Here is a 72,089-nt window from a genome sequence, read left to right as displayed (position 1 = left end):
CCCTTCCTCCCCACACGACACAAGCCATCACAATCCTCAATTTTGCTTCTATCAACTAATACCGGCATTAGCGATCTTTTTATCGCAAACGAGACCAAAGTAACCGCTATATCGTGGAGGGTCTGGTTGAGGTATCTTTGTTTGTAGCCTGTCCAATGGTACTAGGGCTCTGTGGCGCATATAATAGAACATACCGAGTATGGCTTGCTAATGTCCAGATGTCTCATATTCCTACATATCCAACCATGCATCTCTCTCTGGTTCTCTTCGCATGGTCTCCTATTTATTTAGTTTCCACAAATCTAATGTCCAAATATATTTGTTTTATAAGAGAATCATGGAATAGAGGTGCCAATGGATGAATTATATGGTTTGGTGAGATGGGTGATATATAAGAAGGAAGAGACAGACCGAAAAATTATTCTTGCAAGTCTCGAATTGGCGGAGAATTCATTTCCTCTCCATAAGGTGAATACCATCGATGACCTATTGTAGCCTAGAAGTGTGGTCCTTTACTTGTTGGCAAACTTTTATTTTATGCAAGAACATTTTGAATATTAATATTACCAGTGAGAAAATATCATCACTCACGAGGATGTGGCTATTCTGCACGGGTGTAGATGAGCCTGGGCACCGAATTGAAATTTTAACTTATGACCGCTATTATTGATATTCTGGATGACGAAGAAGTTCCCTGTTAACTAAGATAGGTGGATCTATCTCTGGTTTTCATCAACTCAAAACATATGCTTAATTAATAGGCGTGGACGCATGCCTATGTTGGCACATGTGTACCATTTTTTTGAATGGTCATTTATAATAATTAAATTAAAATGATTGTTCCTTTACGAAGATCGAAAGGAAAATATCACGGTGGTCATCAGGGCAGACTTGCTCTGATCATTGCACACTCATGATCTAGGAATGGCATATATAAAAAAGAAAAGGAAAAAAACCACAAGACTATGCTTTTTGAGAGAATTCTACATGAAATTTGCACGAATCCTCCAAAGAGAAGCAATCGGTGAAGGAAACAATGCCCAACCCCTCCGTAGCCCATGCGAGTGACTGAGGGAACCTAGCGCGCCACCAGCCAGGACTCCCGATCTATGAATAGGCTCCTGGAGGCATGTATCAATATCATCGAACCTGTCGACAACTAAACAATTTGAACAGCCTGATATGAAACACAGACGATTTGCTAATATCATGATGTCTCAAATTCCTGCATGTCCATTCATCTCGCTGGTTCCTTTAGTTTGGTCGCCTCTATCTATGTGTTTCCCACCTATCGTATATCCTACTTTATATGCCCAACAATAAGAAAGTCACTGGTTATAAGTGTGGATGGATGAATAATAGGTCAAGATGGAGTGGTGTATTTAAAGGGAGAGAGAGACATAGAACAATACTCACATAAGTGTGAGATTTGGTGGAGTATTCATTTCTCTCCACGAGCTGAAATGCTGAATGCACATGGCTTGATTTAAAGTGGAAAGATATAAATAAGAAGAATTTCCCGGAAATGTGTATTCAGATCACGTCACTTATTCTGGGACGGAAGGAGTATGATTAGTTTGACTACTTTGAGTGTAAATTCAAAGGTTGATAGCACATGGAAGTATCTTCTACAGACTACTTAAGTACTTACTTTTCACAATCCTCTGTTTAAATTTTGCAGAATCCTATTTAACAGCTGACATGCAGATAGAACCATATACCACCTTTTTATTTGTTAGCAATAAAGAGAGAAAGAACAAAAATGATGGGCAAGAAAAACCCTGTTGTATTTACTGAATTTTGTCTTGAGGAGATGGTCGATGATGGCAGGGTCGGCGGTTAAGATCTCTTAGTGTGCCCAGGATAGTCTAGCTTGAAGATGGGGTGGGGGTGCCGGTGAGGTGGGGTGAGAGTGGGGGCCCAGGAAGAGAGAGAAGTGAGAAAAAGACACCGTGGGAAGAGTTTAAGTGTCTCACGGACCTTTACCGAGCGTCTTTCGATGCGGCTCTCGGTAAAGGTCCTAGATCTAGGGTTTATACCTTTTATGAGAGTCTCACTCGGTAAAGGATAATACCTTAGATCTAGGTTACCCTTTTACCAAGAGCAGCCTCAAAACATTCACCAATACCGAGAGCAACTCTCGAAAATGACAACCCCCCTCCACAAATGGCCTACGCATGTTGCAAAGGCATCACGTAGGATTTTCCATGCCGCTTCTGGGCATGATTTCATGTGCCACCTTGCAAATCTACAACTTCCGATGGTGAACCCTAGCGGTGCAATAAATGTCTCGAATATTGCACGTGGGTTCGAAAAATGCGGGGGCTTGGCATGTGTCATGTGATGGCCTCCTTTAAGAGCACGAGAAGTTTCGAGGCCAATGGAACAACAGGAACAACACTTCCTTCACAAAATGGACATGTTCCTTTCGGTGCCCATAGACTAACTCGGAGATGGTGTGGTTTACAAGCATCCTGACTTGAGGCTTATTCGAAGCGTGCACAAACTTTTACCACACCCTGCATGGGCATGTCATGACACCGTGCCAAATCCTGAGCAATTCCACCATCATACAATTTCCCGAGGATTTTAACGGTTGCATCAGTCATGCCACAGAGGTAATTTCGCACCCCGGTTGTAGGGCCTGCCCCTACATCATCAGCACGTGGCTTACGCATGTTGCAAAGACATCACATAGGATTTTTCATGCCGCTTCGAGGCAAGATTTCATGTCCCGCCTTCCAGATCTACAATTTCATGTGGTGAAACCCTAGCGGTGCAATAAATGACTCGAATATTGCACGTGAGTCTGGAAAATGTGGGGGCTTGGCATGTGTCATGGGATTGCGTCCTATGAGAGCACAAGATGTTTCGAGGCCAACGAAGCAATAGGACCAACACTTCACAAACCGGACACGTTCCCTCTTGGTGCCCACAGACTAGCTCGTAGATGGTGTGGTTTACAAGCGGCATGACTGGAGGCTTATTCGAAATGCACCCAAACTTTCACCACACCCTTCATGGGCCATGTCATGAGACCATGCCTAATCCCGATCAATTCCACCATGTTACAATTTTCCATGGATTTTAACGGTTGCATCAGGCATGCCACAGAGGTAATTTCACACCCTGGTTGCAGGGCCTGCCCCTCCCACATCAGGACGTCATATACGCATGTCGCAAAGACATCATGTAGGATTTTCCATCCTACTTCTGGGCATGATTTAATGTGTCGCCTTATAGATCAGCAATTTCCAGCGGTGAAACCCTAGTGGTGCAATAAATGTCTCGAACATTGCAAAGCGGGTCCGGAAAATGCGGGGGCTTGGCATGTGTCATGCGATTGCCTCCTTTGAGAGCACGAGAATTTTCGAGGCCATGAAGCAATAGGACTAGCACTTTCTGCACAAACCGGACATGTTCCCTCTCGGTACACACAAACTACCCCGTAGACAGTGCGGTTTACAAGCGGCCTCAGGGGAGGCTTATTCGAAACGTGCCCAAACTTTTACCACACCCTATAGGGGCCATGTCATGACACTGTGCCAGCTCTCGAGGAATTCCGGCATCATACAATTTTCCAAGGATTTCAACGGTTGCATCAGGAATGACACCGAGGTTCTTCCGGTAACCCAGTGGTAGGGCACACCTCTCCCTCGTCTGTGCAACGCCTAGGCATGCTACAAGGACATCACAAATGATTTTACATGCCTCTACCAGGCATGATTTCATGTGCCCCCTTGCTGATCTTAAATTTCCGATGACGAAACCCTACCAGTGCAATAAATGTCTCGAATATTGCACGTGGGCCTGGAAAATGCGGGGGTGTGGCATGTGTCATGCGTTTGCCTCCTTTTAGGGCACGATAAGTTTCGAGGCCAATGGGGCAACATGACCTGCACTTCCTACACAAACCTGCAATAAATTTCTGAAAAATAGTAATAGTTGAGTTAATAAAACAACGCCGGCATCCACCATTAAAGAGATGGCCTATCACTTTGAATCTTCTCTGCCCGAAACAGGTGAACATTCAAAGTGATTGTCAATCTCCTTAACAAGAGTGTAATGAATACCGAAGCGTACTACATCTAGACTGTCCCACTATTTAAACATGTTATGTTGCATGTCTCTAGGTGAGGTGGTACTAAAGTTTGATGGGAGCCTTAGCTTTACCGAGAGCTGCTCTCGGCAACTGTTGCCTTACCGAAAGCTGCTCATGGTGCAGGTACGGTTGGATCATAAAATTAATACACATTCTTAATTTTGAACACCGAAGTGTAATTCATCTGTCGGACTATCGGACATGCAAAGCGGTAGGCGAGGTGGAACCAAATAGGCAACCGTTAGTTTTACGAGAGCTGCTCTCGGTAAAGAAGTCAAAACATGGTTGTGCTGTTACCAGCCGCCGGATGTGCCATGTGGTAGAACGTTGTCGTGCGGCACTGCTTGGCTCTCGGCAAATAGTGCCTTTGCCGAGGTCTACTCTCGGCAGTATCATGTGTTTACCGAGATGCTCCTTTTGCCGAGAGTCATGCTCGAAATCTCTTATTTTTCCGAGTGCCCGTGTTTTGGCTCTTGGTGAACAGCCTGACACCCGGTGTATACAAAATTTCCAGTAGTGTTACCATTCATAAAAAATTTGGTGCCCACCCGCACAAAAATGTACACGGGTAAATGTCACCGACATATTGGGGTAGACCCACAGTGCTAGCCAGCACACCCAATCTATTTTGTGTTGTATTTGTGGAGGTTCGGACTAATTCTCTGATTCTAATGCAGAGCTTGTTGTATGCTATGAACTAACTTTCATTGTTGTATCAGCAAATAGAGGAGAGGACGTCAGGGGAGGCAATGATATAGCTGGTAACAGCAAAAAAAGTGAAATAGTTGGTTCCGTGGGCATGAGTTCAATAAAACTGGATATTAATTGCATCCTGATAAACTGGAACGAACTTGATAGCAACACCTACACGATGTATGTTGCAGTTGGATTTATGTGCTTGTTTACATGTGCTAGGCAAACCTTTTATGTCACAGGAGGAAGATCTCATGTCTTTGGGGGATGAGACTTGACAGATACAACATGAGATTCCAATTTCAGAAGATGCATTCTCTCCCGGCTTTCCACCTTTTGAATTGAACTTTAGTTCATTTCCCCGCCTCAAACTTCCGATTTAGTGAGGCAACTAGTTGTGGGGCACTTGTGACTTGATTGAGCTTGAGTTCCTTGTGGACTTTAGCAGTCCCACCTTCCCTGCGTTGATCGTTCGTCGAGTACAAATTTGTATCTGCAAATTTTTAGTTTGTAAGACTGTGTACAGATGACTTAATAGCTTACCTAGCAACCAAGATCTCCCTAAGCATATCTTTCACTCTTAACATGCCACTTTTCTATTTAAGGGCAACAAAGATTAAACTTCCCATTCATAAAAAATTTGGTACCCGGGTGAATGTCGCCGACATGCGGGGGCGGGCAGACCTGCACTGCTGGGTAGTAGAAGATCCCATCTAATTTGTGTTGTATTTGAAGTGATTCGGGCTAATTCTCTGATTCTAATAAATATCATTGTTGTTTGTTATGAACTAATTTGCATTTTTGTATCACAAAATAGAGGAAACGACGTCAGGGGACTCAGTGAGATAGCTGATTCCCTGTGCATGAGTTAAGAAGAACTATATATTAACTGTTGACCTAAATAACTAGAACGGCAACTTGTCGGCAACACCTACAGGAAGATACAGCTGGATTTTATCTGTTTCCCGGAGGATGATAGTTGACAGATAGTACACCTTTCTAACCCTGATTCGTTTCCCACATCCAGCTTTCGGTTTTGTTAGTCAACTATTTTTTTAGGGAAACAACGGGACTCCGCTGTGTATTTTTATTAATTTTCAAATAAAAAGTACAAGGTTCCGAAAAAAAGAAAAACTAAAGGAAAAAGAGCTATACATGCAACCAATTACAACAAACTCTCTGGGTCCTAGTTTTGCGGCACTGGTTAGTTCAATCAGCTTTAGGTCCTTGTGGAGCTTAGCAGTCCAACTTTAGCTTTTCTGTCACCCAACCTCTCCATTGAACACCTGGAGTAGTTCTTTCTAATGTTCTGATGTCTTCAATTCTCACGTTATGTACATACACATCTTCCTGTTCTTTTATCATGGCACACTCTCTATTTTTGTGGTTGCCACCTATCTTATGGGCTCTTTTATCATGGTATACTCTCTATTTTTGTGGTTGCCACCTATCTTATGGGCTTATATATGTGCTAAATATTGCTAGAAAAAAATATGTGCCCAATAAGAGAATCAGCAGTTAGAACCGATGGATGGATGAACAATACAATTTTGTGAGTATGGGAGTGGTATATATAAAGGGCGAGATGGGCAGAGAACATTACTCACACATGTGTGGAGGTTTGGTGGAGTCTCCATTCCTTCTCCATGTAATGAGTGCTCAGGGCCTGATGTACCCTACAGGTCTGGTCCTTTATATGCTGGTAACTTGGTACTAAATATTAGTACAAAACTAGGAAAATGGCCCGTGCGTTGCAACGGGTTAAAAATTCTGTCAAAAGCTACACCTTGCCATGGTATTGATCAAAATCAATGGTACAAAATAGGCCGGTAGTTGCAACGGTAATAAAAGTTAATGTGCATTCGAACTCAGTGAGAGCTGTATGTGCATCAACACTTTGGTTCTAGGTTCGGCACATGTCATCACACTTAATGTTATTAGGCTGAGAGTAATTCAATATGCTAGTGCGTGTTAATCCCAAGTGTGTTACCAATATATTATTATGCACAACCTATAATCCCATTTTAATCACAATTCACACCACCATGATATCTCTTAGACGCCATTCAGATATAGGGAGGAAAAAAAGAAAAGCTTGTTTGCAAATGTCTGATCTATCTTCCTGTAGCTGTTAATCGAGTCAATGCAGTTTTTTCCTTCACATAGCGATCCACCTCATTCACCTGTCGTTCCTTATTTATCCCCACGCACCTTGTCACTACAGCCGGCTCGCCGATAGGGACGATCACTGTTGCAACCCCTTAACACAGCAGCCAACTCGCTGTCAGCCACCACCGCCGGTCACCGCTGCTGCATCCCCCGTCGCTTCAGCCAGTTCATCGTTGACCACCTTTGCTGCAATATCCCATCACAGCAGTCGGCTCGTCTTGCCCGCCGCTGGCCTTGGGAAATCCCCCGGCATACCTTTTTAAGACACCATTGCAGCATCGCAGGCCCGCGGGGTGGTGCTCCTCGCAACACCGGCGTCGTCAGTGTTTCTGGAACTTCAGTCCAAGACTGGTAGTGCAGGACCTGAATTATTTTCCCACTTTTATGTTAGGAGTCCTAGTAAAACGTGATTGTTGTACTGTGTTTTTTAAGACCTTTATGTAATTTGTATCACCACCGTCATAATCTAATGCAGCTTCCGGGGCACTTCTCCTTTTGAAAAGAAAACTTGTGTGTCACATGGTGTGTACGGGTGCTATGGAGGAGAGATAAGGTCGCGTGTGGATGGGGATCGATGGAAACAAACGACTGGACCAGAAGAGGGATGAGGGAGCGGTGCGTGGGACATAGTAGTGGACGCGTGTGCCCACTGTTTACAGCAGGGTGGATTGATAGTAGTGGACACGTGTGCCCACTGTTCACAGCAGGCTGGATTAGATCAAAATTTCCCCATCTTTAGTGAAGCCTCCCTCTCCTCCCAGATCCCACGGTGCCTGAATCCACAAAGCAGGCAGGTCCCAGACGCCCTCTCCCGCAGCTCGGACCCCTCCCTTTTCCCATCTCAGCTAAGCCCCTCCTCCTAGATCCCACCGCATCTGAGCCCCTCCTTTCATCCTCGTCCATGAAGCAGGCAGCTCCTACGCGCCATCTCCCACAAGCTCGAACCCGAGTAGGTCGAGCCACCTCCTGACAGCGATCTGCAGCAGGACCGTGCCAGTGAGCCAGCTCCTCCCCACGCTTCTTCTTCTTCCCGGTCTCCTCTCTCTCCTCACCCCTCTGTTCTCTCTTGAACAGCAAGCAGAAACTCCACCATAACAATGGCGTCGCCCCATGTATCTCAGAACTGCCGCCGTCACGCCATCATCATTTGCCAGAAACTTCACCGACGCCCGTCGTCACGACCCTGCATGCACGCGTCAATAGGAGCATCTCCCCGCACTGGCCTCGACCGCCTCTCGTCGTCTCTGCACTCTTTGCTGCTACATCAGAGGGATCCGGTGGTGGAGTGCAGGAGGAAGGTGGGGGACGTGGTGGAGTAGCTGGGACAGCGGTGGTCCTCTGGGCCGATGGTGGGGTAGCTGGCGCGGCGCGCTGGTCCAAACCATCTGAGAGGGAGCGCGGGGATCGGTTCGTTGTCCGTCGCGAGCAGACCTGGTATTCCGCTGGTTTGTACGTTGACCCGGTGCCTAGTGCTGCACTGCCACCGACACCACCCTGCTTCCTCCGGACAGAGGAGTGTCCGGACCAGGGGAGATGGAGGCGCGGTGCACGCGGCTACCTGGGATCTCCGGCCGTGGCGAGGAGAGATGGAGGCGCCCTGGCAGGATTAGCAGCGGCGTCTCCCTCTCCAGTGGGCGCCAGTGCACCATATCTTGCCTTCCTCCCGAACGAAGGACGACGGCGGCTGCGCGTTTGCCTTAGTTGGTGGAAGAGAGAGGATAAGGGAGTGTGGGCGACGGGAGGAAGACGCCGGTTTTTCCTTACATTGTGTGATATACTGCGGGTTGATTTCTAGTAACCGCGAGGGCTATTCTGCAAAAACGAAACGTTTCTCTGTATGACTTGAACATGGAGCGCGGGTTGATTCTAGAAAACAGTAGGGTCTTTTTTGTAAAACTGGATGACGGACGACCAGAAACCCAACTTTCTTTATTATTATATATATAGTAAGTACAAATGTGCCCGTGCATTGCCATGGGTGACAATGCAGTTGAACGAATCAAACAATGATTAAGTTACATGGATAACTTCTTGAGGATGGAATGCATGGATAGTATCATTAAATGACACTAAAACCTACAAAATATTATTCAACCATTGATAATGCATAGATAGTATCATGAGGTGACACTAAAACCTACAAAAAAATTATTCAACTATTGATACGGTAGGCGCATCAATCAGTCTTGTTTCAATTTGGTTTGTTGATCTCCAAGAGCAGATTTTTAGTTTAGGGATTGTTTGGATCTCCTTCAACTCCATGCTTCACCAACTACGCAGAAAGGAGGCCTCTCATTCAATTTGGTGAAGTCGAAATCACAGAGCTTAATATATTTTCGACGACAATGCCATCACCAAGTTGTGTAACACTTAGCTGCGAAACGAACCTGGTCGAAGTGCTAGCCATGACGTCGCCATTGTTCCCTTCTCACGAGCCCGCCATGGCCGACCGCTATCCCTCCAGCTCATTCTATTCATCTGCTGCCCCGCCATTGCCTTCCGTCGACTTCCTCCCTGCCGTCTTAGTCTTCCACACCATTGGCCGCCTCCCCAACATCGCCATCTTCCCCGGTATAGACAACCTCCCCATCGTCGGCCTATGCTATGTTCATGATGAACCCCTCAACCAACATAAGCTGGCCATCACGTCCCAAATGTTGTGGCCCTTCCACAGAGCGCGGCACTGAAGCGTCAACATTTCTAGACATTTCCGAAACACTGGCACCGCCATCTTCCCTGGTATAGACTACCTCCCCATCATTGGCGAATGCTATGTTCGTGACGAACCCCTCAACCAACAGAAGCTGGCCATCACAACATCCCAAACGGTGTGGAACTTCCACGAAAGCTGGAGCGCAACACTGAAGCTTCAACATTTCTAGACATTTTCGAATAGGCTTACATGTATGCTTCTTGCCCTGGAGTTGCCACCCAGTGGAATATTTTAGCAATGTTAACTTTAGCTAGAAATATATATCTCCCCTAGTAATAGCTCATCTAGAAAAATGATGGTTTTCACTTCTACACTCTGCATGTAATCTTTCATCAAGCTCCCACACATAGTTATAAAATCACTGCCATTTGACATTCAATCGTCAATTATAATATTTCTCTAATGAACCTTTCTATTCTATTTTTTTTGCTGGCTCTAGTATATCGTAAATGCTAAAATGAAGAAATTTGAGGATATGTTATAAATTTCAGTGTTGCTACATCTACAATCCATATGATAAATAATAGTTACCCATAGCTCATACATGTACAATATCCATGTTAGAAGGTTCATCACTCTTTCCTGCTCCATCCTTGCTACAGTTAAGAGAGAGAGAGTATGCATACAATGTGTAATCCTTGCAATATGAGATGCAAAGTACAGACCCACAACGGTATTTCAAATAGGCACAAGAGAAAGAATATATTGCATTACTTCTATAATAAATATAGTAGTTTGAATAAATTGGTATCCAGGTTTGTCACTTAAAGAAATATGCTTCCTGTAATCTAGACACTTGAAGCGGGCAAGCAGCTAAAATAAACTTAATATGAAGCTCTACAATTCTCTCATTGGTTCTAACATACTGCAATTCCCTCGTTGGTCCTGACATACTGGATCCTTTATCATGCATCCTGGGTTAAGGTGGATATACTTTCTAAGAAATTTAAAAAATCTTCTTGCTTCAGTTGCTTGTTACCTGTCATACAATGTGTTATCTCAACAAATACTGGAGGACTAATAGACACAGTCCGGGGCTAGTTGAAGTGGTTACTGCAAAAGGAAAATCATAATATTACAAATTGCAAGCTGTCCAGAGAGAAAAATAAGGTTAACTTGACGATTTGACAGTTACAATACTGGAGATACTGGGATTTACAAAGTCAACTGGTACTAAATAATAAAGCAGAATCAAGTTGTACATCCACTTCTTTCTGTTGTGAAAAAACTTATGTGTCATGCAAAACACTGAAATAACTACAGAATTTGCACAAATAGAAATAGCAAGCTTGCGACACAGTAATCAGGTTATCCCGGTGGTGCTCAGACATGTAATTAGAAAATATTTGACTGGTGCAGACTGAAGTAACCGTCTACTAAAGTCGACCATAGCTCCAAGATCAAAATGTAATAATCATAATACAAGTTTCCTTCAAGGAAAAATTGTAACATATTTGCTTGTACTCTGGTAACAGCTATAATCATTCGTAAGATAACCAACATGTATTTTGACAAGCTGATGTATATTTTTTATCCATTTTTTTGCGACCTGATCGCCCATCGATCTAGGCAGGCAGAGGCATACAGGGACTTTGTGTCGCTGGCCTGATATAATGTAAATGTAGAGGTGACAACTATTAGTTACCTAGGAAAGACAGTGTGTTCATCAGATCCTAGACTCCTCTTTTCCCAAATTCTATAGCTAATTCAGGTTGGAAAATTGATAAAAACTTCTTCAGTCATCATATGCAGGAGTCACTCAATCTGACATAGTTGAGCATGAGTCATTACGTGGGAAAAAATAGGATGGGTGAACGAAATAATTATTTCTCCTCAATCTGACATAGCAGAGCATGAGTATACCCAAATAGTTATATAATTTGCATGCTTTTCCATACTACCTAGATAATTAGATTTCCTTGAAGGCAGAATCCGTAAGAAAGGAATATGTAGAAATTAGAAAACCAACATGAAAGCAAACTGACATTGTTCTAACCTTACAAAATCAGTTGCATTAGTAAGAAAACCGAAACTTCTTACCCTGGTGCTTGCAGGTTTGAATCACTCCAAGAGATCAATGGGAAAATCATGGTAGCTGCTTTGTTCTACTGATTGTGCCGACATAGGGACGGATTGCATCGCAAATTTGACAGCCAATAGTGAAGGGAGAACATCTCTGACAAAAAACAAATTCATGATGTGATCTCTATTCTCTGATAGCCGGTGGAGAAAGGAGATTGGAGATATAGGAATACAATGAGGGGATGGGGGGTCCAAGGGGAATTTAGGCCCATCAGATTTAGTTCTAAATACAGGCAACTAGTTTAATTTATGTATGTGCAACAGTTTCAAAGTCTGGCTATGGGTCTAAAAGAAAGGATTATAATCTCTAGGTATGATATTGAGAAATCTGGAAAGGTTGTATAACTTTAATGTCAATTATACTACATAGGATAAATAGTTGAAGTCTAGGCACCATACCTCTATTTACGCTAAAAGGAAGAAAGATTAGAAACACCCTGCAAATAATCAGAGACTTAGTCTGTATTCGCTAGAAACAGTAGAAAATATGCAAATCCTATATCCATACAGAATATCGACTTATTTTGTTGGCTAACGCGGGGTATGTATCATAGAAAAACATCTGAAAGCCTCTTGCAAGCTCCAAACCAAATTGGCCAGCTGTATCGTTTTCTTTGAAGGTCAGGTGTTTCATTGTGTTCATGTAGCAACTCTGGAATACATGGTGTCACTCTAGGATGCATAGTAAGGCTACAGTAGTTAGCAAAAGAAAATATGATATCTCTACAACCCTAGCGTCACCGAACCTTAAGTGTGTAGAACCAACGGGTTCAGGAGACACGTAGACATGACTGAGACGACTCTCCGGTCAATAACCAACAATGGGATCTGGATACCCATGTTGGCTCCCACATGCTCCTTGATGATCTCATCGGATGAACCACGATGTCGAGGATTCAAGCAACCTCGTATACAATTCCCTTTGTCAATCGGTACGTTACTTGTCCGAGATTCGATCGTCGGTATCCCAAAACCTCGTTCAATCTCGTTACCGGCAAGTGACTTTACTCGTACCGTAATGCATGATCCCGTGACCAAACACTTGGTCACTTTGAGCTCATTATGATGATGCATTACCGAGTGGGCCCAGAGATACATCTCCGTCATACGGAGTGACAAATCCCAGTCTCGATTCGTGTCAACCCAACAGACACTTTCGGAGATACCCGTAGTATACCTTTATAGTCACTCAGTTACGTTGCGACGTTTGGTACACACAAAGCACTCCTACGGTATCCGGGAGTTACACGATCTCATGGTCTAAGGAAAAGATACTTGACATTGGAAAAGCTCTAGCAAACGAACTACACGATCTTGTGCTATGCTTAGGATTGGGTCTTGTCCATCACATCATTCTCCTAGTGATGTGATCCCGTTATCAACGACATCCAATGTCCATATTCAGGAAACCATGACTATCAGTTGATCAACGAGCTAGTCAACTAGAGGCTCACTAGGGACATGTTGTGGTCTATGTATTCACACGTGTATTACAATTTCCGGATAACACAATTATAGCATGAATAATAGACAATTATCATGAACAAGGAAATATAATAATAATCTTTTATTGTTGCCTCTAGGGCATATTTCCAACAATTTCCACTTAAATGCATTGTTCAATCCATTTTGAGGACTTTGTGATGCTGTCAATTTCTCTATGAACTTAAGTGCAGAACTAGTGATCTTGATTATACTTCTTCTATTTATCTGGTAATGTTATGCTTGCTGCAGCCTTTGAGATATTGATTTGTTCATTTTGTAGGTTCACACGAAGAGACGCAGCAGGATGCTGCATGACAAGATGAGTGACCTTGTTTTCATCAAGTTCAACTCCAAACTGAAGGACAAGAAACTAAACAAACGCAAGGACCCCATTGAGAAGCAGGTGGTAGATGTTTTAGAAGATGATGAGGATGAATGGATCACTGGTGTAGTGCCAAATGGTGATGAAGAACAAGGTGAAGATCAAGATCAAGATATTCCATATGCAAGCTCGCATGTTGGACCAGGAACATCTGCTATTAATCTACTGAAAAGGAAGAGGGATGTCTATGGTAAGAAGAAGAAGATGATGATCCCTGTTACTCCTCAAGAAGATCTTCTCTCTGCTTCCTCTGCTTCAGAAAGTGATGACGACGAGGACACCGACATGAGTTCTGGTTCTGACATATGAGCTTGTCGGTTTCTCTATGAACTTCATTTTGGCGCTTATTATTCTGTCCTTTCATGTGTGCTTTCGACAAATGAATTCTGAAGATTTTGTGATCCATGTAATGGACTATGGACATGTTGTTATTGTTACTGAAGCTAAGTGCCGAACTGCTGATGTTATGCTTGATGCGGTCTTGAATTTATGTTTCTATTTATCTGTTGAACTGCTGCAGATCTCTTCTGTACTTGTTATGTTCGAATTTATATTGAGAATCCTCTGTTTTCTACTGAAAATATGCTGTTTTCTGAGAAAAATATGCACATGTATTAGTACAGATGTGTGATATACATGCACAAGACTGTAGCCGCGAAATGGCTTAGCAGCCGCTATGGCCGGCGATAGCGGCTGTAGCGTTGGCACAGAGCCAGCCGCTAAATGCCTTAGCCCGCGATCTGAAACTTTGGTTGGGGTTGGCGTCCCACTGAACTAAAACTTTCAAAATTTTGATTCAAAACTACCAATTTTTTCATAATTCGTCCCTAAAAAATACCAAAAATGATTGATGGCCGTTTAGACGAGTTAGCGTTTTTGACAGGCGGGACCCACCTGTCAGTGCCGTCGTGGCAGGAAAATCATTGTTGTTTATTTTGATCATTATGACATGTCGACCCCACATGTCAACATCATCTCTTTTCTTCCTCCTCCCTCACATGCATTTCAACAAGCACCTCATGTGCACAAAGATGAATCACGATCCTGATGCTACTCCCTTGCCGCACCTTCACAAGCTCATGGTGGCCGTGGCTAGGAACATGAGGTGCTTCATCAGCTACACCTTCAGTTGGGTAGCAATACAGTACCACCGCACCTTCTCATGCACATGGAGACCAGTGGGCAGCAGTAGCTAATCCAGTGCTCCCAGTTTGAGGCGCGGGCTGGCGCAGTCCGGCATGAAGGCGGTGATGAACACAGCGGCTGGGACCTTGGCACGGAACTCCTCGGCTGCGAGCGTGATGCTCATCCCGTCGAAGCTATCGCCTACCAGCACCACCATCTCGCCGTCCGGGAGGTTGCGGAGCGCGTCCAGCAGTGGGCGGGTGTAGACCTCGAAGGTGAGGTCTTACACGTCCACGCGTTAGACCAGTGTCGTGTGACGTGGAGCAGGGTGGCTACCTTGTACCAGCACCACCTGCCGTGGCCCATGCCGTGCACTAGGATGAAGCACTTTGACATCGGCACGGCAGCTGCTAGCACACAGGAGGATGACATGTGTGGTATATATCCCCGAGAACTAGACAGTACGCCTACACAAGGCACATATATAGCTGCTTCGTTTCTTGGATGCTTGATGTTACGCCTAGGCTCGTCGTCAAGAGCCACCGGCGACTGCTACTCCGTCCACTGCTCAATGCGGTCGGTGCGGAACTGTGGTCTTATGCACATAACGTGCTTGTTGAAATGCCAAGAGTGAGAGGATGAGGAGGAAAAAAGGTTGATGATGAGGTGTGGGTGCCACTTGTAATAACGGTCAACATAATGGTCAAAATGAACGGCATTGACTCTCCTGCCACATCAGCCCTAACGGGTGTGTCCCGCCTGTCATAAACGTGTTTAAATTTAAAATGGTCATCAATCATTTTCGGTAGTTTTTGGGGACATATTACGAAAAAATTGATAGTTTTCGGCCAAAATTTTGAAAGTTGTAGTTCAGTGGGATGCCAAAATTTTCGGCCAAATTAATAGGCCGCAGTCTTTGGAGGATGGGAGTTTATAGGCCCCACAGGATAAGAATGTCGAAGTCCTTTATGGAGAATTTACTTTTCAATTTCAGGATCATTTAGCTCAAAAAACTCAGTAAGTGCATGAAAAATACCAAATGAAGTCAGAAAGGGTTGAAAACGGAGGATGTGGCTCTGAATGGTGCATTTCGAACACACAAAAAGTCTGGAGTTCAAATAAGTTCAAAAAACAAAATCTCTTTGTAACAGATGAGTTTTCGTCCGAAACTGTGATACTTCAAAAGAGATTGTCCATTTTGTACACGAAGTGCTTCCAGTTTATGCGTAATCCTCTCAAATTTTTAGCACATGTTATGTGGGTGAAATCATGATACCATACCAACTTTCAACCTGCTCAGACTTCATTTGCAGTGATTTTCAATTTCAACGTCATTTAGCTCAAAGAATAAACTAATAGCAAAAAGAATGAACTAGAAAACTTTTATAAAACTCTAATAGCAAAAAAGAATGAACTAAAAAGAATTAACTAAAATATTATTTTGTTCAAAACATAACAACAAAAAGAATTTACATAAAGTATTTTTTGTTAGAAACATTATTAGCAAACTAAAATAACAAAGTTTGTTTTGATTAGAACACCTATTTAAAATAACCTAAAAATTACCATATTGAACATAATGATAAAAAACACTAATATTGAATAGAAGGAAAAAGAATCACTCAAAAATTTATTTTTAAAGTAAAGTTATTCACAAACTAGTGATTCATAAAAATTTCAAATTTAAACTATCAAATTTGAAAACTAATGGCACTAACACAAAGTTTATTATTTTTGTGACCTAAAGCAAAAGGAATCACTCAAAAACTCTATGTATTTATATGTAAGTAGAAAAAAATAAAATAAATAAACCAAAAACCAAACAAAAATACTGGAAAAAATGTGCCGCCTATCTTATGGGCTCTTTTATCATGGTATACTCTCTATTTTTGTGGTTGCCACCTACCTTATGGGCTTATATATGTGCCCAATATTCCCGAAAAAAATATATGTGCCTTATACACTACTAGGAAAAGGCCTGCTAGTGGCGCACCAGTTTTGCCTAATAATGGCATACTACTGGTGCACCACTAGCACCATGCCATTAGAGTTAAATACTAATGGCGCGCCATTAGTATCTGCTATACTAATGGCGCACCATGCAGTACGCCATTAGTATAGCCCACCGTGCGCCATTAGTATGCCTCCCAGGGGGCCATATGTACCCATGTGATTTGGTATACTAATGGAGCACTAGGGTGTGGTGCGCCATTAGTGTCCTTTCTGCAGTGCGCCATTAGTGTGTTGAGTGGTGCGCCATTAGTATGAATATTAGGGATTTTTTTTCTTTTCTGATATTTGCACAGGTTACAAAACATGTTATTGCACATAATATAGAGAGCACAACAACAGCAGATTTATCGAATACAATAGAAGATTAGTCTCCGAATACAATTCATCATATTAGTCTCCGAATTTCAAATACTGAACAAAGTTATAACATTACATGTCTCGAAACCGCGAGTAGCGAGTTTGTCTTCACATTACAAGTCGATATCGATCATCTAAACTACCATCACATAGAAGAGAGCTGCGGTCATCACGATGAGCATAATCGCGATGAAACTGGTCTTCATCCGGTTCCTCCAGCGCTCCCTCCTGTCTCCCGCTAGATACCGCGCGTATCTAACTTCGGCCTCCGCCCTAGTGGTGTACCCTATGTAACTGTTACCGCTGAAACGGTGAACCTGTCTCGGACACTCCTCCCAGTCGTTGTAGACTCCGGGAACCTTACCCTTGTACATGACATACGACGACATCTCTATGCACTAGCCAAACAAAACGTTAGTAGCAATTCGCAGAGATATACAAGTTCATTAAAGTTTAATATTACAACTATAACAGCACGATTCATCGTCCTACTAATAAATAGCATCAATTACATATAAGTTGAACGACTATCCAAACCAAAGAGACATACAAGTTCATTAAAGTTTAATATTACAACATGAGCCAATCGACATTTCAGATAGCATCACTACTTTCGACTCGACTCAGGGGACCGGAGCGTGGATGAAGCCGCCGTCTTTCGTGATGGTCATGAAATTGCGGGCGTTGTCAGCCTGCATTTGTAGCGTTGTTTCAATCTCACTGTTGGACGGTTGAGATCTGAGGTAGAACTGCCCCGAGGTATGAAGGACATATTGATGGATGATTTCCGCAAACTCCGAATGGATGCGAAAGAATTCTTGTCTGATGTCCGCGTCCTGGATTGCCGACAAGATAGTGGCCCAATCTTTGAGATTATCTGGTAGCAGAAGGTGATTATAGTCCCGTACGATCGCCCGCATGTGATGGAGGGCATAGTAGGCATCCTTCTGACCGCCAGGCGGCTACTTAACGCAGGGGAACGTCTTATTGTGGATGAACACGTGCTTGCCGTACCTATGAACTAGCCTCTTGAAGGTGCCTCCAGATCTGGCGTAGCCGGGGAGAGCATCATCAAGAACTTTCTTCATATTTGAGTAGTCTATCTTCGACTCACGGTCCGGGTCAAAATACGTGGCCAAGGAGTATTTTGGGCTTAAGACGATGAGTGTGCAATGTGTGTCACTGCACAAAACACGGAATGTTAGAAAAAAATGATCGAAATCTAAGAAATCATATGTTACGGGGCGGTGAGGGGATGACTTACTCGGGAAAGTAAGGCACGAGGAAGTTATCCTTATCTGGGTTTGCCAGAATGACGCCTTCGAGGTGTGAACTCGCGACTTGCCGGTCCCCAGCGATGCCCAAGATCTTGGCACACATGTAGAAGGGGTCGACTATCACGATGTTCGGGGTCTTGTCTCGAATGATCCGCATCTCCATACTCAGCGAAAACAGCCGAACGAAGGTGTAGTGCAGCGGATGAAGGTTAGACATAGCAAAGATGTCATCAAACCGCAGGACGATCGTACCCCTGATGGCACCATCCACAAATTCCTTGCCCTCTGGAACCTTGGCCACGAAAACCGGGTATGCCACATCATTCTGGGAGAGACGCCGCTTCTCCAAAGAAAGAAAACTGTGATGCAGACTCTGCATAGCACCGGTTGCAGCATTGAGCATATTTGTCGGTAGCATCGCCCTACCCGCCACATGCACCCTCCTCGAGATATCCTTAGGTGAAGGTGGCCCGTCCTCAGCACGGATCATACTCGGTGTCGCCTGGCTCGCACCGGCGCCCTTGTTAGTATTTCATTTCCATCCCTTCTTCTTGATCTGCTGTAATGGGATCGAGTTCTGCTCACAGACCGCCTTGTTGAGCGTGTTGGGGCTGATAATATTTCGCACCTCGGCTATCTGAGGCTCGGTGAAGGCAGCAGCTGGAGGCGTCTCCTGAGAACTGAACGCCAGACAACGCCTGTTGCAATTAGGTTTCTTCGTGGTACCAGCTAGATCGCGGTCGTCTTTTTCAGGTTGGGTTCTTGAGAAGGAGGCCCGCATAATTCATCACCGTACCCATGTTCGGCAAAGTACTTATCGACGTTGGTAAATGTACCATCGTCATTGTCGTCGTCGTCTGGATCCTGTGCCATATGCATGTCTGGATCCTGTGCCATAGGGATGTCCGGCATGTCCGGTAGCGTTGCGGCGTTCTTGCCATGGCTTGGCGCCGGCACGACTGGCAGTCTTGTCTGTGGTGTGTTGTCCCCCGCCCCCAAATGAATCTGGCTCTTCGGCCAAAGCAGGGGCCAGCTTACGCAGGCGCTGAGGGTCATCTCATCATCTTCGTCGGCCCCAGCGGGTTGAATCGGAGGTAACAACTCGTCGCAGCCTGGCGCACCCGAACCAGTTCAACCCTATACACTATGGGTGGCATCAGATTACCGTGGAACACGGGGTTGGCCGGTTGAACGATTCTGCCCTTGGCGACTTCGATCAACTCGCCGCCCACGAAGTGCAGGAGAGTGCATGGAACATCGGCGACGCCCTGCGAAAACATGTAGGGCGTCAGGGATGCCCAGTCAAAGGCAAGGAGATGAAGTCATCAGCCGAGCGGCTTAGTTACCGTGATGCCGTCGAGCTCGGCTAATGTCGAGGCACCGCCAACAGCGGGCGTGCAACTGACGGAGGGGCCACTTGCTGGCGAGGTGTCGGCCGGCGTACACCCGCCGGGTGCATTAAGCTCCAATGCCCGTGCCGGCGCCGGAGACACGAATACCGCCTCCGGCGGAGACACCAATGGCGGCGCATGCGTGTTGTGCGAGTTGCTGGCCGTGAAGATGGGAATCGGGGGTTGCCCCTGTTGGCCGCCCGCAATCCACTCCGTCAGCCCCTGAATCAAGGTAGGCACCATGGCGGTGAGCGTTGTTCCGAGTTGTTATTGCAATTGCTCTTGGATAATCTCCGGAATCCGCGCCACTTGTGCCTTGAGTTCTTGAACCTCCTGCAACTGGCTTTCCGAGATGGTCTTTCTCTCCTTTCGCCCACCAGCGGTATAGTATGATGACCATTTTATGGACAAGCCTTTTCCGGCCACACGACCAGCTGACGACGGCTTACTGAGCTTATCCTTGTTTTTCATTACATTCAACGCCCTATTTAGAGTGTTGTCCCAAGCAGGGGAGCTCTGAGACGACCCCGCGCTACTGCTTTCAGTCTCCTGCAGAAGGAATGTGAACCATTTAGAAATTTGGCTTCATTAATTACAATGCATCCATATGGAGCTAATTACGCGGGGGTGTATTCCTTACCAGAACAACCTCAAGCGCCTTGGTCTTCGGATCCGTGGTAAGCTCCTTTGTTACCGGGTCCTTCTTGTACCGGGCCCTGACAAAGTTCCTGGTCTGCTTGTCATGGTATTTCTCAAAGCAGGGCGGTAGTCCTTGCTCGGCACGCTCCGCGTCCTCCTTGTCCCATATAGGCTCCACCACTCTGTAACCGCCGGGACCGAGTTGGTGGACCCCTAAGTTCAACTCCCGCATTTCTTTCCCCCGTTGACTAGATTCCACGGTTGCGCTGCTCTCACACTTGATCTTGAACTCCTTGTAGTCATCTTCGCTGATCGGAGGATATTTCTCCTGGATCTTCTCATAACTATCACCTTTTTCAATCATTCTCTTCACCGAGCTTCTCCAAGTAGACAGGGACGTGCTCATCTTCGTGTTTGCAAAGTCAGCGGGGAACTTGTATCGTTCGTGCAGCTTCGTGAAGAGGAGGCTGCGCAAATTCCCTCGGTCCTTATGCCTTAGGTTCTCGGTGTTGATCGAGACGGTGCTCCAGAGTATGCACCCGAGCTGAACCGAGTACCCCTTGACTAATTCTTTGGGCGCCGTTGGATGCCCGTCGGAGTTCACTTCAGTAAATTCCTCCTTGACGGTGCCGAGTACATTCGGGCGCCGATCCTTATGTTGCCTCTTCAGTTAGCTTCCATCTGTGCGTGCGCCGCCATCATCAATGGTGACATCCTCGGCGGCACCATCAGTGGTGTCATCCCCGACGCCACTAGGGGTTGTGTAGTCAGGATCGGTGTCTTCCGCGACGTCCTCATAGCGGTGAGGTTCTTCCTCCATCTCCTGGGATAGCTCCCAGAATTGCTTGCCGCCCAAACCGCCGGCCTCATCGTTGTTGGCCATGTTTCGCTCTAAATAGAAAAAAAGTTTGGTCAAAAAGTTGGTTATTGTCAAGGAACAAGATCATGGAATCATCAATTAGGGTTTGTCGACACTGAGGCATCCTAAAAGCTAAGCCTTTATCATTTAGGGTTTGTCGACTCCGAGGCACCCTAAAAGCCTAAGCTTTCATCATTTAGGTTCTTATCGACACCGAGGCACCCTAAAAGCCAAGGTTTTATCATTTAGGGTTTGTCGACGCTTGGGCCTAATCACTTGGCTCTATTGCCACCTATGGTTTAATGCAGCAAGAATGGCGGGGCAGTTGATCCTACTTAATTAAGTACTAAGATACCCCGGCTCATGCATTAGTCGCAAGTACCCCATATGTCCTATTTTTAGCAAAGTCATGCTAAAATTCATGGAAAATTTCAGCATGACCTTTGCTGAAAATAGGACATATGGAGTACCCGAATTTGCTGGAACGTAAGTTAATCGACATTCCGCCAAACTCAAGGGCCTCTCGGGGCACCTGCAAAATCATTATCCCCGCGTAATCAAGTCACCAATGGGTCAGTTCAGAAGATCACAAGTAGCATCATCAGAAGTACACATCATCTATAGCTTTATATTAACAAAGCATCAGCACATATACAAAAGACCACTTATACCAACAGTATGGTTTATATCAGATTTAGAGTTAGAAACAGGAAAAACTGGTGCTTCAAAGCCAACTGGACACAATTTACATCTATCAGTACAAGATGAACTGACTAATTTCAAGTGTTCACAGGTGAACTTGTACCATGGATGAGCCTAGTGCTTCATTAGTCAACTGAACAGAGATAACAGGGCATAACACCATACATAAAGTGATGAGCATACATACTACTGTCCAAGCAATATTGCCACTGATATAAACATTTTATTGTTCAAGACTTCAACTGAAAGTAGCTAACAAGGTAACAGATGCAAGACTGCCACTGATATAAACATTTTATTGTTCAAAAATTCACTCAACTTAACATGACAACCCACAAAAATTGTTTTGATTCCAATAGCTGCTGTAAAATACATCCAGCAAAGGTGCTCTAAAATCAGAAATACTACCCCCCAAATCTTTAGCTCAATTCTGAAAAGACATGGTCTTCTAGTTACAATACTACCCCCCAACAGTTAAGATCCCAGGTGAGTAACACACTTTGGTCTTCTAGTTACAAAACAAAACTGACATAATTCTAGATGCCACTTTGGTCTTCTAGCTAAACAAGTGAAGTTTCACCCATATAAGAACAAGTGAATTCTAGTCACATTGACACTCATGGTTTTCTACAAACACCAAGTACTAGGGTACACAAAAGTTCTGAAATTTGTGTGCCTAACTGAATTTTCAGTAACCGAATAAACTGAATTTTCAAAACTACAAGAAGCCATTTAAAAAAAACCTCTCATCTCATATGAGGAGTGTTAATCCTAAGACTAATAGTTTGTTGTGCAGTACAGCTACAGTGATGCCCTGTCCATTTGTCCCTCCCCAACTAGATACTAGAGTAGCACTGTTCATGCCCTGTCCATTTCTATAACCAGTAAGAACAAGGGGATGATTTTAGCAAGTTAAGTGCAACTCTAGCACCCTGTGCATGAAATGTATTATGTATCAAACCATCAATTAACTGCTGAAAAACAAAAACCTTCAGGACAGAGTGAAAACAGTTACCGAACTCAATTACTAAAGATATGTAAAATATATGACACAAAAAATAAAGAAATCATGTTGATGAATAAATTTATAGAGTATATAACCACAATTATAAAACCCATCAAAATAGTATTGTGTCAAGTTCAGTTTGAAAATTCAGTTACCGCTTGAGTGATTTGACACCAAAAGTTACTCCCAAAAATTACAATGACTGTATATTGACTGCATATATTCACTGTATAGGACTGAATTCAGTCAAGAAAACCTGTCAATTTCTATTCACTGCATATATTCACTGTACAGGCTATCAAGTTCTATTTCAGCTCAAGTTCCATTGCTTTTGTTTTGAAACTGCTTGGTAAATTAACTAGGAGTACATGAGTATACAGGATCAAGCTAACCGAAAATCCTTGATATTCCCCTTTCGTAACTTGCAGTGATTATTTTGTTTCTGTTCTCTTAAGATGTACTAGATGGATGACCCTATGATGATTTCTTGTGCTGTTTCTTTGTGCATACTTCAGTTTGTTATCGTCAGACGGCAAGAGAAGTTGAAGATGCCGGGCAGATAATGTTCTAAACTGGAAGTCAAAAAATACTACATGGAGGCGATAATGCTTTAATATGAACTGGTGGCTATGATCCACGCCAGGGGCAAAGGGGCCAACATGGATTAGTGGCCATCCGGAGGAGGCAAAAATTAAGGCCTAATGATGCAGCGCAACCGATTTGGCAACATGCTAATCATGCGGAGCACATAATCGTTAGGTCTTAATGCCCTTTCAGGAAAGAGTGTGACAAATTTGGTGATGGGTGATAACATGAGCCTCAGCAACCGTCCAGCAATATAAACCAGGTCAAATAAATTAAGCAGAGGAGTTTTTGTTACAGAACTGACGAAAGGATCAAGTAGAAAATAGTAGGCGTGACAACAATAACAATAGGATTCATTACTGTGTAGATTACTTAATGACGCAGCACCACAACAGGGTGACAGTGTTGGCCTTGGCTTGGCCCTACACACAACATTAAACCAAGAAGGCAAGATCACTTTTCTTTTTAATCCTGTTCATGGTATATTCAATTTATTATACATATGGATTGAACATACAACCCATTAACAGTCGCCCAAGGGTCGAGCGAGGAGCTATGCCACGTGGGCGTTAGGGACGGGCGAGGGAGAAAAACAGATAGCTGAAAAGAAAAGAATATCGGCCAGATAACACCTCCCCTGTTTTCTCTTCCCCACGAAGCAACCTCTGCTCCTCCTCGTTTCTCTCCTCCGCCTCTTCCTCCAGGGGCAGTTGCAGAGGGACCTGTCAAGGCGGCAAGCAGGATGGGTGGCCAGCTGATTCTTTGCCGGACCTCCCAGCTAGGGTTGCCGCCGCCGCCACCCTCACCCGCGCTCGCGTTCTCTTCAAATCCGGCTGCGAGCTCCACCCCCTCAAGCGGTCCAGCCTTCGGAGGACAGGGGTGCGGGGCAGTGGTGGACGGGCCTGTGAAGGAGCTGCAAGAGGCGCTGGATGCGGACATCCAGGCCGCATCATGAAGGAGCGGGAGATGCAGAGCCACATCAGGACCGCGAGCGCGAGGTCGCCGGGTTAGTCCTTGTCAATTTGGAATCTACAGGACTTTCCACGAGTTCTGCTATTAAGGTTAGCCCTCCTCAATTTGGAATTCTGAATTTAGACTCCTAGACTTTGATTTGTTCTTTAAGTTTCTGATGATCTTGCGATTCAATACACGAAAACAAGGATTCACAGAAGCAAAAAGCCTGATTGGAGTAGAGGAATTAGTTTTTGCAATAAGCGTGATTGGAGTAGAGGATTTTTGTGTGTGCAAGGCAAGGCAAGCCAATAGGCAGAGCTCCCATCTAGCCAGGGGAAGGAGACGCACGCATCATCACAGTTGGGGACGGGGTGTATCAACAAACGCATGATCAACTCGCACCTAGCTGAAAGCACACAAAGGTAGCACGTCACACCAGCCCGTACACAAGGAGCAGGGCTTGCTGTAGTCTTGACCAAGACATGTACGCGGAGATCAGCAATGTTGATAGCTATTGTTGTCTCGGCAGCTCCCTCTTAATTGGGTGGTAGCCTTTGATTATCAGTCTATGACAAAAGTTCGCGGCAAGCTACTGAAGAAATCAATCGACCTGCCTCTGTTGGCTAGCTTTGGCTAGATTTACATGTGTTCTTGCTCATGGAGAAATTGATCTAGGGCTATAAAACAAACATATGTACTGTGGAAGTACATGAAGAAACACTTGCGATTGGAACAAGGAAGGTGCTGGCCACAAGGTTGATGAACGAGAATACAGAGATTTCTTGACAGGTCGAATTCATCTTGATTTCCTAAAGTGAACCAGAATAGTGCATCTTTTGGCAGTGCTTTAGAATACTTAAACAGAGATAGTTATTACTTTCAAGATGTATTGTTGAGTTGTGGGATTTGTAACCTGTTAAGTTGTACAGATTTGACATGCAAACTACTCAAAACTTGGTCATAGCTCTGTATTACATGGATCCTTAGCAACTATATCCGCTTTTTGTTCATGTTGTGTTGATTTATACTAGGCGTTTTGTTCAGGCTGTATTACATTGATTGTAAGTCAGAAATGTACTAAGTAGTTATATTGCAATAAGCATGGGCTTATTGGTTTTCATTCTACCTTCTCAATTTTTGTTACTGTTAACAGTACCACCATAACCAGGCATATTCACCGGCTCGGCGTGCCGCTATATCTGACAGAAAGTGTGCTTTCTCAGCATGAAGATAATAAAATGGGAAGGTATGATCTTCATGGGCCTTAGTGGTACTATCATATTATGACAACTGCTGCAAAGTTCATATAATGATCCTTGTTTTAGACACAGTTCAAAGGAACAAGCTGATCAATAGGTTTCAGCCATGGCTAGCTATCCTCTCTTGCAATTTTGTGATGTCAGGTTTTAGCCATGGCATAAATCATGTAGTTCATTCCATCTCCTTTTATTACTCGTTGGCCGTTTGGCAGTACATCATATTCATCTGCCATCTTACCATCCTGAAAAGTGTAGCACAAATTAAGTTACTGTGTATGCCAGATCCAAATTAGATTATGTCGAAGCTATCTGGACTTGTTATTTTTGGACTCTACTATTAAAATGAATAGCAAGAGGAATGATTTGTACCACCGGAACACCAGGATACAGCCGGAGAGTCTCGGTAATCGCAGCATGGAGGTAGTGCATTTTGTCAATAGCACCTTGTTTCAATCTTGCGGTGAATATTTCCATGCTGGTATCTTCTTGCGTCCACTCGACATATTCTCTGATTTCAAAGGCAACCTTATCCTGCACTACTGGGTTCTTGCAGAGCATGTAGAAGAACCATGTAAGGGTATTCCATGTGGTGTCTTTACTAGCAATCAGGAAGCTGAGGACTATGTCACGAAGGTAACGATCGTTCATCGTCCCAGGATCCTTCTCACTTTCCAGTATGAATCTTGATAGTATGTCATCTCTGGCTTTCTGCATTTATCATAAAAGATAGAATTAAACATATGTAAAATTTTGAAATAGTTGTAACAAACTATCATACAGTTTGACTTACATGGCCACTTATGTTCTTCATGATCTCTCTCTTTTGATGGATCAACTGTATCACAAAGTTGTCGATTATCTTTATGCTCCTCTTCAGTTTGGCTTCTGACCCGATATTAAGATACCTTTTCAACTCCCAGAACATATCAACATACCGATGGTAAACAAGAGAATTTGCCTCATCGAAGGCCTTGCTGAATTCAATGCTGGATTCATCTGATCCAGATAGCGTGTTAAGGTCAAAACCAAATCCCACTTCGAATATTGAATCCATAGTTGTTCTCATCAAAAGGTCCTGAGGAAAGGGTAGAAATTAAGAAAACTGGCAGCAAATGCGCATCATGTCAATCAGCTTTTGGTACAAGTGTGCTACCTCAAACTTCAAACCCGCAATCAATTAATTCTTATCTTTACATTGCTCACTCAGAAATCTTAGTAATGCATAGCCCAATTCAGAAGTTCTGAAGAAACTATGTTTACTCCAGTTATTTGCCAAGAATAGCTAACTGAATTTTTATTTGGCCATTTAGGTCTAGGATTTGATTTGCTTCTCTCTTTTGTAGTTTAAAGTTCTAAATTTGACATGCATAGAGTGAACTATTAAAGCTAGAATTATGATCTTAGCACTTACAGTACTATACTGTTTATATTGAGGAAGTACCTGCAAGTTTATGGTAATTCTGTTAGCTGCTGCAGCTGAGGTCTTCTCTGCCAGTTTCATAGGATTCATTCGGAAAACATCACTGCTGTAGTCACGTAGCACTTTGGTTGAGAACTCGTGGCTTGCTAGCTTTCTCTGGTGTTGCCACTTCTCTCCGTCTGTCACGAAAATCCCATTTCCAAACAGATCCTTCACGGTTTCCGTGTTGAAGGCCCCTATAAAATAGGATCCATCATTGCGAAATTATAGTCAGACAAAGTATTTCCACAGGCACTCAGTTTACTCTCTAAATAGAACTCCCTCCGTCCCATAATATAAGAGCGTTTTTGACACTAGTGTACTATCAAGTAGTGTCAAAAACGCTCTTATATTGTGGGACGGAGGTAGTAGTATATTATTAGTCTGACTAGCTTGAATGAAAATTCATAGGTGGATAGCACATGGCAATATGTTCTACAGACTACTCAAGTTTTGACTTTTGGCCATCCTCATCAAATTTTGCAGGATCCAATTTACCATCTGACATGCATACAGAATCATCTACCACCATCTTACTGGTTAGCAAGAAAAACAGGAGGAACAAAAATGATGAGCAAGGAAAACCACCCAGGATGAAAAATGATGAGCAAGTTTGTCTTAAGGATATGCTCGATGACGGCAGGGTCGGCGGTTAAAATCTCACTGTGCCCAGGATAGACATGCCTAATGGTGGGGTGCAGGAGCGCATACTTCACATGCTCATCGAAGATCTTGTCAAAGTTGTTGAGCTGCCGGAAGACGGTCCCGATGAGCGGCGGCCGATCATGGGCTCTCTGGGTGAACTTTCTGATGCGGAAGACGGCAAAGGATACAACAACGCCAATGATGTAGAGGGTGATCACCATCAGGGCTAAGGCGAGAGCTGAGACTACACATATGCCCGCGGATGCAGCGAGGGAGGAGAGCTGGGGTGCCATGATCAGCGCTAGCTGCTACTTGCTGAGAGTAAGATTACCATGTTCAGCATCTTATATATGTGATCCGTGGTGCCACTGTATTTGTTTCGATTTGGTCAATGTCACTGTCTTCTAGGAGAGGACAATGACATGAATGTTTCTATATTTTCAGGTTTTGGACAGTGTTGTAGAAAATTGGTAACTTGTTTTCAGAATATGTTCATGGCTTGGGAGAAAATTCCTATGCGCTGATCACTCGCCGAATATGAATTTATGTCTGCAAATAGAGTTTGGTAAGAGTTTGTGCATATCATTTTGACATGAAAGGCTTTCCTAGCAACAAAGATGTCCATAAGCACATCTCTCGCTCTTACCATGTCACTCTGCTGTTTCAGGACAACCACAATTCAACTTCTCATTCATCAAAAAATTGGTACTGGTAAATTATCCGCCGACATGTTGGGGCAGACTGCAGTGCTGGCAAGTACAGTGCCCATAATTCTCTAAATCTACTATAGAGCATTGTGGTATGTTATGAATTAATTTGCATTGTTGTACCAGCAAACAGAAGAAAGGACATCCGGAGAGGTAGTGACATAGCTGAATCGGTGGGCATGGCTTCAGCAAAACTGAATATTGCATCCTAATTAACTGGAACGGCAACTTGACAGCAACACCTATATGACATAGCTGCTAGATTTATCTGCTTGTATACATGTGCTAGGCCAACCTTTCTTATGTGAGAGGGGGAAGAGTTCACCTCTTTGGAGGATGAGAGTTTAGAGCCCGCATAAGAATATTGTATGGTACACGAGATTTTGAATCCAGAAGATGCGCTGAGCCGGGTGAAGATACCGTTCTCTCCCCGCTTTCCTCCTTTTGAACCCTAATTCATTTCCCCGCCTCCACCTTTCAGTTTTATGCGGCAACTGGTTTTGGCGCACTAGTGACTTAATTCAACCCGAGTTCCATATGGAGCTTAGCAGTCTAAGGCATGAGCTTTGTGTCTGAGGTATGAGCCACCCGACTTGTTGATAGAAGCCTCGAAAAAGTGTTTGCATATCTCTCCTGTCCTTTCATTATGGTATACTCTCTATTTTTCTGGTTGTCTCTAAAACATCTTATATTTATGTACAGATGGAGTATCTCTTATGGGCTCACGTATATGCCCGATAAGAGAATCATTAGTTAGAACTGGCACATATTACCATGAGTTCATACGTGAGAGAAAATTATTGGTTACGTACAAGAACAATGCCTGGATTGGATTTTTTTTTGCAATTTGTCCCCTCCACCAAAGCGACCAACAATTCAACATCCAGCAACAGGGAGGCACACGCCAAAGTCTAGAAATAAAAGCATATCAATAAGGCATTAATCACATATGACTTGCAGTACATCTAACAACATATAGGCAAATGCCTTTTTTTATTATATATGCACCAGACCAAGCTATTCTTAATACTAATTTCTTTGCAAAGATACTTTCGAAAGTGTTAAAAATAGCAATAGCAAGAAAACGCAGCACATAAAAGATAAAAAAACTAACTGACAAACTCTTTTGCACACCAACACCCTTGCAATCCGAGAAGAGATCACCAGCTCCCTCAACTAGATTAGACCGACCTGTATCTTCCACCGAATAGGAATGTAATCAGCTCCTCTAATTATGCTTGTTTTTTCCAGCCCAAAGGAATTTTAATTATGCTCGTTTTTTACATCATCCTATAATCCTTCAATTATGCACATTTTTTTATCCTTATCTTCCAGCCCACAATATCATGAGCTCCTCCTTTAATTATGCATGTTTTTTCGGGCCATAGAAACTTTAATTTACATCAGCCCATAATCCTTCAATTATGCACGTTTTTCGATCCTTATCTTCCACCCCACAATATCATCAGCTCCTCCTTTAATTATGCATGTTTTTTCAGCCCATAAGAGATTTTCAGCCCATGATCCTACAATTATGCACTCATTCAGCACACAAATATCCATGTTTTATGCCGCTGTCATGTACCGTGAAAAGCCCCCCCTGCCCCGACCTTGCATGTGAGAGATCCTGTTTAATTACCTCCCGATAGACAAAGACGTTGAACATATATAAATTGGTAAGAGTCAGTTTGGTGTAGCGAGGTGGGCTCGCCAAGCCTAGTGTGAGGCTCACTTGACCTGGTTGTGTACACTTGTATTCCCCCTTGTACAACGCCTCCTCTATTCTACGTACTTTCTTCCTCTGGTACAATGCTGTTTTTCTATTTTGGTTAAAAGAAAGGAGGATGGGCTCTAGCACTAGGACGTACGTTTAACTTGTTTGCCACACTGTAATTTGTAGTTTGGGATGAAATTATCCAAAAACCTGATTTTTATGCTACTTGTATTACTTTGGAGATCATGGCGAGAGTATGATATTGTTGTTTGAAGAGGTTTGTAAGATGTTGACATGTGTCCCAAATGCACTAGGCAGCCTTAATATCCTAAATTCTATTTTATTCTTGTCTGTGCCTAAGCATTGTAATAATGCTGAGGTTACCTTTGTTCAAATTGGTCACCATATTAGGATCATGCTCAGTTTTTCCAATCCCTCGGCATATAAGAAAGTAATTTGGGTGCATCATAGTTGATAATTACATTACTCGTTGGCATTGGAAGTTGTAGTAGAGATATTTGAGACATTATAAATAAGGCTTATTGGTTGGTAGTCTCTTCCTTTGATTAAATTTTGTTTGTACTTCTTACTGATTTGAATATTTTGTCGCCTGATTTCTCAGTTAAGCCACCTTACCTTCTGGCTTTTCAAAATTGAGGAGAAAAGCTCCCAATTCCATTTAGCATAGAACAGATAACACATCCTAGGACCCAGCTCCCAATACAGCCTGCACGCCATGACCTCAGCTAAGAACAAACCTTGTGGGCAACAGGCAGCGAGAAACAAACCCAAGCAACACAATACGGAAAATTAATACACAACACCTAACTCAGCACTATTGAACTCATTCTATGCCACGACCATAAGAACTGAACCAAAGCAACGGACGGAACTTCGTCTGTGGCTAATCTATCAGCACTAGGACAACCTGGCACAAATCATCGAACATGCTGAGAACCTAACAATATGATCCGCCATCTGTCCAGTACGCACTATTATCTAATGTACTGACGTCTCCTAATCCAATATGCACATACAAATGCTCCTTTTTTTTTATCACCATCTCCCTTGTCTATGTGGTTGCCACCTATCTTATGTGCTAATGTATGTGCCATTAGGAGAATCACTAGTGGGAATTAGGAAGTGAAGACGAATGACTAATATATGTATAGTGTTCAGGATGTAGTAGTATATATAAAGGGAGAGATGTACCTTGAACAGTACTCGATGTGAATGCCAATGTCCTGCTACATCCTAAGACAGTCTCTTACATATTGGTAACCATTCAGTCTTTTTACGTGGCCCTGGTAATTATCTGGTCATCCAGTATAATCTATGCCTCACCGATATAAAAAGCATAGGCTGGCAGGGATACTGCCCCACAATAATTTAACTTGGTTTCATAATTATTTCTCCAATGGTTGTTTACAAATGTCATACCCCTCCCTTGATACTTCTAATCTCTTAATTTTACTTTTCACTTCTAGTTATTTTTATTTTCATTTTGTGTATACGATAGTTTCTACTTACATAATATTTTCCTTTGTTATGTTTTGTTAATAACAATAATGATGCCTTGTGCACTCAAGATGTGCACTTCAGAGGGTGGAAATACCCCATGACACTAGGGATAATATCTAATAATTGACTCCATGTTTGTCATTATAAAGAGGATTCTTATTTCATTAGGATGTGATACTCCCATCCACAGTGAGATGCATGTGGTGAAACTTTGTCAATCTTTATGTTCCATTGCTCTAGTTAGTACTCCTGCCGTTCACAAATATAAGATGTTTCACTTTTTGTGTGTCACTTTTCGTGAATCGGATGTACACAAACACATTTTGATGTGTTTCTTCACTCATTTCAGTCCGTATATAGTTCATATTAAAATATACAAAACATCTTATATTTGTGAATTAATGGAGATAGTAGGTTTTAGGCGTTGTGAGTGTGTGTACAGTGGTGTGTGTGCGTGTGTGCCCGTCTACATTGTACAACTTGTTTTAAAAATGTCATTACTCTAACTTATTTTCTCTGATTTTCCTTGAAATTTGCAAGGGAATCCTTTGGAAAACCTTTACCGTACACAAAGACTGTGCTAGTTCTGGCCAACAACACCTGCCATCATAAACACTAGGTTTGTGTGCTCAGCCTCTTCGCAGGCGCACCCGACAAAGAAACACGGTGCGAGCACACGTGTGTACATAGACTGGTGTGCCATGTTGGTGGCCTCAAGCCTGCATCATGAGCCATCAGAGGCCAAGCTCTTGCGACCACCATCTACCGTAAGTCAGCACGCTCCGCGGACTCCTCAAACATAGGTATGCATGACTGCCCTAACTCTAAAATTGCTTATATCTTGTAGCTATTATCGTTTGAAGATGTTGGCCAGCTGTTGATGGGTCTCAAATACACTAGGCAGCCTAATGTTGTTTTCGGGACCTTGTAGTTTCAACTTTTATAGCCATCTGTTGTAGCTTTATCGTACGAATTGGCCACCATTATTACAATCACGTGTTTCGGTAATCAACATCTAATAAAATAAGAGCAGCGTTTTGGCTCCCAGGCTCTGATGAGCCCAGGAGTAACCAAAACAATAGTTATAAATATTAAATAAATCAAAAAATTCCAACTTTTTATGGAGAAAGATGACTGAGTGTGTGATGGCTGTCCCAAATTCCAGAACATTTAGGTGTCTGAGTAACTCTCAGCAAAAATGACCAATTTGAGGTCTGTGATTTTTCTTACTTTTTGTGCATTGTTCGGACCTGATATTTTTTTTGTTGAGAGCTAATGAAATGTCTAAATCATTTGAAATTTTGCACGCATCTCACACACTCAATCATCTTACAGGCACAAAATGTTTTTTTAATTTTCTAGTTTATGGTTTTGAATTTACTGTTCACCTGGTCCAGATGAGCTGGGGCTCAGAATTGGATATTCGGTTGTGTGCATCATACTCATATTTTGATGAATCTATGAAGGGAGAAGTTTTGTTGGAGATCATAAGGAGAGCACAAATTAGGCTTATTTGTCAATAATCCTTAGCTAATCTTTGTCTTCTATTTGCATAAAGTTGTTTCATGAATGCCTTCATTATGCTATAGTAATTCAGGTACAGCAAATATGTGAATCATGGAAAAAGATTATGCGACTTCGCATCTAGGGAGGATGGGAATTGAGCACCACACGATATTGCGGAGAACCTAGACTGCTTGTTGTTTGGTGAAAAAAAGTTGTATTGAAGACGTGAAAGTTCCAGAAGACCCACAAATGACGTCAACATTTTTGGACCCCTTCCTCCCCTCATGACACAAGCCATCACAATCCTCAATTTTGCTTCTATCAACTAATACCGGCATTAGCGATCTTTTTATCGCAAACGAGACCAAAGTAACGGCTATATCGTGGAGGGTCCGGTTGAGGTATCTTTGTATGTAGCTAGTCCAATGGTACTAGGGCTCTGTGGCGCATATATTAGAACATACCGAGTATGGCTTGCTAATGTCCAGATGTCTCATATTCCTACATATCCAACCATGCATCTCTCTCTGGTTCTCTTCGCATGGTCTCCTATTTACTTAGTTTCCACAAATCTAATGTCCAAATATATTTGTTTTATAAGAGAATCATGGAATAGAGGTGAAAATGGATGAATTATATGGTTTGGTGAGATGGGTGATATATAAGAAGGAAGAGACAGACCGAAAAATTATTCTTGCAAGTCTCGAATTGGCGGAGAATTCATTTCCTCTCCATAAGGTGAATACCATCGATGACCTATTGTAGCCTAGAAGTGTGGTCCTTTACTTGTTGGCAAACTTTTATTTTATGCGGGAACATTTTGAATATTAATATTACCAGTGAGAAAATATCATCACTCACGAGGATGCGGCTATTCTGCACGGGTGTAGATGAGCTTGGGCACCGAATTAAAATTTTAACTTATGACCGCTATTATTGAGATTCTGGATGACGGAGAAGTTCCCTGTTAACTAAGATAGGTGGATCTATCTCTGGTTTTCATCAACTCAAAACATATGCCTAATTAATGGGCGTGGCCGCATGCCTATGTTGGCACATGTGTACCATTTTTTTGAATGGTCATTTAACATAATTAAATTAAAATGATTGTTCCTTTACGAAGATCGAAAGGAAAATATCACGGTGGTCATCAGGGAAGACTTGCTCTGATCATTGCATACTCAAGATCTAGGAATTGCATATACAAAAAAGAAAAGGAAAAAAAACCACCAGTCTATGCTTTTTGAGAGAATTCTACATGAAATTTGCACGAATCCTACAAAGAGAAGCAATCGGTGAAGGAAACAATGCCCAACCCCTCCGTAGCCCATGCGAGTGACTCAGGGAACCTAGCGCGCCACCAGCCAGGACTCCCGATCTATGAATTGGCTCCTGGAGGCATGTATCAATATCATCGAACCTGTCGACAACCAAACAATTTGAACAGCCTGATATTAAACACAGACGATTTGCTAATATCATGATGTCTCCAATTCCTGCATGTCCATTCATCTTGCTGGTTCCTTTAGTTTGGTCGCCTCTATCTATGTGTTTCCCACCTATCGTATATCCTACTTTATATGCCCAACAATAAGAAAGTCACTGGTTAGAAGTGTGGATGGATGAACAATAGGTCAACATGGAGTGGTGTATTTAAAGGGAGAGAGAGACATAGAACAATACTCACATAAGTGTGAGATTTGGTGGAGTATTCATCTCTCTCCACGAGCTGAAATGCTGAATCCACATGGCTTGATTTAAAGTGGAAAGATATAAATAAGAAGAATTTCCCGGAAATGTGTATTCAAATCACGTCACTTATTCTGGGACGGAAGGAGTATGATTAGTCTGACTAGTTTGAGTGTAAATTCAAAGGTTGATAGCACATGGAAGTATCTTCTACAGACTACTTAAGCACTGACTTTTCACAATCCTCTGTTAAAATTTTGCAGAATCCTATTTAACAGCTGACATGCAGATAGAACCATATAACACCTTTTTATTGGTTAGCAATAAAGAGAGAAAGAACAAAAATGATGGGCAAGAAAAACCCTGCTCTATTTACTGAATTTTGTCTTGAGGAGATGGTCGATAATGGCAGGGTCGGCGGTTAAGCTCTCTTAGTGTGCCCAGGATAGTCTAGCTTGAAGATGGGGTGGGGGTGCCGGTGAGGTGGGGTGAGAGTGGGGCGCAGGAAGAGAGAGAAGTGAGAAAAAGACACCGCGGGAAGAGTTTAATTGTCTCACGGACCTTTACCGAGCGTCTTTCGATGCGGCTCTCGGTAAAGGTCCTAGATCTAGGGTTTATACCTTTTATGAGAGTCTCACTCCGTAAAGGATAATACCTTAGATCTAGGTTACCCTTTTACCAAGAGCAGCCTCAAAAATTCACCAATACCGAGAGCAGCTCTCGGAAATGACAACCCCCCTCCACAAATGGCCTACGCATGTTGCAAAGGCATCACGTAGGGTTTTCCATGCCGCTTCTGGGGATGATTTCATGTGCCACCTTGCAAATCTACAACTTCCGGCAGTGAACCCTAGCGGTGCAATAAATGTCTCAAATATTGCACATGGGTTCGAAAAATGTGGGGGCTTGGCATGTGTCATGAGATGGCCTCCTTTAAGAGCACGAGAAGTTTCGAGGCCAATGGAACAACAGGAACAACACTTCGTTCACAAAATGGACATGTTCCTTTCGGTGCCCATAGACTAACTCGGAGATGGTGTGGTTTAGAAGCATCCTGACTTGAGGCTTATTCGAATCATGCACAAACTTTTACCACACCCTGCATGGGCATGTCATGACACCGTGCCAAATCCTGAGCAATTCCACCATCATACAATTTTCCGAGGATTTTAACGGTCGCGTCAGGCATGCCACAGAGGTAATTTCGCACCCTGGTTGTAGGACCTGCCCCTACATCATCAGCACGTGGCCTACGCATGTTGCAAAGACATCACGTAGGATTTTGCATGCCGCTTCTAGGCAAGATTTCATGTCCCGCCTTCCAGATCTGCAATTTCAAGTGCTGAAACCCTAGCGGTGCAATAAATGACTCGAATATTGCACGTGAGTTTGGAAAATGTGGGGGCTTGGCATGTGTCATGGGATTGCGTCCTTTGAGAGCACAAGATGTTTTGAGGCCAACGAAGCAATAGGACCAACACTTCACAAACCGGACACGTTCCCTCTTGGTACCCACAGACTAGCTCATAGATGGTGTGGTTTACAAGCGGCATGACTGGAGGCTTATTCGAAATGCACCCAAACTTTCACCACACCCTGCATGGGCCATGTCATGAGACCATCCCTAATCCCGAGCAATTCCACCATGTTACAATTTTCCATGGATTTTAACGGTTGCATCAGGCATGCCACAGAGGTAATTTCACACCCTGGTTGCAGGGCCTACCCCTCCATAATCAGAACGTCATCTACGCATGTCGCAAAGACAGCATGTAGGATTTTCCATCCTACTTTTGGGCATGATTTCATGTGTTGCCTTATAGATCAGCAATTTCCAGCGGTGAAACCCTAGTGGTGCAATAAATGTCTCGAATATTGCAACGCGGTTCCGGAAAATGCGGGGGCTTGGCATGTGTCATGCGATTGCCTCCTTTGAGAGCACGAGAATTTTCGAGGCCATGCAGCAATAGGACTAGCACTTTCTGCACAAACCGGACACGTTCCCTCTCGGTACACACAAACTACCCCAGAGACAGTGCGGTTTACAAGCGGCCTCAGGGGAGGCTTATTCGAAACATGCCCAAACTTTTACCACACCCTGTAGGGGCCATGTGATGACACTGTGCCAGCTCTCGAGGAATTCCGGCATCATACAATTTTCCAAGGATTTCAACGGTTGCATCAGGAATGACACCGAGGTTCTTCCGGTAACCCAGTGGTAGGGCACACCTCTCCCTCGTCTGTGCAAGGCCTAGGCATGCCACAAGGACATCACAAATGATTTTACATGCCTCTACCGGGCATGATTTCATGTGCCCCCTTGTTGATCTTAAATTTCCGATGACGAAACCCTACCAGTGCAATAAATGTATCGAATATTGCACATGGGCCTGGAAAATACGGGGGTGTGGCATGTGGCATGTGTTTGCCTCCTTTTAGAGCACGATAAGTTTCGAGGCCAGTGGAGCAACATGACCTGCACTTCCTACACAAACCTGCAATAAATTTCTGAAAAATAATAATAGTTGAGTTAATAAAACAACGCCGGCATCCACCATTAAGGAGATGGCCTATCACTTTGAATCTTCTCTGCCCGAAACAGGTGAACATTCAAAGTGATTGTAAATCTCCTTAACAAGAGTGTAATGAATACCGAAGCTTACTACATCTAGACCGTCCCACTATTTAAACAGGTTATGTTGCATGTCTCTAGGCGAGGTGGTACTAAAGTTTGATGGGAGCCTTAGCTTTACCGAGAGCTGCTGTCGGCAACTGTTGCCTTACCGAAAGCTGCTCACGGTACATGTACGGTTGGATCATAAAATTAATACACATTCTTAATTTTGAACACCGAAGTGTAATTCATCTGTCGGACTATCGGACCTGCAAAGAGGTAGGCGAGGTGGAACCAAATAGGCAACCGTTAGTTTTACGAGAGCTGCTCTCGGTAAAGAAGTCAAAACATGGCGGTGCTGTTAACAGCCGCCGGATGTGCCACGTGGTAGAACGTTGTCGTGCGGCACTGCTTGGATCCCGGCAAATAGTGCCTTTGCCGAGGTCTACTCTTGGCAGTATCATGTGTTTGCCGAGATGCTCCTTTTGCCGAGAGTCATGCTCGACATCTCTTATTTTGCCGAGTGCCCGTGTTTTGGCTCTTGGTGAACAGCTGACACCCGGTGTATACAAAATTTCCAGTAGTGTTACCATTCATAAAAAATTTGGTGCCCACCCGCACAAAAATGTACATGGGTAAATGTCACCGACATATTGGGGTAGACCCACAGTGCTGGCCAGCTCACCCGATCTATTTTGTGCTGTATTTGTGGAGGTTCGGACTAATTCTCTGATTCTAATGCAGAGCTTGTTGTATGCTATGAACTAACTTTCATTGTTGTATCAGCAAATAGAGGAGAGGACGTCAGGGGAGGCAATGATATAGCTGGTTACAGCAAAAAAAAGTGAAATAGTTGGTTCCGTGGGCATGAGTTCAATAAAACTGGATATTAATTGCATCCTAATTAACTGGAACGAACTTGATAGCAACACCTACACGGTGTACGTTGCAGTTGGATTTATGTGCTTGTTTACATGTGCTAGGCAAACCTTTTATGTCACAGGAGGAAGATCTCATGTCTTTGGGGGATGAGACTTGACAAATAGAACATGAGATTCCAATTTCAGAAGATGCATTCTCTCCCGGCTTTCCACCTTTTGAATTGAACTTTAGTTCATTTCCCCGCCTCCAACTTCCGATTTAGTGAGGCAACTAGTTGTGGGGCACTTGTGACTTGATTGAGCTTGAGTTCCTTGTGGACTTTAGCAGTCCCACCATCCCTGCGTTGATCGTTCGTCGAATACAAATTTGTATCTGCAAATTTTGAGTTTGTAAGACTGTGTACAGATGACCAAGATCTCCCTAAGCATATCTTTCACTCTTAACATGCCACTTTTCTATTTAAGGGCAACAAAGATTAAACTTCCCATTCATAAAAAATTTGGTACCGGGGTGAATGTCGCCGACATGTGGGGGCGGGCAGACCTGCACTGCTGGGTAGTAGAAGATCCCATCTAATTTGTGTTGTATTTGAAGTGTTTCGGGCTAATTCTCTGATTCTAATAAATATCATTGTTGTTTGTTATGAACTAATTTGCATTTTTGCATCACAAAATAGAGGAAACGACGTCAGGGGAGTCAGTGAGATAGCTAATTCCCTGTGCATGAGTTAAGAACAACTATATATTAACTGTTGACCTAAATAACTGGAACGGCAACTTGTCGGCAACACCTACAGGAAGATACAACTGGATTTTATCTGTTTCCCGGAGGATGAAAGTTGACAGATAGAACACCTTTCTAACCCTGATTCGTTTCCCACATCCAGCTTTCGGTTTTGTTACTCAACTATTTTTTTTAGGGAAACAACGGGACTCCGCTGTGTATTTTTATTAATTTTCAAATAGAAAGTACAAGGTTCCGAAAAAAAGGAAAAACTAAAGGAAAAAGAGCTATACTGGCAACCAATTACAACAAACTCTCTCGGTCCTGGTTTTGCGGCACTGGTCAGTTCAATCAGCTTTAGGTCCTTGTGGAGCTTAGCAGTCCAACTTTCGCTTTTCTGTCACCCAACCTCTCCATTGAACACCTGGAGTAGTGCTTTCTAATGTCCTGATGTCTTCAATTCTCACGTTATGTACATACACATCTTCCTGTTCTTTTATCATGGCACACTCTCTATTTTTGTGGTTGCCACCTATCTTATGGGCTCTTTTATCATGGTATACTCTCTATTTTTGTGGTTGCCACCTATCTTATGGGCTTATATATGTGCCAAATATTGCCAGAAAAAAATATGTGCCCAATAAGAGAATCAGCAGTTAGAACCGATGGATGGATGAACAATACAATTTTGTGAGTATGGGAGTGGTATATATAAAGGGCGAGATGGGCAGAGAACATTACTCACACATGTGTGGAGGTTTGGTGGAGTCTTCATTCCTTCTCCATGTAATCAGTGCTCGGGGCCTGATGTACCCTACAGGTCTGGTCCTTTATATGCTGGTAACTTGGTACTAAATATTAGTACAAAACTAGGAAAATGGCCCGTGCGTTGCAACGGGTTAAAAATTCTGTCAAAAGCTACACCTTGCCATGGTATTGATCAAAATCAATGGTACCAAATAGGCCGGTAGTTGCAACGGTAATAAAAGTTAATGTGCATTTGAACTCAGTGAGAGCTGTATATGCATCAACACTTTGGTTCTAGGTTTGGCACATGTCATCACACTTAATGTTATTAGGCTGGGAGTAATTTAATATGCTAGTGCGTGTTAATCCCAAGTGTGTTACTAATATATTATTATGCACAACCTATAATCCCATTTTAATCACAATTCACACCACCATGATATCTCTTAGACGCCATTCAGATATAGGGAGGAAAAAAAGAAAAGCTTGTTTGCAAGTGTCTGATCTATCTTCCTGTAGCTGTTAATCGAGTCAATGCAGTTTTTTCCTTCACATAGGGATCCACCTCATGCACCTGTCGTTCCTTATTTATCCCCACGCACCTTGTCACTGCAGCCGGCTCGCCGACACGGACGATCACTGTTGCAACCCCTTAACACAGCAGCCAACTCGCTGTCAGCCACCACCGCCGGTCACCGCTGCTGCATCCCCCGTCGCTTCAGCCAGTTCGTCGTTGGCCACCTTTGCTGCAATATCCCATCACATCAGTCGGCTCGTCTTGCCCGCCGCTGGCCTTGGGAAATCCCCCGGCATACCTTTTTAAGACACCATTGCAGCATCGCAGGCCCGCGGGGTGGTGCTCCTCGCAACACCGGTGTCGTCAGTGTTTCTGGAGCTTCAGTCCAAGACTGGTAGTGCAGGACCTGAATTATTTTCCCACTTTTATGTTAGGAGTCCTAGTAAAATGTGAGTGTTGTACTATGTTTTTTTAAGACCTTTATGTAATTTGTATCACCACCGTCATAATCTAATGCAGCTTCTGGGGCACTTTTCCTTTTGAAAAGAAAACTTGTGTGTCACATGGTGTGTACGGGTGCTATGGAGGAGAGATAAGGTCGCGTGTGGATGGGGATCGATGGAAACAAACGACTGGACCAGAAGAGGGATGAGGGACATAGTAGTGGACGCGTGTGCCCACTGTTTACAGCAGGGTCCTAGACGCCCTCTCCCGCAGCTCCGACCCCTCCCTTATCCCCTCTCAGCGAAGCCCCTCCTCCTAGATCCCACCGCACCTGAACCCCTCCTTTCATCCTCGTCCATGAAGCAGGCAGCGATCTCCCACAAGCTCAAACCCGAGTTGGTCGAGCCACCTCCCGACAGCGATCTGCAGCAGGACCGTGCCAGTGAGCCAGCTCCTCCCCACGCTTCTTCTTCTTCCCGGTCTCCTCTCTCTCCTCACCCCTCTGTTCTCTCTTGAACAGCAAGCAGAAACTCCACCATAACAATGGCGTCGCCCCATGTATCTCAGAACTGCCGCCGTCACGCCATCATCATTTGCCAGAAACTTCACCGACGCCCGTCGTCACGACCCTGCATGCAGGTCAATAGGAGCATCTCCCCGCACTGGCCTCGACCGCCTCTCATCGTCTCTGCACTCTTTGCTGCTACATCAGAGGGATCCAGTGGTGGATTGCAGGAGGAAGGTGGGGGACGTGGTGGAGTAGCTGGGCCAGCGGTGGTCCTCCGGGCCGATGGTGGGGTAGACGACGCGGCGCGCTGGTCCAAACCATCTGAGAGGGAGCGCGGGGATCGGTTCATTGTCCATCGCGAGCGGACCTGGTATTCCGCTGGTTTGTACGTTGACCCGGTGCCCAGTGCTGCGCTGCCACCGACACCGCCCTGCTTCCTCCGGACAGAGGAGTGGCCGGACTAGGGGAGATGGAGGCGCGGTGCACGCGGTTACCTAGGATCTCCGGCCTTGGCGAGGAGAGATGGAGGCGCCCTGGCAGGATTAGCAGTGGCGTCTCCCTCTCCAGTGGGCGCCAGCGCACCATATCTTGCCTTCCTCCCGAACGAAGGCCGACGTCGGCTGCGCGTTTGCCTTTGTTGGGGGAAGGGAGAGGATAAGGGAGTGCGGGCGACGGGAGGAAGACGCCGGTTTTTCCTTACATTGTGTGACATACTGCGGGTTGATTTCTAGTAACCGCGAGGGCTGTTCTGCAAAAATGAAACGTTTTTATGTATGACTTAAACATGGAGCGCGGGTTGATTCTAGAAAACAGTAGGGTCTTTTTTGTAAAACTGGATGACGGACGAACAGAAACCCAACTTTCTTTATTATTAACTAGCAAATATGCCCGTGCGTTGCAACGGGAGAAAAACAATCAGATTATATAGATATAATACAAATAAAAAAATCTGAATCAAATGCGAGGATGAGATAAGGATTTTCAATATGCCATTTCACAAACTATGTCCGAGTGATGTTATGATGATAAGGGACTTTTAAAAAGACATTTCAAAAACTGAAAATGTGATGGTCTCATTACGACTTAATTTCCTAAGGTGCCACAACAAAATATTTTTTTGGTTGAGCAAACTACATTGTTGGACCGCTGCCTTAGTTAGACTGATGCATGATGTGTCTCACATTGATCTAGCGTAGCGATGTTTTCCAGAACCAGTAGAACTTTGGTACGAGAATAGTTGTGTACGGAGGCAAAACAGACATTTAGTCAATTACATATAGTTTACAAAAACTAACCCATAGCAAGATGTGTCAACTTTTTTTGGCTCGGGACATTGTTTTCAAATTCCAGAATATGTGTTGAATACACGATTATATTTTTAGAAATCATGAACATTTTTTATTTCATTGCTTTTAAAATCATGATTTTTTTATAATATGCAAACAATTTTTTTAATTATGAACATTTTATGATCCCCTAATAAAACCTCTACAGATCCCCTAATAAAACCTCTGCCTAAGCGATGGTTTGTTTTGTTCGTTACTTAAGAATCAGTTTTAATTTTTGTGAACATTTTCCAAAATTTCATGGACATTGTTTTCAAATTCCCAAATATATTTCGAAGACACAATCATATTCTATAAATCATGTATTTATTTTATTGTTTTTTAAATCACGATTTTTTTTAAATATGCGAACAGTCTTGTTTTTACATCATGAACTTTTTATGATTTCCCAAATGTTTTTTGAATTCACAAACATTTTATGGTGTATCTGTATATTTTCTCAGTACGCGCAACTTTTTTGAAATTTGTTTTTTTTTAAATCCCGGAGTGATTTAAAGAATGAAAAACAGGAAAAAAATGAGAAAGGAAAAAAGCAAAAGAAAAACTGTGGTGCCATTACGGCCTGCTATTTATGATTTCTCAAATGTTTTTTGAATTTACAAACATTTTATGATGTATCTGTATATTTTCTCAGTACGCGCAACTTTTTTGAAATTTGTTTTTTTTTTGGAAATTCCAGAGTGATTTAAAGAACGAAAAACAGGAAAAAATGAGAAAGGAAAAAAGCAAAGAAAAACAGGGGCGTCATTACGGGCCGGCCCATTACGGCCTGCTCGAACCCTGGTCTCCCGTGCAGAAAAGGGGAGAAAAAGGGTGTGAGAGCAGGGATAGAACCTTGGTCTCGCATGAGGAAGGCTTCGACCTTAGCCACTACGCTGGCTTCTTGCAAGTGTAATATAGTTGTATTGATTATCCTATAAGACCAAATTTGACGGTGATTTTTTTTTTAAAACGAATCGTTTTCTTTACTTACTGGTGGCATGGTGGGTAAATAGGGACAACTTCAGGGGCAATTTATATGACAGACGACCAGAAACCCAATTCTCTTTATTATTAGGTAAAGATAGTAAATGTGCCCGTGCGTTGCCACAGGTGACAATGCAGTTGAACGAATCAAACAATGATTAAGTTACATGGATAACTTCTTGAGGATGGAATGCATGGATAGTATCATGAAATGACACTAAAACCTACAAAATATTATTCAACCATTGATAATGCATAGATAGTATCATGAGGTGACACTAAAACCTACAAAAGAACTTATTCAACCATTGATAGGGTAGGCGCATCAATCTGTCTTGTTTCAATTTGGTTTGTTGATATCCAAGAGCAGATTTTTAGTTTAGGGATTGTTTGGATCTCCTTCAACTCCATGCTTCACCAACTACGCAGATCGGAGGCCTCTCATTCAATTTGGTGAAGTTGAAATCACAGAGCTTAATATATTTTCGACGACAATGCCATCACCAAGTTGTGTAACACCTAGTTGTGAAATGAACCTGGTCGAAGTGCTAGCCATGACGTCGCCATTGTTCCCTTCTCACGAGCCCGCCATGGCCGACCGCCATCCCTCCAGCTCATTCTATTCATCTGCTGCCCCGCCATTGCCTTCCGTTGACTTCCTCCCTGCCGTCTTAGTCTTCCACACCATTGGCCGCCTCCCCAACATCGCCATCTTCCCCGGTATAGACAACCTCCCCATCGTCGGCCTATGCTATGTTCATGATGAACCTCTCAACCAACATAAGTTGGCCATCACATCCCAAACGGTGTGGCCCTTCCACAGAGCGCGGCACTGAAGCATCAACATTTCTAGACATTTCCGAAACCCTGGCACCGCCATCTTTCCTGGTAGACTACCTCCCCATCATCGGCCAATGCTATGTTCATGACGAACCCCTTAACCAACAGAAGCTGGCCATCACAACATCCCAAACGGTGTGGAAGTTCCACAAAAGCTGGAGCGCAACGCTGAAGCTTCAACATTTCTAGACATTTTCTAATAGGCTTACATGTATGCTTCTTGCCCTGGAGTTGCCACCCAGTGGAATATTTTAGCAATGTTAACTTTAGCTAGAAATATATATTTCCCCTAGTAATAGCTCATCTAGAAATATGATGGTTTTCACTTCTACACTCTGCATGTAATATTTCATCAAGCTCCCACGCATACTTATAAAATCACTGCCATTTGACATTCAGTCGTCAATTATAATATTTCTCTAATGAACCTTTCTATTCTATTTTTTTTGCTGGCTCTGGTATATCATAAATGCTAAAATGAAGAAATTTGAGGATATGTTATAAATTTCAGTGTTGCTACATCTACAATCCATATGATAAATAATAGTTACCCATAGCTCATACATGTACATTATCCATGTTAGAAGGTTCATCACTCTTTCCTGCTCCATCCTTGCTACAGTTAAGAGAGAGAGAGTATGCATACAATGTGTAATCCTTGCAATATGAGAAGCAAAGTACAGACCCACAACGGTATTTCAAATAGTCACAAGAGAAAGAATATATTGCATTACTTCTATAATAAATATAGTAGTTTGAATAAATTGGTATCCAGGTTTGTCACTTAAAGAAATATGCTTCCTGTAATCTTGACACTTGAAGCGGGCAAGCAGCTAAAATAAACTTAATATGAAGCTCTACAATTCTCTCATTGGTTCTAACATACTGCAATTCCCTCGTTGGTCCTGACATACTTGATCCTTTATCATGCATCCTTGGTTAAGGTGGATATACTTTCCAAGAAATTTAAAAAATCTTCTTGCTTCAGTTGCTTGTTACCTGTCATACAATGTGTTATCTCAACAAATACTGGAGGACTAATAGACACAGTCCTGGGCTAGTTGAAGTGGTTACTGCAAAAGTAAAATCATAATATTACAAATTGCAAGCTGTCCAGAGCGAAAAATAAGGTTAACTTGACGATTTGACAGTTACAATACTGGAGAAACTGGGATTTACAAAGTCAACTGGTACTAAATAATAAAGCAGAATCAAGTTGTACATCCACCTCTTTCTATTGTGAAAAAACTTATGTGTCATGCAAAACACTGAAATAACTAAAGAATTTGCACAAATAGAAATAGCAAGCTTGCGACACAGTAATCAGGTTATCCCGGTGGCACTACTAGGAAAATGGCTATAGATAGGACTGATTCTAATGGCGCACCAGGTAAGTAGTGCGCCACTACTATATACTAATGGCGCACCGGTTGCTCATGCGCCATTAGTGTGGAAGACACTAATGGCGCACGGCGCTCACGGTGCGCCACTATTGATTTTTTTTCCCATTTTTCCATACAAACTAATGGCGCAGGAATGGCAAAGTGTGCCATTACTAGTTAGAACTTGTAATGGCGCACGATCAAGACAGTGCGCCATTAGTATATAATTTTTTCTTACTTTTTTGCAAACCTACTAATGGTGCACTATGCCAAAGCCCAGTCGTGTTTATACCCGAAGCCAAATCAAAGACCGCGGGCGCAAACGTCACTGCGAAAAATGAGCCATGGGTACTGGCTTGCCAAGTGGACCAATGCTTCTTCATTACCGACCCGCCAAAGCCCAGTCGTGTTGTCGTGAGGAGAGGCAAAAGGAAGATCATCGGAATGGATGGAGTAGCCAATGAGCAAGACTTCGACAAGTACGGCGACCCGAAGATCGAACATCACGACGACGATGAAGTAGCAGCACAAACCACAAGAAGAAGCAGGACCACCCTACCTAAAGGACGTCCGTTCCACAGAAGAACTCCATTTGCGAAAAAGAAGGGCAAGAAGATTGTGAACAAATAGCTAGCTAAGATCGACTGTATTTAAATCGTAGTCTTCATTTCTCGATTGTATTTCATGGGCACTTTTTGATATCATGAATATTTTTAAATTTCATGGGCACTTTTTGAATTCATGAGGACACTTGATCTCGATCCCCCTACATCTCGATCTCGATTCCCCCTCCATCTCGATCTCAATCCCCGCACCCTCCCCCGCTCCACCACCGCCGTTGATGATATTTTCAGTAAGAAATTTGAACATATTTTTAAAAAAATTATTACTGTTTTTATAAAAAAATATTACTGTTATGATTTAAACAAGTTTGAACATATTTAAACACAAATAAATATAAAAAACAACATTCAAAATGCATAAAAAAATATTGGGGAGCCTGGGAATCAAACCCAAGACCTCCTGGTGTGTGTGCTACGTGCTGACCAGTCGGGCTAGTGGGTGGGTTTTGTTGTAGATAGGGTTAGGTTGTAGATATGGTTAGTGGGCTAGATTAAAAGAAAATTCTAATGGCGCACCGAGGGGTGGTGCGCCATTAGAATAGTCATACTTATGGTGCACGATTGGATGGTGCGCCATTAGAACCCTCCCCCTAGCTATCCTCCCTCCCTCTCGCCAGATCCCCTTCGACCCTCTCTCCGGCCCTCGCCACCAGATCCACCCGCGCGCTGCCCCGACCCACACGGCCGCCGCCCCCGCACCTCCGTCTCCGTCGCCGCCCACAGTCAGCCCCTGCCCTGCCCCCCATCACCGTCCGCTCCCAATCCACCCCCTCCCTCGCCTTCACCACACCCACCCACCCCCTCCCTCGCCTTCCCAGCCCTCGAGCTCCACCGCGCGAGGCGACAGGCAAGGCGGCGGGCAGAATCTGCTTCAACACCGGGCCGGCGAGCCGCAGAACCAGGGCACGACGGCGCTCGACCCCTCCACCCCCCCTCCACCTCTTCTTCCTCGGGTCGCCGCTGTCTTCCTCAACTTCGTCCACTTCTGTTGCTACTAAGCTGTCGCAGGGCCTCCTTGCGCCTCCCCGGTGAGCTCCGCCTCCTCTCCCCTCTTCCTTCTCGCGTGCCAAGAAATGCATAGCAATTATTTGCTTCACTTAATCATTGATGGTCATTCAGTATGAAATTACAACCTGCAGGTATTGGTTGGAATGTGTAACTACAATTTACAGGGGAAATGTTTGCAGTTAAGTTATGTGGTTGGAAAGATCATGTGTCATTAGAAACTTGGAAGCTAAAAACATTGCGATCCTCACCATAAGGATGATTGTATCTTCCATGCCTGAATAGATCTTCCTAAATAAGAAATAGATAAAGGTGAAACTAACCATGCTCAGCGATGAGATGATGTCAACTGACAACCAAAGCAAACTTGTTCATCATTACAAAAGCAAACTTGTTCAACATAACAAAAGCAAACTTGTTGAAATAACAAAAGCAAACTTGTTCAACCACATAATTACAAACTGAGACACAATAGTAGGGGTCATCCCAATACCACAAACAACTCAATATCCCTAGTAGTAGGGGTCATCCCAAAGATCCTCCGCCTCTTGCCAGAGCTCCAAACGATCTTTGGTGATTTCGATTTTCTTCCATGCCTCGTAGGTGACGTACGCATCTTTCGCGGCGTACTCGATGAGCTTGTTTGGCAGTGGGCTGTCCACCCATAGTAGGTGGTCCGAATTCCTGTCGATCTTCTGCTTCATTTTTTAGTAGAATGGGTGGATGAGGCTGGCTGCAAACTCAGCCAAAGACTGCCACTTCTTTCCATTGTTTGGAACTCTCCATTTGCGCTGCAAGTCGACGTACTTGTCGGGGTTGATCTCCAAACCAGACAACTTCAGCTTCTCCTTGTCGCCTCTAATGCAGAAACCAACAAAGGTTATAGCTTCTTCTCCTGCAGGAGCGGGCGGAGTTCCTTGGGCCTGCATCAAATTAATCTGGTGCATCAAATTCATCTACTTCAAAAACTTCAGAAACTACAGAATTAAAATGGGTTCAGTTGAACCAAAATTCAGTTAAAATAGCATCTTCAGTTCTGACCAAAATTCAGTTAAAACAGTATGATCACAACAACTACTAAATGATCACAACAACTACAAGACAACATTCTGTATGATCAAAACAGCAAGCATAACATCTCAATGATGTATTTTTTTGCAATCTTTTGCATTACAAGACAACATTCATAACAACTACTAAATGATCACAAAAACTTGTAGACAACATTCTGTATGATCACCAAAAAACTACTAATTAGACAGAAACTTCATAACTTCAGAACTAGTATTGCATCTACTTCAGAACTTCAGAACTATTGCATCTACTTCAGAAACTTGAGAAACTTCAAAAACTTCAGAAACTACTAATTAAAACGAAACTTCAGAACTTCAGAAACTTCATAACTTTAGAACTAGTATGCATCTACTTCAGAACTTCATAACTATTGCATCTACTTCAGAAACTACTAATTAGACAGAAACTTCAGAACTGGATGTTTTTACCATTTGGTTGCCGCGGTGATGTGGTATACCAGGATGAGATCCTCCACGCATAACTGCAGAACTGCAGCAATTTGCGGAGGTTTGTCTTCCCTGGTATACTCGACATCAACGCCGATATTCCGAGGAAGCATGCCGCCGAGCCTCCTCCTCATCTTGCGGATCATCTTGTCGGCTTCGTCTGGATTGCTGGTGCATACGACATCCAGCGGCTCCTTCAGGTGGATATCAACCTTGAGCGGCGCGGTGTAGTCCCGCTTCTGCCCGGGGACCGGAACGTCGTTGTCGACCACCAGCGGCTCCTTGCCAGACGCCTCACCACGGTGATGCTTGGCAGACGGAGGGGAGTTGCTCCACGATGCCTCCGCCATTCTCTTGGCAGACGGAGGGGAGTTGCTCCACGATTCCTCCGCCATTGCCCTCCTGGCCAGCGATGGTGGAGGTAGAGGGGAGTTGCTTGATGCTAGAGGCAGAGGGAGGTAGAGGGAGGAAGATGGAGCGGCAATGGAATGAGGAGGAGGCAGAGGGAGGAAGATGGAGCGGCAATGGAATAGGAGATGAGTTACCTGGACGTGGGAAGAAAACCCCCTCTGCGTCGTGGGGAGTTGCCAGTGGAGGGGAGACGTGGGGAGTTGCCTCGAAAACTCAAACGTCCTGCCCTTTCGAGGGGAGACGTGGGCCCTCGAAAACTCTGGAGGGGAGACGTGGGCCCTCCTGTTTCTGAAAACTACACCTATATCTGACGAAACTGAAGGTGTTCTTCAGCAGCTGATTAAAATTTAGTTAACAACAACATCAGTAAAATTCAGTTAATTAGCTGAAGAAGAGAAGAGAGAAAGTAAAGAGCAATAGGAGTACTTGCATTAACTGAAACGTTTTACTTTAAACTTGCATGCATTCTTTGCTTGTTTATATATATTCATACTGATGCAGTTACTTGCATGGGCCTGGCTGATGAAGAAAAACTTTATATATATTCATACTGATGTTGACTCTATAAATCATACTTATTGGACATGTTTTATGTGTTGATCCATCAATTGATCACATTGAGAAAGACCATCGTGTCTCCGACCATTTTGCAAAGGTCATGTCTCCGACGATCGTGTCGTGATGAATTTGCAGGTACCCCGAGAGGCTCTTGAGTTTGTCGGAATGTTGATTAACTTCCGTTTCGGCAAATTCGGGTACTCCATATGTCCTATTTTCAGCAAAGGTCATGCTGAAATTTTCCTTGCTGCATTAAACCATAGGTGACAATAGAGCCAAGTGATTAGGCCCAACTTAGAATTCTCCTTAGCATCGATAAACCCTAGATGATAAACCCAACATAGGTGGCAATAGAGCCAAGTGATTAGTGCCAAGTGATTAGGCCCAACCTAGGGTGCCTCGGCATCGATGAACCCTAAATGATGAAAACATAACTTGGCTGCCCCGGATGCCTCGGTGTCGATGAGAACCTAAATGATGTACGCTTAGGCTTTTAGGGTGCCTCGGCGTCGACAAACCCTAAATGATGAAAGCTTAGGCTTTTAGGGTGCCTCGGTGTCGACAAACCCTAAATGATGAGACCATGATCTTGTTCCTTGACAATAACTAACTTTTTGACCATACTTTTTTCCTATTTAGAGCGAAACATGGCCCACAACGATGAGGCCGGTGGTTCGGGTGGCAAGCAATTCTGGGAGGTGTCCCAGGAGATGGAGGAACAACCTCACCGCTATGAGGACGCCGCGGAAGACACCGATCCTGATTACACAACCCCTAGTGGCGTCGGGGATGACACCACTGATGGTGCCGCCGAGGATGCCATCACTGATGATGGCGGCGCACACACAGATGGCAGCCAATCGAAGAAGCAAAGGAAGGACCGGCGTCCGAATGCGCTCCGCACCGTCAAGGAGGAATTCACTCAAGTACAAGGGTAAGGTTCCCGGAGTCTACGACGATTGGGAGGAGTGTCGGAGACAGGTTCACCGTTTCAGCGGTAACGGTTACAAAGGGTACACCACTAGGGCGGAGGTCGAATCTAGATATGCCCGCTATCTAGCGGGAGAGAGGAGGGAGCGTTGGAGGAACCGGATGAGGACCAGTTTGATCGCGATGATGCTCATCGTGATGACCACAACTCTCTTTTATGTGATGGTAGTTTAGATGATCAATATCGACTTGTAATGTGAAGACAAACTCGATTCTCGCGGTCTTGAGACTTGTAATGTTTTAGCTTTGTTCGGTCTTTTGAATTCGGAGACTAATATGATGAATTGTATTCGGAGACTAATCTTCTATTGTATTCGATGAATCTGATGTTGTTGTGTGCTGCTGTCTATATTCTGTCCAATAATATATTTTGTAACCTGTGCAAAAATCAGAAAAGCAAAAAAAAAACAAATATTCATACTAATGGCGCATCAAGGCAAAGTGCGCCATTAGTGTGCCAAAGGATACTAATGGTGCATCAAGACAGAGTGCGCCATTAGTGTGACAAAGCACATGGTTACATATGGCCCCCCGGGAGGCATACTAATGGCGCATGGAGTTACACACTAATGGCGCACTGCCAGGTGCGCCATTAGTATACCAGATGCTAATGGCGCACCAGTGGTGCGCCATTAGTAAAAAATTCTAATGGCGTGCTACTAATGGCGCACCGGTAGTGCGCCATTAGTAGGCAAAACCAGTGCGCCATTAGTAGGCCTTTTCCTAGTATTGTGGTGCTCAGACATGTAATTAGAAAATATTTGACTGGTGCAGACTGAAGTAACCATCTACTAAAGTCGACCATAGCTCCAAGATCAAAATGTAATAATCATAATACAAGTTTCCTTCAAGGAAAAAATGTAACATATTTGCCTGTACTCTGGTAATAGCTATAATCATTCGTAAGATAACCAACATGTATTTTGACAAGCTGATGTATATTTTTTATCCAATTTTTTTTGCGACTGGATCGCCCATCGATGTAGGCAGGCAGACGCATACAGGGACTTTGTGGCGCTGGCCTGATATAATGTAAATGTAGAGGTGCCAACTATTAATTACCTAGGAAAGACAGTGTGTTCATCAGAGTCTGGACTCCTCTTTTTCCCAAATTCTGTAGCTAATTCTGGTTGGAAAATTGATGAAAAATTCTTCAGTCATCATATGCAGGAGTTACTCAATCTGACATAGTTGAGCATGAGTCATTACCTGGGAAAAAATAGGATGGTGAACGAAATAATTATTTCTCCTCAATCTGACATAGCAGAGCATGAGTATACCCAAATAGTTATATAATTTGCATGCTTTTCCATACTACCTAGATAATTAGATTTCCTTGAAGGCAGAATCCGTAAGAAAGGAATATGTAGAAATTAGAAAACCAACATAAAAGCAAACTGACATTGTTCTAACCTTACAAAATCAGTTGCATTAGTAAGAAAACCGAAACTTCTTACCCTGGTGCTTGCAGGTTTGAATCACTCCAAGAGATCAATGGGCAAATCATGGTAGCTGCTTTGTTCTGCTGATTGTGCCGACATAGGGACGGATTGCATCGCAAATTTGACAGCCAATAGTGATGGGAGAACATCTCTGACAAAAAACAAATTCATGATGTGATCTCTATTCTCTGATAGCCGGTGGAGAAAGGAGATTGGAGATATAGGAATACAATGAGGGGGTGGGGGGTCCAAGGGGAATTTAGGCCCATCAGATTTAGTTCTAAATACTGGCATCGTGACTGAAAGATCATTTATATTGTCACAGAAAAACTACCGAATGAATGTGGATTTCATAGTTAGAATTGCAAGAAAACTTATATGAATGTGCTATATTAAAAAAATGCTAGCCTTGAACCCTTTTGCCACACAACAAAGTAACCACATACATACAAATCTATATAATACTCGTACTACAGGCAGCTAGTTTAATTTATGTATGTGCAACAGTTTCAAAGTCTGGCTATGGGTCTCAAAGAAAGGATTATAATCTCTAGGCATGATATTGAGAAATCTGGAAAGGTTGTATAACTTTAATGTCAATTATACTACATAGGAAAAATAGTTGAAGTCTAGGCACCATACCTCTATTTACGCTCGAAGGAAGAAAGATTAGAAACACCCTGCAAATAATCAGAGACTTAGTCTGTATTCGCTAGAAATAGTAGACAATATGCAAATCCTATATCCATACAGAATATCGACTTATTTTGTTGGCTAACGTGGGGTATGTATCATAGAAAAACATCTGAAAGCCTCTTGCAAACTCCAAACCAAATTGGCCAGCTGTATCATTTTCTTTGAAGGTCAGGTGTTTCATTGTGTTCATGTAGCAGCTCTGGAATACATGGTGTCACTCTAGGATGCATAGTAAGGCTACAGTAGTTAGCAAAAGAAAATATGATATCTCTACAACCCTAGCGTCATCGAACCTTAAGTGTGTAGACCCTACGGGTTCGGGAGACACGTAGACATGACCGAGACGACTCTCCGGTCAATAACCAACAGCGGGATCTGGATACCCATGTTGGCTCCCACATGCTCCTCGATGATCTCATCGGATGAACCACGATGTCAAGGATTCAAGCAACCCCGTATACAATTCCTTTTGTCAATCCGTATGTTACTTGCCCGAGATTCGATCGTCGGTATCCCAAAACCTCGTTCAATCTCGTTACTGGCAAGTCACTTTACTCGTACCGTAATGCATGATCCCGTGACCAAACACTTGGTCACTTTGAGCTCATTATGATGATGCATTACCGAGTGGGCCCAGAGATACCTCTCCGTCATACGGAGTGACAAATCCCAGTCTCGATCCGTGTCAACCCAACAGACACTTTCGGAGATACCCGTAGTATACCTTTATAGTCACCCAGTTACGTTGCGACGTTTGGTACACATAAAGCACTCCTATGGTATCCGGGAGTTACACGATCTCATGGTCTAAGGAAAAGATACTTGACATTGGAAAAGCTCTAGCAAACGAACTACACGATCTTGTGCTATGCTTAGGATTGGGTCTTGTCCATCACATCATTCTCCTAGTGATGTGATCCCGTTATCAACGACATCCAATGTCCATAGTCAGGAAACCATGACTATCAGTTGATCAACGAGCTAGTCAACTAGAGGCTCACTAGGGACATGTTGTGGTCTATGTATTCACACATGTATTACGATTTCCGGATAACACAATTATAGCATGAATAGTAGACAATTATCATGAACAAGGAAATATAATAATAATCTTTTATTATTGCCTCTAGGGCATATTTCCAACAATTTCCACTTAAATGCATTGTTCAATCCATTTTGAAGACTTTGTGATGCTGTCAATTTCTCTATGAACTTAAGTGCAGAACTAGTGATCTTGATTATACTTCTTCTATTTATCTGGTGATGTTATGCTTGCTGCAACCTTTGAGATATTGATTTTTTCATTTTGTAGGTTCACACGAAGAGACGCAGCAGGATGCTGCATGACAAGATGAGTGACCTTGTTTTCATCAAGTTCAACTCCAAACTGAAGGACAAGAAACTAAACAAACGCAAGGACCACATTGAGAAGCAGGTGGTAGATGTTTTAGAAGATGATGAGGATGAATGGATCATTGGTGTAGTGCCAAATGGTGATGAAGAACAAGGTGAAGATCAAGATCAAGAAATTCCATATGCAAGCTCGCATGCTGGACCAGGAACATCTGCTATTAATCTACTTAAAAGGAAGAGGGATGTCTATGGTAAGAAGAAGAAGAAGATGATCCCTGTTACTCCTTAAGAAGATCTTCTCTCTGCTTCCTCTGCTTCAGAAAGTGATGACGACGAGGACACAGACATGAGTTCTGGTTCTGACATGTGAGCTTGTCGGTTTCTCTATGAACATCATTTTGGCGCTCATTATTCTGTCCTTTCATGTGTGCTTTCGACAAATGAATTCTGAAGATTTTGTGATCCATGTAATGGACTATGGACATCCTGTTGTTGTTACTGAAGTTAAGTGCCGAACTGCTGATGTTATGCTTGATGCGGTCTTGAATTTTTGTTTCTATTTATCTGTTGAACTGCTGCAGATCTCTTCTGTACTTGTTATGTTCGAATTTATATTGAGAATCCTCTGTTTTCTACTGAAAATATGCTGTTTTCTCAGAAAAATATGCACATGTATTAGTACAGATGTGTGATATACATGCACAAGTACTGTAGCCGCGAAATGGCTTAGCGGCCGCTATAGCCGGCGATAGCGGCTGTAGCGTTGGCACAGAGCCAACCGCTAAATGCCTTAGCCCGTGATCTGAAACTTTGATTGGGGTTGGCGTCCCACTGAACTAAAACTTTCAAAATTTTCAATCAAAACTACCAATTTTTTCGTAATTCGTCCCTAAAAACTACCAAAAATGATTGATGGCCGTTTAGACGAGTTAGCGTTTTTGACAGGCGGGACCCACCTGTCAGTGCCGTCGGGGCAGGAAAATCATTGTTGTTTATTTTGATCATTATGACATGTCGACCCCACATGTCAACATCATCTCTTTTCTTCCTCCTCCCTCACATGCATTTCAACAAGCACCTTATGTGCACAAAGACGAATCACGATCCTGATGCTACTCCCTTGCCGCACCTTCACAAGCTCATGCTGGCCGTGGCTAGGAACATGAGGTGCTTCATCAGCTACACGTTCAGTTGGGCAGCAATACAGTACCACCGCACCTTCTCATGCACATGGATACCAGTGGGCACCAGTAGCTAATCCAGTGCTCCCAGTTTGAGGCGCGGGCTGGCGCAGTCCGGCATGAAGGCGGTGATGAACACAGCGGCCGGGACCTTGGCACGGAACTCCTCGGCTGCGAGCGTGATGCTCATCCCGTCAAAGCTATCGCCGTCCGGGAGGTTGCGGAGCGCGTCCAGCAGTGGGCGGGTGTAGACCTCGAACGTGAGGTCTTACGCGTCCACGCGTTAGACCAGTGCCATGTGACGTGGAGCAGGTTGGCTACCTTGTACCAGCACCACCTGCCGTGGCCTATGTCGTGCACTAGGATGAAGCACTTTGACATCGGCACCGCAGCTGCTAGCTCAGAGGAGGATGACATGTGTGGTATATATCCCCGAGAACTAGACAGTACGCCTACACAAGGCACATATATAGCTGCTTCGTTTCTTGGATGCTTGATGTTACGCCTAGGCTCGTCGTCAAGAGCCACCGGCGGCTGCTACTCCGTCCACTGCTCAATGCGGTCGGTGCGGAACTGTGGTCTTATGCACATAACATGCTTGTTGAAATGCCAAGAGTGAGAGGATGAGGAGGAAAAAAGGTTGATGATGAGGTGTGGGTGCCACATGTAATAACGGTCAACATAATGGTCAAAATGAACAGAACTGACTCTCCTGCCACATCAGCCCTAACGGGTCTGTCCCGCCTGTCATAAACGTGTTTAAATTTAAAATGGTCATCAATCATTTTCGGTAGTTTTTGGGGACATATTTCGAAAAAATTGATAGTTTTCGGCCAAAATTTTGAAAGTTGTAGTTCACTGGGATGCCAACCCAATTGTGGTATGTTTTTCTGTCAAATACTCCTAAATTAGGCTTATCATTTAATAGTCTTTCCATTTAAATAAGGTTTGTTTGTACTTCCCAACTACTTAATTTATTTTAATAAAATTGTTACAACAACGATGTGAGTTATTTGAGCAACCCATTTCTACTGAAATTGATGCGTAACACAAGTCTCAAGCATGCATCATGGAAAATATATGAACAGTTGACATCTTTGGAGAATGGCAATTAATAGGCCGCAGTCTTTGGAGGATGGGAGTTTATAGGCCCCACAGGATAAGAATGTCGAAGTCCTTTATGGAGAATTTACTTTTCAATTTCAGGATAATTTAGCTCAAAAACCTCAGTAAGTGCATGAAAAATACCAAATGAAGTCAGAAAGGGTTGAAAACGGATGATGTCGCTTTGAATGGTGCATTTCGAACACACAAAAAGTCTGGAGTTCAAATAAGTTCAAAAAACGAAATCTCTTTGTAACAGATGAGTTTTCGTCCGAAACTGTGATACTTCAAAATAGATTGTCCATTTTGTACACGAAGTGCTTCTAGTTTATGCGTAATCCTCTCTAATTTTTAGCACATGTTATGTGGGTGAAATCATGATACCATACCAACTTTCAACCTGCTCAGACTTCATTTGCAGTGATTTTCAATTTCAACGTCATTTAGCTCAAAGAATAAACTAATAGCAAAAAAGAATGAACTAGAAAACTTTTATAAAACTCTAATAGCAAAAAAGGATGAACTAAAATGAATTAACTGAAATATTATTTTGTTCAAAACATTAACAACAAAAAGAATTTACATAAAGTATTTTTTTTGTTAGAAACATTATTAGAAAACTAAAATAACAAAGTTTGTTTTGATTAGAACACCTATTTAAAATAACCTAAAAATTACCATATTGAACATAATGATAAAAAACACTAATATTGAATAGAAGGCAAAAGAATCACTCAAAAATTTATTTTTAAAGTAAAGTTATTCACAAACTAGTGATTCATAGAAATTTCAAATTTAAACTATCAAATTTGAAAACTAATGGTACTAACAGAAAGTTTATTATTTTTGTGACCTAAAGCAAAAGGAATCACTCAAAAACTCTAGGTATTTATATGTAAGTAGAAAAAAAGAAAATAAATAAACCAAAAACCAAACAAAAAATACTGGAAAAAATGTGCCGCCTACAGGACCACCACGGCCTGCATATAACTAGAAACCCAGCCCGCTTGTTGGGCCAGGATGCAGGCACGCAGTAGGCCCAATAGGCCAACAGCGATTTAGAGTGTGCTTAGGCCCGTAAGCCTGCATTAGAGAGGATCTCAACAGGGAAGGCGCATGCGCGCTTATAAACAAGTCCTGACGCCTCTCAGCTAGCAATGTGGGGCTAATCATCCACCGCACCACGGCTGTGCCAGACACAGACTATTGGTCCCGGTTGGTGGTTTAAATCGGGACCAATGCCCACCTTTGGTCCCGGTTCGTGCCACCAACCGGGACCATTGCCTCCCTTTGGTCCCGGTTCGTGCCACCAATCGGGATCAAAGGTCTCTGATTCCCGCCCTTTGGGATGGCGAAAAACAATTTTAGTCCCGGTTTGTGGTACGAACCGGGACCAAAGGGTGGCATTCGTCCCGGTTGGTGGGATGAACCAGGACCAAAGGTGTGGGTATATAAGCCCACACTTCGAGATTTTCACAGTTTCATCCGCCAGTTCCCTCGACCACCCCGAGCTCATCGACGCCGCCAGGCTGCCCCGACGCCGTCCGCCGCCCCTGCCGTCGCCGTCGCCACGCCCCTGCCCCATCGTCGTTATCGCCCCTGAGCCCGCGACCCTGCCCTGCCCCCGAGCGTGCCCGGCCGAGCCCCTGCCCCGGCCAGCCCCCGCCGTCGCTGGACCCGGCGTCCTCGCCAGCCCTGCCGTCATCCTCGCAGGACGGCCCTGCCGTCGTCGTCGCCCAAGCTCGCTGCATAGCATTTTTTATATGTTGATTTTTTTATATGATGAAGTTTTTTGGTTATATATAATGTATGTATGTGGCTATATGTATGTATGAATGGATGTATATATGATGGCTTTTTGTTCATAGCATTTTTTTCATATATGCGGCTATATGTATTTTTTTGTTCATAGCATTTTTTTCCATGTATGTATGTGGATATGTATGTATGGATGGATAACATTTTTTTATCATAGAATATATGTTTTTCATAGAAATTATTTAAAATTTACCAAGTTACTAAGTCAATAAGTTAAAATGTTCATATATTCAAAATGAGGGCTGAGCGTCGTTGTCGATCTCCCCCCTGCCCGATAACTTCGACATGAGGGGGACGCTGGACATGCATGAGAGAGAGGTGGTCCGCTCCTCGGACATGTCATGTGTAATTTATTTTGTTCATATAGAAAATTCCTGCAACTTCTACATGAGGGGGGGTGGGGCGTCGATCAACCCCCTCTCGGCCAACCAAATCTAGAGTCCACCGCCAAACCAGGATTGAAAAAATGTGGTCGAGGCCACCCCAAACCCTAGAAGAGTTGTCGATGCCACCCCAAACCCTAGAAGCGTTGTCGAGGCCACCGTACCCCAAACCATAGAAGAGTTGTCGAGGTCACCCAAATTTACCATGTTAAAAGAGCATTATCGAGGCCACCCCAAACCCTAGAAGCGTTGTCGAGGCCACCCAAATTTACCATGTCGCGAGGCCACCCAAACCGTAGAAGAAAGAGCGTTGTCGATCTATCCCCTCCCTGCATAGTGATTATTTTTTGCAAAGTGTCATCTCCTCAAAGTATAACCCCGACCCCATAACTTCGTCATGAGGGGGGGCATTGGACATGCATGAGAGAGGCGGTCCGCAACTAATCCATTGCTCATATATGCATATGATTCCTTGTTGTGATTAGCTATAGGTGTATGTTTGTCATTAATATATCCATCTCTCATGTTTGTATATATTGCCATGTTGTACTATTTGCAGAAACCATGGACAGAGACTTGGAACAAGAAGAGTCGTTGGGGGATATAATCCGTGACAGAGGTGATCCCTTGTCGTTTCTCAGCGAAATGGATGGTCATGAAGGAGAGGATGACAGCTCCATTAATCCAACTATGGAGGAGGAAGGAGATGATGACGGCTCCAGTGACCGAATGGTGGAGGAAGGAGATCATGATGACGGCTCCGGTGAAAGAACGGAGGAGGGAGCTGTTGCAAAGTCCGGCGAGGTATATATATTAATTAAGCCTGTGCTGACTTAATGCATTAATTGTTTTGGTATGTACATATATTAACACTTCTTTCTTCTTTTACAGCCCTTCGGATCGAGCCAAACTTCCGTAAGGAGACGAGGCCCGAAGAATAGGTTACACTAGGATGAAAAGTTCACGATCACCTAAATCATGGACGATGGCCAAACGATTGCTCCCAAGCGGACCAAGGACACATTTTATCTCAGTGAGGAGCTATTGTAAGGGACAACGTCCCAATCAGCATCCAGCAATGGAATAAGAGTAAAGACGACCCTGAAGTTTCTTATGTCCAGGATAAACTAAAAGGTGATCTTTGGACCTTGCTGATAACAAATTTTAGCCTCCCACCAGAGGAGGATCCGAATAACCCTATTATAGATCCAAAGGTCAAGGCGTTTGCTCTTAAGAAGATGGCAAATCTATTCAGGAACTAGAAGAAAGAGTTGAACACAAAGTTTGTTGACAAAGGGAAGACTCCATAATTCACCGGTCGATATGAGAAGATAAGAGATCACTGGCCCACATTTGTGGCCTCAAGAAATCGGAGAAGGGCCTAAAAAGGTCAGTGACAAACAAGAAAAATGCTGCAAAGAAGAAGTATCACCATCACACGGGGTCAGGTGGCTACTACAAAGCCCGGCCGTTGCGGGACAAACCTGAGCAAGACCTGCTTACTAAAAGGGTCCAACCAGCAACCTTGAACTGGCCAGACCATTCAAGGATCTGGTTCTTCATGGTTGGGGGAACTTTGGACCCAGAAATAGGGGAGTGTCATTGGATAGACGAGCAACTTGCAATACCCATCAAGAAGCTTCAGAATATCAGGGCATTGCAGGAAGGGACGTTCATTCCCGATAGAGAGAAGGACGACCTAACAAAGGCCCTCGGGAATCCTGAGCACCCTGGACGAACACAAGGCACACTAGGCTCCATTTCGTGGGTGCATGGGTTTCCTAGCTGCGGTGGTTATAAAAGCCGAGAGAGAAAGAGGAAAGTGGAAGCGAGCGAAATTGAGATGCTTAATGCAAGAATAGCAGCGCTAGAGGAACTTGAGAGCCAGCGAGCTACCGGCCAACCATCTCAGCGGCAGAAAGATCGTTGCTTTGACGCAGCCCTAGAATCTACCCCACCATCTCAGCGGAGAAGCAGCATGGCTTCCACAGAGCTCGTTCACCCTGATTTCATGGCTCCTCGCTACCCCGTGGATAGTATAACGGAGGCTAAAAATTGTGAGCTAATGACAAAATAACAGAACCAGACTTTGAAGGCGGTTGTCGGCTCTGTTGTACCTCCTGAAGCTGAGGGAAATTTTCATTGTCGTCTGATTCAACATGGCTATGCTGTTGTGACGATGGATAAAATAATGGAGGGATTTGAGGAGCTGGAGCTTGACTACTCTCCAGGTGAAGGTGAAGGGGAAATTTTCATTGCCGTCTGATATAACATGGCTATCCAAATCACCGATGATCCTAGTGCTGAACGGACATCACCTCCGCATTCAACACACATACAATTGGGGAAGACGTCTCCTCCTTCTTGATCCAGCAAGGGGGAAGGAGAGGTTGATGGATATCCAGCAGCACGACCGCGTGGTGGTGGATGCAGCAGCGATCTCAGCAGGGCTTCGCCAAGCTTCTGTGAGAGGGAGAGGGAGGCGCCAAGAGCCCCTAGGGGGGCGCCGACCCTAGGAGATGGGATCTCCAAGGGGGGGCGGCGTCCAGGGGGTGGCTTTCCCCCCAAGCCAGGTGGAGGCACCGCCACCCCTAGGGTTTCCCAACCCTAGGCGCAGGGGGGGCCCAAGGGGGGACGCGCAAGCCCACCAGGGGCCGGTTCCCCTCCCACTTCAGCCCATGGGCCCCTCAGGGATAGGTGGCCCCACCCGGTGGACCCCCGGGACCCTTCCGGTGGTCCCGGTACAATACCGGTGACCCCCGAAACTTTCCCGATGGCCGAAACCTGACTTCCGATATATAATTCTTTACCTCCGGACCATTCTGGACCTCCTCGTGACGTCCAGGATCTCATCCGAGACTCCGAACAACTTTCGAGTTACTGCATACTCATATCTCTACGACCCTAGCATCACCGAACCATAAGTGTGTAGACCCTACGGGTTCGGGAGACACGTAGACATGACCGAGACGACTCCCCGGTTAATAACAAACAGCGGGATCTGGATACCCATGTTTGATCCCACATGCTCCTCGATGATCTCATCGGATGAACCACGATGTCGAGGATTCAAGCAACCCCATATGCAATTCCCTTTGTCAATCGGTACGTTACTTGCCCGAGATTCGATCGTCGGTATCCCAATACCTCGTTCAATCTCGTTACCGGCAAGTCACTTTACTCGTAACATAATGCATGATCCCGTGACCAAACACTTGGTCACTTTGAGCTCATTATGATGATGCATTACCGAGTGGGCCCATAGATACCTCTCCGTCATACGGAGTGACAAATCCCAGTCTCGATCCGTGTCAACCCAACATACACTTTCGGAGATACCCGTAGTATACCTTTATAGTCACCCAGTTACGTTGCGACGTTTGGTACACCCAAAGCACTCCTACGGTATCCGGGAGTTACACGATCTCATGGTCTAAGGAAAAGATACTTGACATTGGAAAAGCTCTAGCAAACGAACTACACGATCTTGTGCTATGCTTTGGATTGGGTCTTGTCCATCACATCATTCTCCTAATGATGTGATCCCATTATCAACAACATCCAATGTCCATAGTCAGGAAACCATGACTATCAGTTGATCAACGAGCTAGTCAACTAGAGGCTCACTAGGGACATGTTGTGGTCGATGTATTCACACATGTATTACAATTTCCGGATAACACAATTATAGCATGAATAATAGACAATTATCATGAACAAGGAAATATAATAATAATCTTTTATTATTGCCTCTAGGGCATATTTCCAACAGTCTCCCACTTGCACTAGAGTCAATAATCTAGTTACGTTGTGATGAATCAAACACCCATAGAGTTCTTGTGTTGATCATGTTTTGCTCGCGGAAGAGGTTTAGTCAATGGATCTGCGACATTCAGATCCGTATGCACTTTGCAAATATCTATGTCTCCATCTTGAACATTTTCATGGATGGAGTTGAAACGACGCTTGATGTGCCTGGTCTTCTTATGAAACTTGGGCTCCTTGGCAAGGGCAATAGCTCCAGTGTTGTCACAGAAGAGAGTGATCGGCCCCGACGCATTGGGTATGACTCCTAGGTCGGTGATGAACTCCTTCATCCATATTGCTTCATGCGCTGCCTCCGAGGATGCCATGTACTCTGCTTCACATGTAGATCCCGCCACGACGCTCTGCTTGCAACTGCACCAGCTTACTGCACCACCATTCAACATATACATGTATCCGGTTTGTGACTTAGAGTCATCCAGATCTGTGTCAAAGCTAGCGTCGACGTAACCCTTTACGACGAGCTCTTCGTCACCTCCATAAATGAGAAACATATCCTTGGTCCTCTTCAGGTACTTCAGGATTTTCTTGACCGCTGCCCAGTGTTCCTTGCCGGGATTACTTTGGTACTTTCCTACCAAACTTACGGCAAGGCTTACATCAGGTCTGGTACACAACATGGCATACATAATAGACCCTATGGCTGAGGCATAGGGGATGACACTCATCTCTTCTATATCTTCTGCCGTGGTCGGGCATTGAGCCGAGCTCAATCTCACACCTTGCAATACAGGCAAGAACCCTTTCTTGGACTGATCCATATTGACCTTCTTCAATATCTTATCAAGGTATGTGCTTTGTGAAAGACCTATGATGCGTCTCGATCTATCCCTATAGATCTTGATGCCTAATATGTAAGCAGCTTCTCCAAGGTCCTTCATTGAAAAACACTTATTCAAGTAGGCCTTAATGTTGTCCAAAAGTTCTATATCATTTCCCATCAAAAGTATGTCATCTACATATAATATGAGAAATGCTACAGAGCTCCCACTCACTTTCTTGTAAACGCAGGCTTCTCCATAAGTCTACATAAACCCAAACGATTTGATCATCTCATCAAAGCGAATGTTCCAACTCCGAGATGCTTGCAGCAGCCCATAAATGGATTGCTGGAGCTTGCATACCTTGTTAGCATTCTCGGGATCAACAAAACCTTCCGGCTGCATCATATACAGTTCTTCCTTAAGATAGCCGTTAAGGAATGTTGTTTTGACGTCCATCTGCCATATCTCATAATCATAGTATGCGGCAATTGCTAACATGATTCGGACGGACTTCAGCTTCACTACGGGAGAGAAAGTCTCATCGTAGTCAACCCCTTGAACTTGCTGATAACCCTTAGCGACAAGTCGAGCTTTATAGATGGTAACATTTCCATCCGCGTCCGTCTTCTTCTTAAAGATCCATTTGTTTTCTATCGCTCGCCGATCATCGGGCAAGTCTGTCAAAGTCCATACTTTGTTTTCATACATGGATCCTAACTCGGATTGCATGGCTTCAAGCCATTTGTTGGAATTTGGGCCCGCCATCGCTTCTTCATAGTTCGAAGGTTCACCGTTGTCTAACAACATGATTTCCAGGACAGGGTTGCCATACCACTCTGGTGTGGAACGTGTCTTTGTGGACCTATGAAGTTCGGTAGCAAATTGATCTGAAGTACCTTGATCATCATCATTAATTTCCTCTCCAGTCGTTGTGGGCACCACAGGAACACTTTCCTGAGCTGCACCACTTTCCGGTTCAAGAAGTAGTACTTCATCGAGTTCTACTTTCCTCCCACTTACTCCTTTCGAGAGAAACTCTTTCTCCATAAAGGATCCATTCTTGGCAACAAAGATCTTGCCTTCGGATCTAAGGTAGAAGGTATACCCAATGGTTTCCTTGGGGCATCCTATGAAGACGCATTTTTCTGACTTGGGTTCGAGCTTTTCAGGTTGAAGTTTCTTGACATAAGCATCGCATCACCAAACTTTTAGAAACGACAGCTTAGGTTTCTTCCCAAACCATAATTCATACGGTGTCGTCTCAACGGATTTAGATGGTGCCCTATTTAAAGTGAATGTAGCTGTCTCTAGAGCGTATCCCCAAAATGATAGCGGTAAATCGGTAAGAGACATCATAGACCGCACCATATCCAATAAAGTGCGATTATGACGTTCGGACACACCGTTGCGCTGATGTGTTCCAGGCGGCGTGAGTTGCGAAACGATTCCACATTTCCTTAAGTGCGTACCAAATTTGTGACTTGAATATTCTCCTCCACGATCTGATCGTAAGAACTTTATTTTTCGGTCACGTTGATTCTCTACCTCATTCTGAAATTCCTTAAACTTTTCAAAGGTCTCAGACTTGTGTTTCATCAAGTAGACATACCCATATCTACTTAAGTCATCAGTGAGAGTGAGAACATAACGATATCCTCCGCGAGCCTCAATGCTCATTGGACCGCACACATCTGTATGTATGATTTCCAATAAGTTGGTTGCTCGCTCCATTGTTCCGGATAACGGAGTCTTGGTCATTTTGCCCATGAGGCATGGTTCGCATGTGTCAAATGATTCATAATCGAGAGACTCTAAAAGTCCATCAACAAGGAGCTTCTTCATGCGCTTGACACCAATGTGACCAAGGCGGCAGTGCCACAAGTATGTGGGACTATCATTATCAACCTTACATCTTTTGGTATTAACACTATGAATATGTGTAACATTACGTTCGAGATTCATTAAGAATAAACCATTGACCAGCGGGGCATGACCATAAAACATATCTCTCATATAAATAGAACAACCATTATTCTCGGATTTAAATGAGTTGCCATCTCGCATTAAACGAGATCTAGATACAATGTTCATGCTCAAAGCTGGCACTAAATAAAAATTATTGAGGTTTAAAACTAATCCCGTAGGTAAATGTAGAGGTAGCGTGCCGACGGCGATCACATCGACCTTGGAACCATTCCCGACGCGCATCGTCACCTCGTGCTTCGCCAGTCTCCGCTTATTCCGCAGCTCCTGCTTTGAGTTACAAATATGAGCAACGACACCGGTATCAAATACCCAGGAGCTACTACGAGTACTGGTAAGGTACACATCAATTACATGTATATCACATATACCTTTAGTGTTGTCGGCCTTCTTGTCCGCTAAGTATTTGGGGCAGTTCCGCTTCCAGTGACCCTTCCCTTTGCAATAAAAGCACTCAGTCTCAGGCTTGGGTCCATTCTTTGACTTCTTCCCGGCAACTGGCTTACCGAGCGCGGCAACTTCCTTGTCGTCCTTCTTGAAGTTCTTCTTACCCTTGCCTTTCTTGAACTTAGTGGTTTTATTGACCATCAACACTTGATGTTCCTTTTTGATTTCGACCTCCGCTGATTTCAGCATTGAAAATACTTCAGGAATAGTTTTCTCCATTCCCTGCATATTGTAGTTCATCACAAAGCTCTTGAAGCTTGGTGGGAGTGACTGAAGGATTCTGTCAATGACCGCCTCGTATGGGAGGTAAATGTCCAGCTGGGACAAGCGGTTGTGCAACCCAGACATTTTGAGTATGTGCTCACTGACAGAACTATTTTCCTCCATCTTACAACTATAGAACTTGTCGGAGACTTCATATCTCTCGACCCGGGCATGAGCCTGGAAAACCATTTTCAGCTTCTCGAACATCTCATATGCTCCGTGTTGCTCAAAACGCTTTTGGAGCCCCGGTTCTAAGCTGTAAAGCATGCTGCACTGAACGAGGGAGTAATCATCAGCACGTGACTGCCAAGCGTTCATAACGTCTTGGTTCTCTGGGATGGGTGCTTCACCTAGCGGTCCTTCTAGGACATATTCTTTCTTGGCAGCTATGAGGATGATCCTCAGGTTCCGGACCCAGTCCGTATAGTTGCTGCCATCATCTTTTAGCTTGGTTTTCCGTAGGAACGCGTTGAAGTTCATGTTGACATGAGCGTTATACATTTAATCTACAAGACATTTATGCAATGGTTTTTAGACTAAGTTCATGATAATTAAGTTCATCTAATCAAATTATTTAATTTACTCCCACTCAGATTAGACATCCCTCTAGTCATCTAAGTGATACATGATCCGAGTCAACTAGGCCGTGTCCGATCATCACGTGAGACGGACTAGTCATCATCGGTGAACATCTCCATATTGATCATATCTTCCATACGACTCATGTTCGACCTTTCGGTCTCTGTGTTCCGAGGCCATGTCTGTACATGCTAGGCTCGTTAAATTAACCTAAGTGTTTTGCATGTGTAAATCTGTCTTACACCCGTTGTATGTGGACGTTGGAATCTATCACACCCGATCATCACGTGGTGCTTCGAAAGAACGAAATTTCGCAACGGCGCACAGTTTGGGGGAACAGTTTCTTGAAATTATTCTGAGGGATCATCTTATTTACTACCGTCGTTCTAAGTAAACAAGATGCATAAACATGATAAACATCACATGCAATCAAATAGTAGTGACATGATATGGCCAATATCATATAGCTCCTTTGATCTCCATCTTCGGGACGCCATGATCATCGTCGTCACCGGCATGACACCATGATCTCCATCATCATGATCTCCATCATCGTGTCTCCACGAAGTTGCTCGCCAATTATTACTTCTACTTACTATGGCTAACGGTTTAGCAATAAAGTAAAGTAATTACATGGCATTGAATCATTGACACTCAGGTCATACAATAATTAAGACAACTCCTATGGCTCCTGTAGGTTGTCATACTCATCGACATGCAAGTCGTGATTCCTATTACAAGAACATGATCTCATACATCACATATATATCATTCATCACAACTTTTGGCCATATCACATCGCAAAGCAATTGCTGCAAAAACAAGTTAGACGTCCTCTAATTGTTGTTGCATGTTTTACGTGGCTGCAATAGGGTTCTAGCAAGAACGTTTTCTTACCTACGTGAAAGCCACAACGTGATTTGTCAAATTCTATTTAACCTTCATAAGGACCCTTTTCATCCAATCCGCTCCAACTAAAGTGGGAGAGACAGACACCCGCTAGCCACCTTATGCAACTAGTGCATGTCAGTCGGTGGAACCTGTGTCACGTAAGCGTACGTGTAAGGTCGGTCCGGGCCGCTTCATCCAATGATACCGCTGAAGAAAAATAAGACTAGCAGTGGCAAGAAATTTGACAACATCTACGCCCACAACAAATTTGTGTTCTACTCGTGCAAAGAGAACTACGCATAGACCTAGCTCATGATGCCACTGTTGGGGAACGTTGCAGAAAATAAAAAAATCCTACGGTTTCACCAAGATCAATCTATGAGTTCATCTAGCAACGAGAGAGAGGAGTGCATCTACATACCCTTGTAGATCGAGCGGAAGCGTTCAAGAGAACGGGGTTGAGGGAGTTGTACTCGTCGTGATCAAAATCACCGATGATCCTAGTGCTGAACGGACAGCACCTCCGTGTTCAACACACGTACGGTTGGGGAAGACGTCTCTTCCTTCTTGATCCAGCAAGGGGGAAGGAGAGGTTGATGGAGATCCAGCAGCACGACGGCGTGGTGGTGGATGCAGCAGCGATCTCAGCAGGGCTTCGCCAAGCTTCTGCGAGATGGAGAGGTGTAGCAGAGGGAAAGGGAGGCACCAAGAGCATGGGTGCGGCTGCCCTCGTTCCCCCCCTCTTTATATAGGGACCCTAGGGGGGGCGCCGACCCTAGGAGATGGGATCTCCAGGGGGGGCCAGGGGGTGGCTTGCCCCCCAAGCCAGGTGGAGGCGCCCCCACACCTAGGGTTTCCCAACCCTAGGCGCAGGGGGGGCAAGGGGGGGCGCACCAGCCCACCAGGGGCTGGTTCCCCTCCCACTTCAGCCCATGGGCCCCTCCGGGATAGGTGGCCGCACCCTGTGGACCCCCGGGACCCTTCCGGTGGTCCTAGTACAATACCGGTGCCCCCCGAAACTTTCCTGATGGCCGAAACCTGACTTCCTATATATAATTCTTTACCGCCGAACCATTCCGGAACTCCTCGTGACGTCCGGGATCTCACCCGGGACTCCGAAAAACTTTCGGGTTATTGCATACTCATATCTCTACAACCCTACACTAGTAGAAAAAGGACCTAATATGAGACACATTAGTGCCGGTTTGGTTTTGAGCCGGCACTAATGTGTCCATTAGTGCCGGTTCCAATGGCTAGCCGGCCGTTCTCATTAGTACCGGTTCGTGGCGAACCTATACTACCGATTTGTGCCACGAACCGGTACTAAAGAGGGTGGTGGCAGGGTGTTGTCAGTCTGGGGCCCGTCCAGCACCTTTAGTACCGGTTCGTGGCACAAACCGGTATTAAAGTTCGACGTACATAAACCCTTCGTCCCCCCTGAGCCCCTCTGTTCTTCCCCTTTCCCCTCACTTCCTCTGTTCTTCCCCCTCTCTCCTCAAGCTCCTCACAAAGTTTGCCCAAAATTTGTCAAGATTTGAAGGCCCCCATCCATTCAAATGATCACAAAGGTTAGCAACTTTGTCCTTTCAACTCTCATTGCTAGATTAGCTCTTGCAATGCTTTGTATAGTGATTAATTTGGGAGGAATAATTATATTTTCTAGTATTTGATTTATATGCAATTTGAGCACAAAAATAACACTTAGTTTGCATATGTAGGTGTGGTTTACTTAGTGCCTTCTAAATCTCCGTCATAACCACTGTCGATCGCCCGCACCGTCCCATCGCCGGCACCACCTTCTGGTGAGGCTCTTGTTCATGAATGTTTTACATTACCAAATTGATGTTTATGTGATTTGGATATATAGTTACTCGTATAATTAATTATCTTACCCGTACATTGTTTGTTATACATAGTGACATGGTTTTGATATCCGTCCCCGTCGGCCCTCATCCTTGTTATGATTCGGATGTGGTATATTCTCTTTAAAACTAGTTGTTGCATTTCGTGTTTATGACAAATTATGCCCATCAAGTTGACATAGATATTTTTATCTAGGAGGTATGTGAACCGGAAATTCCAACCGACCCTATTGTCGAGAGGTTAAATTTAGTTGAAAGAGAAAACGAGTATTTCAAAGAAAAATTGAAAAGAATTGAGGGGGAGAAGATGGAATTGGAGTTGCATGTTGCCGATGTCGTCGATGATCACAAGATCAAGATGGAGAAAATGAGGTTGAAGATTAGAAAGATTAGAAAATATGCCATTGATAGTGTGTCTTGGTATCATTATGCTGTTGGATCAATTGTTACCTTAATTGAGAGTTATTTGTATATGTTGCATTTAATTAAGTGTTGTATATGAACTTTATGTATGAACTTTATGTATGAACTTGTATTAATTTGGTCTATTCGGTTTTGTGTAATGAAGATGAGCCAACAATGGATGTATGATGACAGATGCTCTCCCGAGTTCATTAATGGCGTTCATACTTTTCTGCTTGCCGCTGAGGCAAACAAGCGGGCGGATGGTTTTATGCCTTGTCCATGTGCTGGCTGTAAGAATGGTCACAGTTACTCTATGTCAAGAACCATTCACGTCGACCTATTTGAGTCCGGTTTCATGCCCCACTATAATGTTTGGACCAAGCACGGAGAAATAGGGGTTATGATGGAAGACAGTGAAGAAGAAGAGGACGACGACGGCTATCCTGGCCATGGGTTCCCTGAATACGATGATACAACAATGGGGGAAGAAGCTGAGCCGGCAATGTAGAAAGAAGCTGAAGAAGAGGCATCAGATGAGCCCGCTGATGATCTAGGTCGGGCCATTGCCGATGCAAAGGGAAACTGCGCAAGTGATCTGGAGAGGACGAAGTTGCAGCGCATGTTAGAGGATCACAAGAAATTGTTGTACCCGAATTGCGAAGTTGACAAAAAAATTTGGGCACCACACTTGAATTGCTGCAATGGAAGGCAGAGAATGGTGTATCTGACAAGGGATTTGGAAAGTTGCTGGTAATGATAAAGAATATGCTTCCAAAGGACAACTAATTGCCCGAGAGTACGTATGAAGCAAAGAAGGCTGTCTGCCCTCTAGGGTTAGAGGTGCAAAAGATACATGCATGCCCTAATGACTGCATCCTCCACCGCGGTGAGTACGAGGATTTGAATGCTTGCCCGGTATGCGGTGCATTGCGTTATAAGATCAGTCGCGATGACCCTGGTGATGTTGAGGGTGAGCGCCCCAGGAAGAAGATTCCTGCCAAGGTGATATGGTATGCTCCTATAATACCACGGTTGAAACGTTTGTTCCAAAACAAAGAGCATGCGAAGGCGATGCGGTGGCACGCAGAAGACCGTAAGAAAGACAGAAAGTTGAGAGCACCCGCTGACGGTTCACAGTGGAGAAAAATCGAGAGAAAGTACTGGGAGGAGTTTGCAGGTGACCCAAGGAACGTATGGTTTGGTCTAAGCGCAGACGGCATTAATACTTTTGGGGAGCAGAGCAGCAACCATAGCACGTGGCATGTGACTCTATGTTTGTATAACCTTCCTTCTTGGTTGTGCATGAAGCGGAAGTTCATTATGATGCCAGTGCTCATCCAAGGCCCTAAGCAACCCGGCAACGACATTGATGTGTACCTAAGGCCATTAGTTGAAGAACTCTTACAACTGTGGAATGGAACTGGTGTACGTGCGTGGGATGAGCACATGGGGGAATGGCATTCCTGTTCGTGACCATCAATGATTGGCCTGCTCTCAGTAACCTTTCAGGACAGACAAACAAGGGATACCGCGGATGCACGCACTATTTGGATGATACCGACAGTATATATTTGAATAGTTGTAAGAAGAATGTGTACCTGGGACATCGTCGATTTCTTCCGAGTAGGCATCCCATAAGAAAGAAGCTTCGCCACCGTACTGGTGCTGATGTACATGATATGGTCAAGGATTTGAAGGTTATCTTTGGAAAGGGTCCTGGCGGACAACCTGTTCCGAAGGACGCTGACGGACGCGCACCCATGTGGAAGAAGAAATCTATATTTTGGGACCTGCCATATTGGAAAGACCTAGAGGTCCGCTCCGCAATCGACGTGATGCATGTGACGAAGAATCTTTGTGTTACCTTGCTTGGCTTTTTGGGCGTGTATGGGAAGAGAAAAGATACACCAGAGGCACGAGAGGATCAGCAACGTATGCACGGAAAATACGACATACATCAGGGTCAGGCCAGCTACGCTCTT

General features: G+C 44.0%; 2 protein-coding genes and 2 long non-coding RNA genes across 4 annotated transcripts; 3 read left to right on the top strand and 1 right to left on the bottom strand.

Annotated features, from left to right (window-relative positions):
• Positions 1 to 25,930: 25,930 nt before the first annotated feature.
• Positions 25,931 to 27,998, top strand: LOC123083213 (uncharacterized). The gene is made up of 3 exons (XR_006439242.1): positions 25,931 to 26,213; positions 26,347 to 26,426; positions 27,739 to 27,998. It is a non-coding gene; the product is annotated as an uncharacterized lncRNA (long non-coding RNA).
• LOC123083211 (cytochrome P450 704C1-like) lies at positions 25,931 to 28,214 on the bottom strand. Its single transcript, XM_044505310.1, has 5 exons — positions 27,862 to 28,214; positions 27,235 to 27,466; positions 26,584 to 26,868; positions 26,163 to 26,501; positions 25,931 to 26,035 (listed from the first exon to the last, which is right to left on the bottom strand). The coding sequence occupies exons 1-5, from the start codon at positions 28,188 to 28,190 to the stop codon at positions 25,934 to 25,936; spliced, it is 1,287 nt and encodes a 428-aa protein (XP_044361245.1). The 5' UTR covers positions 28,191 to 28,214; the 3' UTR covers positions 25,931 to 25,933.
• LOC123083212 (uncharacterized) lies at positions 28,077 to 29,362 on the top strand. The gene is made up of 3 exons (XR_006439240.1): positions 28,077 to 28,218; positions 28,342 to 28,462; positions 28,565 to 29,362. It is a non-coding gene; the product is annotated as an uncharacterized lncRNA (long non-coding RNA).
• An 11,861-nt stretch (positions 29,363 to 41,223) lies between these two features.
• LOC123083210 (uncharacterized) lies at positions 41,224 to 42,304 on the top strand. The gene is made up of 2 exons (XM_044505309.1): positions 41,224 to 41,403; positions 41,482 to 42,304. Exons 1-2 carry the CDS (start codon positions 41,319 to 41,321, stop codon positions 41,931 to 41,933), a joined length of 537 nt encoding a protein of 178 aa, XP_044361244.1. The 5' UTR covers positions 41,224 to 41,318; the 3' UTR covers positions 41,934 to 42,304.
• Positions 42,305 to 72,089: the final 29,785 nt, after the last annotated feature.

The sequence above is a fragment of the Triticum aestivum genome, chromosome 4A (genome assembly GCF_018294505.1).
Source record: "Triticum aestivum cultivar Chinese Spring chromosome 4A, IWGSC CS RefSeq v2.1, whole genome shotgun sequence".
NCBI classification, from domain to species: Eukaryota; Viridiplantae; Streptophyta; class Magnoliopsida; order Poales; family Poaceae; genus Triticum; species Triticum aestivum.
Note: the sequence above shows the minus strand (reverse complement) of the source record. Positions and strands in the feature narration are given on the sequence as shown.

Excerpts from the sequence above, each read along its gene's own strand:
- LOC123083211 (XM_044505310.1), bottom strand. The coding sequence starts at position 28,190 with ATGGCACCCCAGCTCTCCTCCCTCGCTGCATCCGCGGGCATATGTGTA. Across the intron at positions 26,502-26,583 it reads TGAAGAACATAAGTGGCCAT|AAAGCCAGAGATGACATACT; the intron begins GTAAGTCAAACT and ends TGATAAATGCAG. Across the intron at positions 26,036-26,162 it reads TGTATCCTGGTGTTCCGGTG|GATGGTAAGATGGCAGATGA; the intron begins GTACAAATCATT and ends TACACTTTTCAG.
- LOC123083210 (XM_044505309.1), top strand. The coding sequence starts at position 41,319 with ATGAAGCAGGCAGCGATCTCCCACAAGCTCAAACCCGAGTTGGTCGAG. Across the intron at positions 41,404-41,481 it reads TCTGCAGCAGGACCGTGCCA|CAAGCAGAAACTCCACCATA; the intron begins GTGAGCCAGCTC and ends TCTCTTGAACAG.